We start from the raw sequence: 72,089 nt of genomic DNA on the forward strand, positions 1-72,089 counted from the left end.
GATTTGTACAGTGGACGTGTTCTGCAGAGCCCTATTCTCTCTGTCCTCTGGTAAGTGATATGAAGATCCTGTGATCACAGCCAGGTCATGTCCTTGGATGCTATTTGAGGCTTCCCTTTTCCTCAGAAAGCCAATGGAGGGAAAATGCTTAATATATATTCCACTGGGAAAACTCTTTGGGGAAAATTTTAGCATCTCTTCTAAGCTAACATAGCAATTACAACTAATGCTAGGGGAGAAAAAAATGAGGTCACTTCTATTTATTATTTTCCGTAGGGTCTAGAATATAGAGACAACTAAAAATAATCCTCTGCCTGGAAGGACTAAACATAGTAGAGATAGCAATGTTTCCTAAACTAATATATAGGTTTAGTGTAAAAACCTTGAGGGAAAATAAAGTTTGAATAATTTTGTGTATGTCCACCTCCAGAGAAAGAATTGATACATGGAAATAAGCAAAACATAATTTTATATATGTATATGTACATATATAAATCTTGCCTTCTTTGGTATGAGGGAAAGGAAGGAGACACTTGGGAATTTAATGTAACAAACAAATAAATACATTTTTAAAAAATAAAAATTGAGAGCAAAATTTAGAATAATGAATAGGCAAGAAATTCAAAGAATATTTCAGTGTGATTTAGAGGAAACACAGTTGGATTTGAAGTGAAAGAAGTCAAATCCAAATCTTAGCTTTTCTATTTATTACTACATCTTTGACCCCTTTGTGTAAGTCACAACCTCTTTGGATCTCATTTTCCTTATTTTTAATATGTGTCAATCTTGACCTCTTTCATTCCTTCCTCATTAAATCCTTTGATCTTTATATAGTCAGTATCTCAAAAGTTCTGTGGTTTTATCTGTGTGGGCAGTCCCTCAGCAATAGATCACTTTCTTCCTATTGCTTAGGAAGGTTTCAAAAGTTAGTGTAGCCAATAAATCAATCAGTCCACTGGCACTAAGCCTCTCAGATCATTTTTTAAAAAAGAATAATATTTTATTTTTCCCCAATCACAAGTAAAAACTATTTTTTACATTCCATTTTTAAATTTCAAGTTCCAAATTCTTTCCCTCCCTCTCCCTTTCCCTCAAACAATTTAGATTTTACAGGTATAATCATGTAAAACATCTTCCCATAGTAATCATTTTGTGAAAAATATCTCAAATGAAAAAAGAAGAAAATGAAATAGTGTGTATTTCAGTCTGCACTCAGACTCCATCAGTTCTTTTTCAGAGGGTAGATTTTTTTTCATCATGAATCTCTGAGATTGTCTTGGATCACTGCATTGCTGAGAATAACTCAATCATTCACCATTGTTCATCAAAAAATATTGCTGTCATTGGGTATAATGTTCTTCTGGTTCTTCTCACTTCACGTTGCATCTGTTCATGTTAGTCTTTCCAGCTTCTTCAGAAATCATCCTGCTCATCATTTCTTATAGCACAATAGTGTTCCATCACAATCATAAACCACAACTTGTTGAGCCAATCCCAATTGAAATAGATTTTTTCTATATGACAAGCATCAATTGGCCTGAGACCCAACTGATCCAAAGTTGACCACTTCCTAAATTGGGCAAAATGGACAACCTCAGAATTCTAGCTAAGAATCACCCAAGAAACTACTGGACTGTATACAAGAGTACTCAATTTTACAACGTCCCATTAACAGCATTCTTGATACACTGATAGCATTACAACATCATATGACCTATATCAGAATGTGAATGACATCTATCTGTCTGTCTGTCTATCTCTTTTTCTGTCTGTCTGTCCATCTGCTTATCTATGTCTGTCTGTCTATCCTTCTATCTGTTTGTCTCTCTGCCTATCTATATCTGTCTATGTCTATCTGTCTGTCTATCTATCTATCTGTCTGTCTGTCTGTCTGTTTCTCTGTCTGTCTATATGTCTGTCTGTCGGTCTATGTCTATCTATCTGTCTGTCTATCTGTCTATCTGTCTGTCTGTCTATCTGTCTGTCTGTCTATCTATCTGTCTGTCTATCTATCTATCTGTCTGTCTGTCTGTCTATATGTTTGTCTGTCTGTCTCTCTGTCTGTCTTTCTATCTGTCTATCTACCTACCTATCTCTGTCTCTCTGACTGTCTGTCTTTCTATCTGTCTGTCTATCTGTCTATCTGTCTGTCTGTCTCTTTGTCTGTCTATCTATCCATCTATTTAGTTGTGTTTATATATCATGCATACACATGGTACTCTGCAAATCTTAAAATACTATATAAATTCAAATGATAATAAATGCTTCAGGAATTTGAAGGTCAATATGCTCATTATTTTCACTGTCCTAGCACCATAGATTTAGCTTTGCCATCAAGTATAATACTCTCTTTTACAAATGAGGAAACTGAGGTTCAGAGTGACTTATCTAGGGTCGCATGAACCCAGCTAGACCACTCAGGGTAGTTAAATTTCACCTAACCCCAATTGGTTAAACTAGTTGTGCAAGTGAAATTTCCACCCTTCCCATCATCCTATGAGTGTAATAAGCACACCTCAGCTCTAGGTTCTAAGCTCTGGGGGCTAAGGCCCATGCAGACTTCATTCTCTGATGGGACTGAGAAGCTCAGAAGGAGCAAACATAGATGGGGTTGCTATTACATTATCTTTCCTTTCTATGTCAGAAGCAGTATCTGCTAGGGGCTCTGACCTCAGCTGCTGAGCTCATTTTTCCCTTAGAGGCAGGGAAATTGTTCTCAAGAATTGATTTGTCCCAGGGACTAGGGTTTGAGTCATTGATGATGTGACATAAAAAGCACAGCCCACGAGAAATCAGTAGTCTTGAGGTTGGACAGATAATCCAGTGATGTGCAATTCAAAGCATTTCTAGAAGAAGATTACTGCTCTAGCCTTGCTGAATATACTGCTGAATATACTTTCTATGCTATTGCTTAAGTAAACATCCATTAGCTTTTAGATGGTCAAGGCATGTGTCATCTCATTTCAGTCCTGGACAAGAACCATCAGATTGGCCCAAGTCTGGCTTGAACTAGAATGTTGGGTTTTAATTGGCAATATTGAATCCTAATGACCACATATTAGGTTAAAGTAGGGGAAGAATGATATAGAGGATTCGGTAATTAAATGGTCAGATATGGCATTCTGGTATCCTGGAACCCTGTGGCACACTTCTGGCCATTTTTGTGAGAAAGAGAAGAGCCTCCCACTGATCTGCCTACGAGGACTTGGCTCTCAATCTTGTCTGTCTCAACAATGTCTCTGGCCATTACAAAAAATAAAAAGAAGAAGAAGAAGCAGACACATGACTTTAATGGTCATTTATCTGGTAACAGGGATTTCCTGGGGCATGAAAATCCTGACAAATGGTGTTCTAGCATTTGATCACCTGATGGGATGAACTGTGGACCCTATTGTTGGTATTTAAACAGTCTTGAAAAAGAGGGTAGGTAAGATCTTTCCCTACACTGTTTGATGGATGGTGGACGTAGGTCTAGCTAAGTGGACTGGGGCATGGAGAGAACAGGATTCAACTCTCAAAGTTTCTCCCCTTTGGGGAAGATGAACAATGAAAGAATTTTCTCGTGCCTAAAAGTTCTGAGCTTGTCAATGGACAGTACAATCCTTCTGCCTCTGCAGGTCCTTACAAGAATGGCAAAAGCTGGAAAACAGATCCATCACCCATTAGGGAGCCATGATGTCATGTTACATTGGGTACCAGACCATATGGTCTCATTAACCAAGAATGAGATAATGACTTCTGCCTAGTGGTGCTCATTGTTCCAGGCAGTTCACTTTTGAAAGATCAATATACATGATCCCATATGGTTCCTGACTTGCCTCAGACTTACAAATGAAATTTATTGGGCTCTCTTCCCATTTCAGGATTACTTCAGTTGGTATCTATGCAGGATCTAGCACTATTATGCCAGTCAAATCTGTCACTAGAGTTCTCATCGAACCCTTTAGAATATGCCATTCTTTTGTACCATTACCTCTGATCAGGACATCCAAGACACTGAGAAGGAGGCCCAAGATTGGGTCACTGCTATCACATTTGATGGATTTGATGATGATGACAATAATATAAATTAACAACTAGAATTTACATAGCCCCTACAAAGTGCTAGGCACTGTGCTAAGTGCTTAAAAAATATCTCATCTGAAGGAAAAAGAGACCCTTAGGGAGGCTCACAAAGGACATCCTAAATAACTAATGGGTCAAAGAAGCAAGTAAAATTTAAGTCAAAGAGAGTTATAATAATGGAAGAACATATGACATTCCCAAGTGGCATTTTCTAGAAAAATTTCCCATACATCTGGTGGGCAGTGGTTGTCAAAACCATAAGGGCCATTCCTTCCTCTTCCCTGCTCCTGATCAGGAGGTGGAGCACCTCCCTCTCTACCTGAGGCACCTGGCACTGTTGATCACTGGACTGGGCTCTTGAAACAACAGCTTTATCCACCTCCAGAGAAAGAACAGTTGGAGTTGGAATGCAGATGAAAACGTATGATTTATCAGTTGTTTATTGGGTATATGTTTGGGGATTTGGGTTCTGTAACATTATTCACTTACAAAAATGAATAATATGGAAATATGTTTTGCATGATAATATGTGTATTACCCAGAATGAATTGCTTGCCAGCTCCAGGAGGGGAGAGGGAAGATGAGAGGGAGACAATGTGGATCGTATAACTTTGGAAAACTTGGGTGGAAATTTGTTATTAAAATAAAACAAATTTTTTTGTTCTCATGCCCCTGACTGGAGGAGTTGTGTCTTACCTCCCAGAAGTCATGTATATGTCAAATGAATGCCACCCTAGCCATAGGGCATGCCCTCCTGTTAAGTTCAATGGTTTCTTGGAGCAAGCCTCCAAGAACACTTAGCTGAGAAGTATAGCCAGCCTCCTTTTAGAGGAAGCCTGGTGGAGTCTTTCATACTTCTTTGATCTCAATCCTACCTCATGGTTGTCTGGGTCTCAAAGTCCCTGCCCACTTCAGAGGATTCCACATCCCCTGAGAAAATGATTTAGGTTCTCCTCTCTATGATGGATGTTCTCTTCTTCAGGGTAGTTCTAAGAACTCCTTGGTTTGTTTGAGAAAGAACTTGGGAGAACATGGTGTGGAGTTGCTGAGAGATGTTTTCTTTAACATGGGGGAGGTGAAACTGCCTCTACATAACTATGGAGATGGTGACTTGATCTGTGAAGGTAAGTCCCTTAGTGGACCTGGTGACAATCCCGACTACCTGAATGAAAGTGACGTACAGTTCTTATTCGGACCATGTGGACGAAGTGGCGGATCCCCGGCAAATGCCTCCTGAGGGAAAGAAGGGAAAAGGAAAAGGAGGCTGAGAAGCAGAGGCGAGACACGTGGTCCTTGCTCACCACCACCCCAGCCCCTTCTCTCATTGGCCACCGCCCCATGAAGACAGTTAGCGTGGGCAGTGTAGACTCAAAGGCAAGGTGACCGCCTCTGTGGCAGCTCCAGAGCGTGTTTGCCCTGGATTCTTAAACAAAGGTGCTTTATTCACAAAGGCACCCACAGTGATGGGATTTCAATTTCACTAGCTTTCAGAGCAGAAATCTTACGTCCATTCTTCTGGAGCACCTTGCTTCACTCCCACAGCCCGCTTGTTGCCCACTTTTGGAAGTCTAGAGGTAAGTCTTTTAGAAAACCTGTTCAAACAGGAGGAAAGGGGAGGTTAAAGAGAGAAGAGCTGATATTTCCAGAAGCACTTCGAGTCTTGGAGGTGGGGAGACTGCATAGGATCCTGTGGAAATGTCAAAAGATTACTCAGGTGGCAGTGCTAAGTTATGTTTCTTCTGAGAGGAACTACTGTTTTATATGTTACATATTACGCACACATATAAAATATATCCTAGTATATATACATAATATATACAATATCTGCTTATTATACCTCCATATTACGTTTTTGATATTATGTAAAATATATGCATATTTTATATATTACATATTTATATGTTATGTATATTTACACACACATACATATCTATGTATATATGTATATATATATATATATATATATATATTGCATTTAGAAGCAGCTATGAATAGTCACTGGACCTGGAATCAAGAATACTTGAGTTCAAATCCAGCCTCAGACACTTACTAGCTATGTGACCTTGAATAAGTCACTCCTTCTGTCTGCATCAGTTTCCCTACCTGTAAAATAGGACTAATAATAGCACCTTCCTATTATTTAGAATATATAATATAGGGAGTAGCTAGGTAGCTCAATGGACCGAGAGAGTCAAGCCCAGAGATGAGAGGTTCTGGGTTCAAATCTGGCCTCAGACACTTCCTAGATGTGTGGCCCCGGGCAAGTCACTTAACCCCGATTGTTTAGCCCTTACCACTCTTCTGCCTTGGAACCAATATGTAGTATTGATTCCAAGATGGAAGGTAAGGGTTAAAAAAAAAGACTATATATGATACATACATATAAACTAATTGTTAATAATAGTACCTCCCTATTATTGTGAAGATGTTTAAAAAAAATTTTTTTTAAACCTTTACCTTCCATCTTGGAGTCAATACTGTGTACTGGCTCCAAGGCAGAAGAGTGGTGAGGGTAGGCAATGAGGGTCAAGTGACTTGCCCAGGGTCACACAGCTGGGAAGTGTCTGAGACCAAATTTCAACCTAGGACCTCCCATCTCTAGGCCTGACTCTCAATCCACTGAGCCACCCAGCTGCCCCCTTATTGTGAAGATTAAAGGGAATAATAGTTGTAAAGTTCTTAACACAATGCCTGGCATATAGTAAGTACTTAATAAACACCTGTTTCCTTTCTTCTTTCATGTATCTTATGTTTTCTATCTTTTGGGGGGCCCCTGTGCGTCCTTTTCATCTTTTCTCCTTTTCTGCGGGATGGAATAAAGGCTGTCCTCTACTTGTCATATATTTATAATTTTCAGTTTTTATGTGGTAACTGAAGGCTGGAAACCTGGATGTGAATTCTATCTAAGCTTTGTTTGGAGATTTTCCTGGAATAAGCTGTAGGTGGGAACATCAAAACCAAAGAGAAACAGTCTGCTTGGGCAGTTCCCCAGATGCGGCTTGGGGAGCTGTTAGTTGAAGGGGGGCCCTAGGCTCTGGATTACGTTAATCCTAGAGAAGGAACCAAGAGAGTTCTCTTTCCTCAGCTGGTTGTTCTCACCCAGCAATTACTTCAGGAAAATCTGGCTGAAGCAGAGCTCTTGTCTAAGTTTCCACAACTGCAGTTAACAGAGGTCCTACTTCCCATATAACAGAGCTCCCTAGAAATGGCAATTATAGGACTATATTTATAGCCCCGGGGAAATGTTTCCATGAAATACTGAGTGAAAAAGTCAGTGGTATACACGTATATCTGCAGCTACATCCATTTACATGTATGTGAATGACTTCACATAATATGTCATGCTTTAAAGTTTACATCCCTTTTTTTATAGTCCTGTTGCAGAATTAGCAAGTCGAAGGGTTATTATCCACATTTTGCCAAAAAAGGAAGTCAAGACTCAAGAGGTTAAACTACTTAAAATCTAAAATCATACTACTGAGGGGGCAGCTGAGTAGCTCAGTGGTTTGAGAGCCAGGCCTAGAAATGGGAGATCCTAGGTTCAAATCTGGCCTCAGCCACTTCCCAGCTGTGTGACCCTGGGCAAGTAACTGACCCCCATTGCCCACCCTTACCACTCTTCCACCTTGGAACCAATACACAGTATTGACTCCAAAACGGAAGGTAAAGGTTAAAAATTTTAAAATAAAAATAAATAAATAAAAAATAAAATCATACCACTGGTCTTTGTCAGACTCAGATATTCTAGTTCCAAGTCCAGGGCTCTTTCCTTTGGAGTTAGCAGAGCACCAGGATCCTTTCTGATTATTCGGACAACCACTTAATTATTGGCTTTCCTCAAGTCCTCCCCTGCTGCCTCAAGGAAGTCAGCAAAAGTCAACCCTGGCGTGTCCTACCAAAAGGGAAAGGCCTCCTTCCAGCACTGCCTGTGCTGGGCTCTCTCTTCTTCATCAGAGGAGCAACCCAACTACCTAAATGTGGAGGGTCAGCCACAGAATATTCACTGCTCCTTCGATGTTCACTTCTCCCCATCCCGGCAAGGAATACATTTTGCGGGGGTTGCCTTGAACCCAGGACTCCTGCTTCCAGATCCCGAGTTCTGTCCTCTACACAACGGTGCCTTTTTAGGACACTGTAAAGATACAATGGATAAATGTTTTTAAAAGGTCAGAAGAGAAGCAGCTGAACTAAGTACAGGGGAAAAGAGCAGTTAAGTCTAGAGCCAGAGGACCCCATTTCAAATAGGGCTGCCGTTTTCTCAGCTGTGAAATGGGTTCCCAAGTTCACCAAATGTCTTCATATTCAGAGCTAATTTCATTTCCTGGAAAGTCCGGCTTAAGCTCAGGATAGAAAGTCAACATTTTAAGTGAGAACCCTTCTCTGTTCCTGCACGCCCACGCTCACAATCCTAGGCAATAAGAACACACGAACCAATACCTCGCATTTAGTTTTCTCAGTCACCCCGTTATTATAAGGAGAATAATTTGGGTTTACACAGACGCCCCGAATCCGGATGCTTCCGGCTAATTAGCAGCAAGGTCTGAAATGCCCTCACTTGCTAAGCACCGCCATGATTGCAGAGGAAATCTAAAGTGAGATTTTATGTGAAATAAGGAAGGACAGAAGCCCCCATTCATGGGAAACTAGAGAACGCACAGAATACGCAAGCCAGCAAATGCACATGAGCTGTGTCACAAATGGCCCTTCCAGCTCTGGAGGTACCAAGGGCTGCGAGGGGAAGAGGCGCCGGGAGACTGTCAGAAGATACTGAGAGGAGGGGACCGACGGTGCGCTCCCTGTTAGGCTCCCTGAAGGTTGGAGTGCGGGGGTGGGGAATGGCGTGCAAAGCTTCAAACTCCTTCCCCAAAGCGCTCTCGGGCTCGAGGGAACCAGTGCAAGCCCGAGGTTAAAGCCCTTGAGGAGTCGTTTTCCACGTCTGTTCCCTAGTCAGTCGGTCCCGGAGGCCGGCTCCAGTATGCTATAAATACAGCAGGCCACATGCTGTTGTGACATAATGTTCCCTCCAGAGCCCAAGCCAGATAACATTAATTTGCCCTTTAAATGTCCCTAGCGGGAGCAGCAGGCCCCCAGCCCGCTCAGACCTCCCGGAAGCGCCTCGCCCCCCATGCCCTCTACTGAGGAATGGGATGGAGAGGAGATCCAGACACCTGTCCAGCCAATGCGCACGGAGCCAAATGGCCCGAGGGCCCTCCTCCTTCTCTCGCGAGACGGAGGGTCATATAAGGAGGTCTGGGGGAGAAGCGCTCTGCCCCTTTTGGATCCTGGAGGTGGGACGGAGAAGGGGGTCAGGGCTTCTGGCTGGGGGGAAGGTTAGGGAGCAGTTCCTTTGACATTGTGGGTACGACCAGCTTCCACCATGGGTGACCAAGCGCTGAGCTTCCTGAAAGACTTTCTGGCAGGTGGCATCGCCGCCGCGGTTTCCAAGACTGCGGTTGCTCCCATCGAGAGAGTCAAACTGCTTCTGCAGGTGAGGATTAGAGCTGGAATGGCTTTTGCATGTATTAGGGGCGAGGAGGTGAAGGGACCTGCCCCAGGGAGGCATTCCCAGCTAAGAAGCTTTGAGGACAGGTGCTTGTCCTTGGCCAGGGTGAAGGTGGGCCAGGCCTTGGGCCAGCCCTCCGCAACCCAGGTAGAAATGGGGAGGAGGAAGGGGGAGCACAGATAAGGGGGTAAATGACTTGAGAGTCTAGCCTAGGGAAAAGCCGGTACTTTCTGGGCAAAGCCGGGGCCGGGCAGATGGCATTGCTGGTGTCGGGTGGCAGCGGGCACTTAAGTGCCTAAATATGGAAAGCCTCCTGGGGATCGAGTTACATTGAGCAAGACTACTCCTCCCAACTGAGGCAGTGCGCAGAACTAGGCAAACGTGGCGGTAGCTGTCCTTGTCCCGTCTCCCCTTTGCTCGACCTCCTTTCCCCCTTGCCCTGGAAAAGGTCACTCTCATCCTCTGTTCTTACTGCCTCCCCACCCTTTCCTTAAAGGCAAAGGGCCACACATGTGGGTGGAGCATCCCAGCTGGGGCACCTCCAGGGGAGTGAAAAGAAACGCTGGATTGAGAAGGAGAGACTCCTGTTATTCATTCACGGTGATTCTGGACAGCGGGCTTCTGCCTCTATTAAATGTGGCAGAAGGCTAGATTTGTTTCCAGTTCTAACACTCCACGAGTTGAGCCTAGCACTATTCCCATCCCTACCTAGTGACTTGGGCAGCACCCCCACGACTGCTTAGAAAGCTGAGCTTCAGAAGCCCAGTGAAATGCAAAGTCCCCAGGGGAGGGAATGGAGGGAAGTATTCACTGGCTATGGCTCATAAGGCCTGAGCTAGAAACCGTTACATGTCATTTTTCTCTCCCATCCTTTTCCCCTCTTTCCCTGTCTTTTCCCCATCTTCCTGTGGTCTAGGTCCAACATGCCAGCAAGCAGATCAAAGCGGAGCAGCAGTATAAAGGCATAATGGACTGCGTGGTGAGAATCCCCAAGGAGCAAGGCTTCCTCTCCTTCTGGAGGGGCAACCTGGCCAATGTCATTCGTTACTTCCCCACCCAAGCCCTTAATTTTGCCTTCAAGGACAAATACAAGCAGATCTTCTTGGGGGGTGTGGACCGGCACAAGCAGTTCTGGCGTTACTTTGCTGGCAACCTTGCTTCTGGTGGAGCAGCTGGGGCCACATCTCTCTGCTTTGTCTACCCACTGGACTTTGCTCGAACCAGGCTAGCGGCTGATGTGGGCAAAGGTGCCACTCAACGGGAGTTCAGTGGCCTGGGCGACTGTCTCACCAAGATCTTCAAGTCTGATGGCCTCAAGGGCCTCTACCAGGGCTTCAGTGTGTCTGTTCAGGGCATCATCATCTACAGGGCCGCCTACTTCGGGGTCTATGATACAGCCAAGGGTGAGAGGTTAATGGGGTTGGAGTGAGAATTACCCAAAGGGCTCAAAGGTCTGTAGGGACCCTTTTCCCCACTCCCTTATCCTGATGCTACTGGCTGGGGAGGTGGAGCACATTTAAAGGGAGTACAATTTTCTCCTCTGACCGATGGCCTCATTTTTCAGGGAGGAAAGTGAACAGTTTTTCACAGCAACTCTCAGAGTAACTGATCCTTCGCTAGGATAAATACTGTTTAAAATCAGTTCTACAAGCTCCTATGCCTTGGTCAGGCACCTGACCAGAATTGTGAGCTTCCCTCCTGGGGCCCCCTTCCTTCCACCTCCCAGTTGACCGCTGGATACTCCTGCAAAGTCTAGGCTAACCAGGAAGGGGACGTGAGGCAGGAAGTGGGATGGGGATGGCTTTTTTCCTTTTCTCCCAAAGTGGGCTAAGTACACAAATGTTATGTGTTTGACGCTGTCGGCATTATTTACAGGAATGTTGCCTGACCCCAAGAACGTGCACATTATAGTAAGCTGGATGATTGCCCAGTCAGTGACTGCAGTGGCAGGACTGGTGTCCTATCCCTTTGACACTGTCCGTCGTAGGATGATGATGCAGTCTGGCCGGAAAGGGGGTATGTTTTTCTTCATCTTCCCTGTTGCTGCAAGCAAGGGGATAGGCAATTTCAGTAATCTGGTATGGCTGACTTGCCTAGCTCCCACCAGCAGCTGTGATAAGAGTTCTCTTTACTACCTAAAATGGCAAGAGAGGGGAGGGGAGAGGCTGAGATTATGGACTAAAAACGAGCCCCATCCATTAACTTTTCCCTTATTTTATTCTTAGGAAGAAATCAAAGACACCATCTTCTCAAGAGAGAGAAAAAAGGAGGAAACGATTTTAGAGTGGATAGTGTGGGGGAACATGAAGGAATTAAAAAAAGCTTCCCGATCAGTATGGTGGCCCTTGGGTTACCACTTTTACAATCTGTACATAGTCAGATAGAGCCCGGAGTTGATTATTCAGCTACTTGATACATTTTCTTCAAGTATTTAGCTACTTCAAAAGTGCAACTATTTCTTGAGGTCGAGGCTGTGTGGTAAATCAAATCTGGGACTCAGTTCCTGAGATTGTTGTCATTCAGTCTTTTCAGTCATGTCTCTGTGACCCCATTTGGAGTTTTCTTTGCAAAGATAATGGAGTGGTTTGCCATTTCTTTCTCCAGCTCATTTTGCAGATGAGGAGACTTGGGCAAACAGAGGTTAAGTAACTTGTTCAGAATCACATTCATGTCCACATCTGAACTTGGGTCTTCCTTACTCCAGGCCCAGTACTTAATCCTCTGAGTCAACTAGCTGCCTTCAAACCTAAAGGGCTCTTTCTATCTTAGCTTGTAATTTGATAGAAATGTCCACATAAATATCTATTCTCCAATTCCTCTTGTAGCTTATAGAAGACTAAGAATAAGAGAAAATCCTTGCCTAAGGAAGCTAAGGAAGATTTAGGCAACTGGTATTACACAGAACTGGAGCATAAAGTTCCAGTGGCCTAAACTTTACGGATAAGATCTAAGCCTCTGTCACAAGAGATTTTAGAAAATGGGCTTTTATTAAAGTTACAAACAACTTACCAATTTTTGTCTCAACAGCTGATATTATGTACACTGGGACACTTGACTGCTGGAGGAAGATTGCAAAAGATGAAGGATCCAAAGCTTTCTTCAAAGGTGCCTGGTCCAATGTATTGAGAGGCATGGGCGGTGCTTTTGTATTAGTGTTGTATGATGAAATCAAAAAGTATGTCTAATTCAATTAAAACTCTTAAGTTCATTGGTCCCAGATCCAGTTTCTAATGTTACCCGTGGTTTAATAGACAATTCCTCAAAAACCTGGCAATACTTACATGGGATAACTCCAAGCTGACATGGATATCATAGCATAAACTTGTTTCAGTCCACTGGACCACATATGAATTTTGCATTATACAGACTTAAAGTATACTTGCAAATATAAGGTAACCTTTATTTCTATGCTTCTACAATTAATTTGGGAAATGATGACAATGATAATGTGAACCATCAATAAATACTATTTAAGGCTCATTCTCTAAATTTTTACTTTATTAAAATCTTAAGTGTCAAACAGGATGAAGAGTTCTTAAATCCCAATTGCAGATTATGTGAAAAAGTAGCCCAAATGAAGGGTACAATTGCATGTCCTGAATTAGCTGTAAATATTTTATAAATAAGTGAATTTTTATAAACACAGATTACTACACTGACTACAAAGTTTCATAGCAACTACCCTCAAGAACACAAATCCTATGCACAATCTTGCAGCAGGAATAAGTAGCAGAGGATTAGAAAGGCATAAAGTGGACAGCAATTTAAAATGTTTTACATGTACTAACACTATCTATTTCAAAGAGATGTCTCAAGGGGCACTGGGGCTTTTCTGTCAAATAGTTTTAAAACCACTGTTTTAGGTAATATACATGACCAGAAACAAATCTAGTTCCAGCAAATCTATGCAGGGAAAGTAAAGTAGATTAAGAAGTCACTTTAAATTGTATAATTGTTATCTAAAACAGAAGAGGGTATAGGAATAAGAATTACACAAACAACTGGGTTTTGCTCTATTACTATTTAAATCACTCACCCAGAATTATAAAGCAGGGGCAAAATTAAGTAGAATTCGATCAACTCTGTATAGAACACCTATGTGTCAAATTTCTATATCAGCACCTGCTGGTTTCTTGAACATTTATTTGGGAGTTAAGAATGTTTAATTGAATTCCAAAAGGAGCTAACAGCTAGGTGGAGGAATAAAACAAAATAGAACATAATTAAGCACTAAATTAATATGTGCAAGGAGAGGTAAAAGAGAAAGGCCAGTGGGAGAAATTAGAGTAGACTGGAACTTGGCCATAAAGAATAAGTAAAAAGACCTTTGCATATATACAAAAGCTAACAACTAGCTAATCCAATAAACTAAACTGGGTTAATTACAAAGAATTAAAAATTAAGTTTTCTCAACACGATGTCTAATTCACCTTGTCCCTTGTCCCTCTCCAAGGAAGTTTTATTGTCCAACTCAAGTGTGATGCTAACAGAAAGAATTTGGGGTTTTTTTGGATTTTTTTTTGGCGGGCGAGGGGGGTTAGGAAAGAGAAAGTCACCTTTAGAAGCAACTTTTTTCCATAACTATTAATAGACACAGCTAAATCATTCTTAGCCCTAAGTCCAGGAAATGTAGGAGGAAGACCAAACAATATGCTGAGAACCATGTGAATTAAAAACTTTGAAACATGAAAAATCAGTCAGATCTAGGAGAGAGGAAGGTAGGCTGGTTCATGGCTTAAAATGGTGAGGCCATTACGCTAGATTAGGTTTAGACATTTGATAGAGTTGATAAAAGTGAAGGTGCTTTTTAACAAAGGGAAAACCAAATCTTAACTCTGGATATGCGTTCCAGACCATACATTTTGAAATAAAATTAGGCCAAAAGCAGCACTTCCCATTTTGGGTCAAGATGGGGTTTCAGGCAGGATTAGATGAAAATCTCAAATTTCTACATTGCTTGGTTATATTTTCCTTCTTTCTTATTGCCCAGTAAGACTTTTTAATCCCTACTGGCTATTAGCGAAGTCCCTTTCTGGGCCTAAATGTTATAAAAGTCATTTAAGAATTGAAGGTAGCAGAGGGGCAGCTGGGTGGCTCAGTGGATTGAGAGTCAGGCCCAGAGACAGGAGGTCCTGGATTCAAATTTGGCTTCATATACTTCCTAGCAGTGTGACTCTGGGCAAGTCACTTAACCCCCAGGCCTAGACCTTACCACTTTTCTGCCTTGGAACCAATATAGAGTACTGATTCTTAGATGAAAAGTGAGGGTTAAAAAAATTAGTGGTAGCAAAAGAGTATTAAAACAATCTTCTGGGGAAGAATCATTAAAAATTCAATAACACAGGCCTAGAGATGGGAGGTCCTAGATTCAAATCCGGCCTCAGACACTTCCCAGCTGTGTGACCCTGGGCAAGTCACTTGACCCCCATTGCCCACCCTTACCACTCTTTCACCTAGGAGCCAATACACAGAAGTTAAGGGTTTAAAAAAAAATTCAATAACTGAAACCATTCTCACACTTCCCCCCACCCCCACTTCACAGTTAGCTCGAAAAGTTTGGTTTACATAAAAAGACAACATCTAGCCAAAAGGTAAATCTTAAGTTTAATTTCTCTTGTAATTTTTTCCCAAAGTAATCTATAACAAAGGTCACAATGTGTTATTTAAAGCTTCATACACTAATTCACTTTTAAAAACTATACTTTGGTATTGTAATGACAGAATTTGATAATAAGCCCACTGGAACCATATCGTGGTGGTTGTTTTTCTCAAACCATCCCTATGTGGTAGAAATAGTCACAGGGAAAAAATAAAATCAATAAAATTAAAGAAAAAAAAGAAAAATCACAGGACTCTCCTACCCATTATAATGTTTTCACTTCATTCAACCTTTAGCTTAAAGCCAATGTCTCTCACACTACTATTAGAGAGACTATCTTTAAGATATTTACCAAAAGATATTTTCCAATGCCAACAATGTTTTATGCTTTCCTTACATAGTTATGTAGTACTTCTACCCCCAAATCATAAAACTGGTATTATACCTACAAATTTAAAAGGAAAAAATCTCACAATTTTGCCTATGATAAAAATAGGATGTGTAGTGCAGTTAAAACTATAGTATATTAAGATTGAAGATATTCACAATACTATATCTATCCTTTAGATGGTTTAATTTAGTTAACATAATGCTCGAGACAATTGTCTTAATTTCAAGAAAATGCTGAGAAATTACTGTTCCTGTAAGACTGTTTGCTTCACATTGCTTTCATTCTATTCAAAAGAAGAAACTTTATTTGAACTTACTCTTCATCTTAACAATTCATTTTTCTAATGTTTCAAATGGGGGCAATACGTTTTATGACAGCCAAGATCAAAATCTAAGAACCATGATTTCCATTGATTTTTTCTAAGCAGTTTTTTTTTCATATCCATAAAATCTGAAGGGCTAAACCAGAAAGTTGTAAGTTTACTAAATTATTGTGCCAGAATTGTGACAGTCCTGTGTAAATAAAATGTCTAATAAAATTAGACATTATTGCACTTCATATCTATGGCCATGGGTTTCACTGCTCCCTTCTCTCTAAATGATGCACAATCACTTATAGACTAAGATAATAAACTTAAGCACTGGGGCATCTAGGTGAACCATCAGATCTGGAGTTGGGACACTTCTTAGCTGTGTGCCTCTGGGCAAGTCACTTAAACCCAGCTGCTTAGCCCTTACCACTCTTTCGCCTTGGAAACCAATACTTGGTTATCCATTCTAAGACAGAAGGTAAGGGCTAAATAAATAAAATACACTTAAACAATTGCCACATAATATCCCATTAGTTTATGATCTCCATAATTAAAAGATAAAATCCATCATTAAAGTGTACAATGAGTAAAACTAATGATTATCAAATAAAACTTTGGATGGTTGTTCAGGCAGCATTTGGAAATGGAGGTGATAGTTGAAAGTATTTCTCCTATAAGCACCTGTGTTCAAGAAATACTTGAAAAAGCTTCCTTGAAATCAGAGATTTGTGGAACACTGTTTAAAAACTAGTACCAAATTCAAACATACAAACCTAAATACTTCATTGGAGAATTGGCTAAGAATGTTTTTGTGGAGATTATAAAAGTGTTTGGCCATGCCTTGTACTTCCCAGCAAGGGAAACAGATCTCTTCCACAAGAAATAGTTCTCAATGGCTTAAAATTTGGAGAGGAAGTATTTTGCTTCTAAAAAGAACAGTAGTCAGGTTGGCATTCGACAAAGAGCAAACCAGTTCTGAATAATAATCCTAAACCTAAGGGACAAATCATTTAACCTGAACCTTAGTTTCTTCATTTATAAAATGAGCAGATGGGCTATGGGATCTCTATAGTTGTCTTTCAGCTCTAGAGTTTAGGAGTATGATTTCTGGTTGCAGATTCTTTCTAGGATATATCAGAATCTTGAAATGATAATCATATATATTTATTAATTGGCTCAAATGTAAACAATTCTAAATATATGATGGTTCTTCATGTTCATACTAGGCAATCTACTTTATCCTTCGGTAAAAGTGCTCCTGTAAACAACCTTCAAAGTACCTTTACTTTTATATCCAGAAAATCCCCATTCTTCCTCAACTTTTGGACTATTTTTATGGCACAGCTGAGTGGCAATCCAGTTCTATTCATGTGGAAATAAAACAAATATGAGCAAAACTAAAAACCTTCCCAACTTTTCTCTCCTGTTCTTTTCCTTCAGGTTCCTCCCCTTTTAAGCCCAATATCTTTCCCACTAGTGAAATCTAGAGCCATTAAGTTGACATCTAAGAAGACTGGACAGCTTTATTATTAAAGCTATGGCTATGCACTCTTCGGACATGTTTCAGTAGCATTTCAAAAACCTGAAAGACAGCACAAATATTTAATAGATGCATACAAAATGCTCTTGGAGACCAATGTAGTTTTGAACATAATAAACTTTATATTAATTTCCCTTCCCCATACAACTTACAAAAGCAACATACAAAAACTGACAATTTTCATCACTGAATGTCCAACATGCTGTTAAAATTCAGCCTCTTATCCCCCCCTCAAAGAAAGTTGATGTACAAACATTAAAAGTGCAAGTTTAAAATGTGATCTTAACATTAAATACAGCTGTATCTCATTTTATAAGCAAAGCATGGTAAAACAGTTTGATCACCAGAGCAGCACATTAATAATTATGGCAGCAGCATCCAATGAACATTACAATCCCAATGGAAGAAGCAGGATAATCTCAGAGCCAGTTTGCTTCCACATCACTGTTTAAACTCTGCCCTCGGCCCCCTGCCCCCACTAAACAAACTGTTCTAGATGCTAAGGATATGAACTGATACACAAGTCAGAAAACTGAGAATCAATGTTTAACATAACATAGTTTGGCTTACTGCCTAGAGTGCTGAAGAAATTAGCTTGTCTGTCCTGTTGACCATATGTAGTTCATTTCAAAGCACAGCAAGAGTGAAAGCTGGAGAATAAAAACCAACTTCCTTATTCTTGTGGCCATGGATCACAACTCTCAAAGTACGATTTGGCATTTAATATAGACATGTCCCCCATCCCCCCAAACATTCTCCTGGGAGGCTGAGAAAGCAAGTAGAGAAATAGAGAAATAATGATGACAGCAGCATTACACTTCATCTTATGAAAGAAAAGCTTTTAAATGAGGACAGAAAAAGTTTCTAATTACCTATACCTATATTAAAACTCATTGTCCACTACCAATGTTAAAGACAACTTGCAGTATTAAATAAAAGCTTGGCAAAATTACAGCTCCAGGCTATGACACACAAAAAAAAAAAAAGCACTAACATTTAAGAACAAATGTTGATTATTTAGGATTTCTTTTACAGCACTATTTCTTTTAGCCTTATCAGTACTAGCGGCAACATCAAGAACTACTAAAAAATGTCAAGTCCTTTACCAAGTTCTTCCTTAATTCAGTTAATAATAAATAAGAAAATAAGAACATTACATACTAATAATGTTATCTCCTAAAACACAGATTGGTCCGATCCTCCTGATCTGTCTCTTAGCCTTTCATAATGTAGTTCCATTTTATTCTGAAATCAAAATATTTGCTTTGTTGCTTGTCTTGCTTGTCACACAAGACTAAAGCCGATGCAAATTTGGTCTTCAGAAACTACCATAAAGCAGCAGAGTCAAATTCTAAACTTCCCCTCACTCACTCATTAACAATATTTCTATTCATCTGGAAATGGTGTGAAAATGTGAAAGAAGATTTCATACTCTCTACTCTCTGATGTTTGTTCACAGTTCTGAGGAGAGGAATAGATTGAAGTTTCAGGATCTAACTTGGGGCACCTATAGAGAATCAAGTTGACTATAGGGGTGGTCCCACTATACATTTCTATCAATCTACCCTACAATTCTCAGACCAACTTAACAGCTCCATCTGAGGGGGAAAAAAAAGAAAATTTCGGTATGTTTCTTAATGAAAACCATCAACCTAGCAAAGTGCTGCAATTATAAAATTCAAGCCATAAATCACACTCACATAAGTCCCGAAGCCCACTGAATAAGTCAATTTAGGAGGTATGTTCATGGTTTAAAGTTTACTGGAAAAAAAGAGAACTAAATAGTTAAAAATCCTGGGTCCAAAGTATTGCAATACCACCATGCTGTCAGCATGACATTATGTCTTGTTAATATGGTGAGAAAATTTACATGTATACTACCATCCCTGTATTAAATATACATGTGTGTGTATATATATATATACACATACATCTCAGATAAATACATCCACACAGGAAACACTGATTTGACATGAAATTGTCCTTTGTAAAGTAAATTTTGCGTCAAGTTACAATAAATTAATATAATGCTGTATACTTTAATCACTTAAAATAGGATTACAGACTTTTGCACAGAGAATTACAGTAATCTACAAGAGCAATTCAATAGAAATCTGGGTAATAACAATGTTCAAAATAAAATAAATTTTTTATAACCAAGCAGTACGAACATTAGGGGGTTTAGGTCTCAGCAGAGGGCCACTGGAAGCATCAGAAAGTGATCTTTCACTCTTACGACTGAGAGCACTGGTAGCACTGGATGACCTGGATGCTCCTCCTGATAACATACAAAAAAGCATGGAAAATTATCCAACCACATAAGATCTGGTAGTTATCTCATGTTCTTCACTGTCTATCTCTCACCTTAAACATTTCTTCAGTTCAAAAGATCTAACATTAGAAAATTGAACTTTTCCCTTTCTTTTTCTCCAGGATGATACCAATTTTTGGGAAGTAGGGGCAAATTGGAGGGAGGACAGGAACAGAACAGCTAAGATATAGCAAAATAAATAATGGATTTGGAGTAGGCCAAGAGATATGGATGCAAGTGCTAGTACTGTCACTTCCTGGCTGTGAATATTTATCCTCTCTGGGCTAATGTTTTCTCATCTGTAAAATGAGAGGATTCGACTAAATATATAATAATCAGAATCCCCCTTCCCACTCTTAATGGCTAGGTTCCCAAGAACCATTTCTTAAGCATAGACAATACACACTATACTACTCCTCCAGGTCCTGGGGAGATGAAAAGATAAGACAATCTCTTCTCCCATGAATTTACCACCTAATAGAGGAGAATAATTTTAAAAATACAGTTATTCATGGGGGCAGCTGAGTAGCTCAGTGGAGTGAGAGTCAGGCCTAGAGATGGGAGGTCCTAGGTTCAAACCCGGCCTCAGACACTTCCCAGCTGTGTGACCCTGGGCAAGTCACTTGACCCCCATTGCCCACCCTTATCACTCTTCCACCTATGAGACAATACACCGAAGTACAAGGGTTTAAAAAAAAAATACAGTTATTCAGGCAAAGATGGAATGAGACACAATTCTATTATTGGGCTGTTGTGAGGACAAAATGAGAGAGTGTGAAAAGTGATTTGTAAACTTCATATAAATTACAATGATGAATAGCGAGATTAAAGGCAAGGAGACAAGGGAATGCCTGAGTGACAGGACATACACAGTATATAGAAGGCTAAAAAGGTTAGATGGTACCAGATAACAGAGGGCTTTAAATGCCAGGCCCTCAGATATTCTGAATATTTCATTAGATAAAGTTTTGTCCTTCATTTGAAAGCTAACAGGAAGTCATGGAGATAAAGAGCTCCATGCTTCGTGTGTGTGTGTGTGTGTGTGTGTGTGTGTGTGTGTGTGTGTGTGTGTGTGTGTGTGTGTGTGTGTAACAGTATGAAGAGTGGGAAGGGAATTCAAGGTAGGAAGATTTAATAGTACTCTCATAAGAGGTTCCTTTACTATCTTAACAAGATATCATGATATGCTGTATGTGTAACTTGTAAAAGATAGAATTACAAAATTTCAGTGCTGGGACCCTCAGAGGCTAGTTACCTATTCCAACTCATACATCAAATGTAGGCATGAAGACCTCTTGTGAGGGGGAATTCACAATTAATTGCTGAATTTGCAAAGGCACTTTACATGTGTATTATTTCATTTGAGTCTTATCAACCCCAATAAAGTAAAAACTAAAAATATCATCTCCATCTATAAAATAGGGAAACTGAAGCTCAGGAAGTTTAAAAGACTTGCCTGTGGTCAGTGTTAGAGTCATTCTGACTCTAGATCCATTTTCTGGTAACATTGGAAAAATCCATTTCTGGAAAGCTTTTCTTTACATCAAGCTTAAAACCACCTCTGCAATTTTCACCCATTGCTTCTAGTTCAGCCTTGTGGGATGAGTCAGACAACTCAAATCTCTCTCTTCTCCTGAATAAAAGCCCTTCAGGGATCTGAAGGCAGCTCCAAGCTTCTATTTCCCAATCTCTAAGATTCTTTTCTTCAGGTGAAAGTTCCAGAATTCCTTCAACTAATTCTTAAGTAGGATGATCTTTAAGTCCTTTCCCATTCTAGCTGCCTTCCTCTGGAAACTCTACAATTTATCAATGTCCAGCCTATGTCATCTAGGCCAGAAAACAATACACCAGATATGGCTTGATAAGGGGAAAGAACAGATGAGATATCAATTCCCTAGTACTAGTTACTGCTTTCTCTTAATGCATCCGAAGATCACATTAGTCTTTTAAGTGGTTATATTTATATATATATATATACAAACACACACACATATATATNTGGGATGAGTCAGACAACTCAAATCTCTCTCTTCTCCTGAATAAAAGCCCTTCAGGGATCTGAAGGCAGCTCCAAGCTTCTATTTCCCAATCTCTAAGATTCTTTTCTTCAGGTGAAAGTTCCAGAATTCCTTCAACTAATTCTTAAGTAGGATGATCTTTAAGTCCTTTCCCATTCTAGCTGCCTTCCTCTGGAAACTCTACAATTTATCAATGTCCAGCCTATGTCATCTAGGCCAGAAAACAATACACCAGATATGGCTTGATAAGGGGAAAGAACAGATGAGATATCAATTCCCTAGTACTAGTTACTGCTTTCTCTTAATGCATCCGAAGATCACATTAGTCTTTTAAGTGGTTATATTTATATATATATATATACAAACACACACATATATATACATATATATATATATATATATATATATATATATAAAACAAGCTTACAATACATTAAACCCTCTATATCTTTTTTATTTATTGCTATCAAGTCAGGCCTCTTCCATCTTGCATTTGTATAGTTGATTTTAACTCAAGTGTAAGACTTTATATTTGTTTCTAATAAACTGCATCTTCTTAAATTCAACCCAACTGTTTTAGATTGTTCGGATATTTTGGATCCTGAATCTGCTATCTAACTGATCGGTTATCCCTCCTAGCTCTATGTTATCTGCAAAAATGTGAAAACGCGTCCTCTACAATTTCATCCAAGTCTGATAAATAAGTAAACAAACTGTTAAATAATACAAGGTTTCATTAGGGACTTGCATTAAGCAAGTTAACTTGAAGATATTCACAACAAGCTACACTTTTGAAGGAATTCAACTTGTTCCAGGACTACCTAACTATATTAAACCTAGGTTTGCAACACAATCTTACACTTAAATTTTCTGTGCCTCAGTTTTAGAATTTGTCAAAATAGAAATAGTATTTCTAGCACACATTTCACAGGCTGACATGAGGAAAGCATATCTTAAATCTTAAAGTACTATCTTTATAGGCATGAGCTATGTGCTCAAAGAAACCCAGTTTCCTTATAAAGAGGAGAAGATCCATATAAGATTACAAGATGTTAGCAATAAGTCTAGTTTAGGGGAATCTTTGACTTTGAGACCCACAGGCCCATGAATTAAATGTTCTTAAATTAATGAATGATGAAAGATTATGTTAAAAAATCTAAAGAGGCAAAAAGGGGCCAAAATTATACTTACTTAGTGGGCTAATCTGACCATGAGTAGACTTCACTCGTCTTGAGACCGGAGATGCATTTAGGTAGCCCATATGGCGATGATAATCCATCAGCTGTTCTGTACGTTTCATACCAACAGTGGGCTTCACAGCTTCAAGTCTTTTCAATAAAGCCTTCATTAAGGAAAATCAATTGAAATGTCTAAGTTAGAGAGAAATATTAGAATATTGTCTAGAACTCTGAATCAATAAATTATATTAATGAGTTGTATTACATGATTATATATAACATGACATAATAAACAAAGGACATATTTTACATATTACTATATTATACCATTATATTGATAATTTTATGTATATAAAAATTATTTTGAAAAAGATTGTGTAGCATTTGAAAACAATCCTAAACTTTTAACAGTTTGAAAGTATGTTTATGTTAAGATATCGGATAAATCTTGAGTTGATATCATATTAATGTAAAAGCTAATCTGCCAGGAAGACCTGGGTTTCAGTCTCATCTTTGATATACCATCTGTGTGACCCTGGACAGATCACTTAACCTCTCCAAGCATCTAAGTCTCTAAGTGGTAGAGAACAGTCACTGGGGGTTCTCCACCTCACTGAAATCTCAGGTCTTGGACACCTTCTTACCTCTACCACCAGTGCAAACGATGTTCAAAGATGAGTCATTTTGATCATGCCTGTGCTCCCTAATAGCAATGCAGATTGTAACCCATCTATCTATCTATATCTATCTATAGGTCTCCATTTGCTGTGACCAACAAACTGACTACTTTGAAATGTCTATCCAATGTAGCTTAGAGTTTGTCTTTACAGCTTGAAATAAGGTTCATGATTAAGGCCTTTTTAGCATGGTAGGGCTGGTCAGTGCTTGTGCTTGACAGCCATAGTTTTTAAGAACTGAATCCTGTCCCCACTTTGATGAGACAGCATTAGAGTGGGTCTTAAGTCAAATAGTGTTTGATTTTTCTACAAAAACAGTATTATAATAGAGGATTAAATTCCATAAATTCCTGATCTAAAGGTAAAACCAAACTTTTTATTAATATGGCCACAAATACCATACTTAATCAACCACAAAATAAATAAATACACACGCACACACGCGCACACACACACACACCCCTAGACATAAAACTGAATGCAAATCTTTCTAAAAGGGCAATATTTTAGTCAGTCACATAACACTGTATTTAATATGATATAGTATCTTGTCTTTTGAAATCTTTGCCTTATCATAAATAAGAAGGAAAATAAATCCTTCATCTAGATTTGGAAATCAGAAGTTTCTTTAGGTATCCTCATCAGTTCTGCTCTTTACCTGCTTACTTGTAAACTTAGGCTTTTTAATGATGCTTATTATATATGACAGTCTATCTAAGTTTGGTGTCTTCATCCCTATCACTCTCTAGTGTCACCACCTCTGCTTTCGTAATAAAGCAAAGCAATAGAATGTGGAATTTTCTCTATTTTAAATTACAAGAGAATGGCAATGCATATTTTGTCAACCACTGTGGAAAAATAAAGGTCCTTATAATTCATCTATTGAAATGGGAGAATAATCCTTTACCATCTACTTCACAAGGTGATCATGAAGAAAGTGCTTATTATAAGTACACTACACAAACGTAAACTATTATTTCAAAGAAATTTTTAAAACAATTTCTGAAAGCAAGATGCATGACAACTGTCACTGTTACTGTCAGAACATGAACACATTTAAGGAAACATTTTGGCTCAGCTTCCAAATCACATGTACCTATTCCAAGTGTCAGTCTGTTCGTGAGATGGAAATGGCAAGTCCAGGAAAAATCCAAGTACATGCTACAGCCAGAAATAGCTATTACTAAAGTGTTTATTATAATTTAAACGTGAAAATAGATTTACATAGATTTTAATTCATCGTAATTTATTAGAATCAATGTCCATAACACACCAAAATGAGAAATCACTATCATGTGGCTTTTGGTTCTATTACTGTTTTGCATTATTTTTTAGCTGTTAGTTGTATAGTAATTAATCTCTTTTGCCCAGCTAGAAAGCTTCAACCATTTTTAACCTTTTTTGCATTCCCTCAGTGCCTAATAGAATACTAAGAACAGAGTTGGCATTCAGTAAATACCAACTGATTGAACAGGAAAAAATTCTGCTTGGGTTCCAAATAAAATGTTGTCACTCCAGATCTAATTGTTTTCTCTTTGGGAACATACACTCCTATTTAGAAAGGCAACATATCCTTCTGGATCTGTCTCTGCTTCTAACTTAGAGGCAACACTCAGTTCTAGTGAGCAGCTTTTAAGCAATTGCCAAACAAAGTTTTCACTGCTCCTAAAGTGACATAGCACGAACCAGAGAACTAGGGCTGCTTTTCGGTGCGATTTGTTATTCCAGTGAAAGGTTAGGAAGTTAAAAAAAGGAATAATCAGGCTGAATAGCACAATCTGCTTTTAGTTCAAATGAAGAAACGAATCAAAAGAGAGCTTTTTCCTCTAGAAAACAACTTTTCCTATGAATCAGGATCATTCTTTTACATACATACATACATACGTATGTAGATATATGTATATACTTATGTGTACATATGCATATATATATGTATATATGTTACAGGAGAAGTTACTTTTCTGGATTTAAATGTAACAAATTTGAGAGAAATGTCTCAAGAGCTCCCCCTACTGTTCAAAATGACTATTTACTCTTGGCTTTACTAGCATGGCCTGGCTCATTAATAAATATTAACATTTTTAAAACTCTAAGTTGAATGTTTTAACTTTTAAAATACATCATTAATTTATCCTGCCCTAAGAGAGATGGTAATATCACCTGCTCTTTCTTGAAAATGATTAAGAAATCAATTTTACTTGGGTAATAAGTCTTTTATCTTCAAACAAATAGCAGTAAGTTTTTCTTTACCAGTCCGCGGTTTAGTGAAAATCTTGTTCCAAAGGCTATATAGCACTTACTGCAAATTCTGCTTAGAAATACACTAAAGCATCCTTTTAAGTTCATACAGGACCAATGCCTATTCTTCATTCCTCAATGCCATTGCCTTTAATGACTTATTCTGAGTTTTAGTAGCAAGGCAATGATTCAAAAGCAGCAAAACTAGAAGGAGGGAGCTTCATTGGTAATTATTTTAAAACTCCAAGGCTATTTCTCTTTCCATATATTTCCATAATTGAGAAACTCAATTAATTGCCTTTCCTTGCTATCCTGCTTCCACCAATCCCACTGCCCCTAAGATGTCCTTGTCCTTCTAGAGAAAAGGAAAATATTAAAAATGATGAACTGGAGGTAAATAAAAGCCTCCATGTCTACAATAAAGACTTTAATGATTCAATAGATCTTATATAAACTCGTGGAAGTACTTGGGTGGACATTACTGCTATTTCCCTTTATCATCTTTCTGTTGACCTCACACTTGGCATGGTACTCTACAGGCAAAGTAGGAGCTGAATAAATGAATGGAGGGGGTCTTAACACATTTAGTCACCACAAAGGCTATTTTTGAAAAGAATGACCTATGGGGAGCAGCTAGATGGCATAATGAATAGAGCATCAGGCCAGGAGTTAGGAGGGCCTGGGTTCAAATTAGCCTTCAGACACTTCCTGGCTTTGTGGCTCCAGGCAAGTCACTTAACTCCAACTGCCAAGCCCTTATTGTGCTTCTGGATTAGAATTGATAGTAAGACAGAAGGTAAAAGTTTTTTTTTAAAAAAAAGAGAAAAAAGAATGACTTATGAAATTGTTTTGAATGCTTCTGCTTCCTACAGGAAAATTTGTTGAGAAAGCACCATCAATTCTAACTTCCATGGAAAAACTTGGCTTTTCTTTATAAGACATTCCAATGATCTGGACTTCATCTGAAACAGAAGAGGTTTCCAGCATGAGGGATATGGGTTTGGAGATCAATTTTCATAAGCTGGAATGTACCTCAAAGGTCACTTTTTCCAATACCTCCCTCAATTTACCAAATAGTGACTTGCCTAAGGAAATGCAACTAAGAAAAAGCAGAGTAGGAACTAAATTAAAAGGTTTAACAAATTCATGATGGGCACCAGATTATCTTAGAGCTCAAGTTAAGGGTCATTTGGTCATAAACCCTCACACTAACATCAATTTAAGAGATAAGATTTCAAGAATTTTAGAGAAAGGTTAGGGCAGATCAGTGGTTTGAAATACTGTCTACACAGGGAATTCAGGAAACCAAATTTTAAAAGAACAGGCACAAATGATGGAATCAAGGGCAGTTAATGTTGGGGTGGGAAGGAGTGGTTTGGAGCAGGGAGACCAGTCCTGTGTCCTAGTACTCTTTAGGTTCTTGCTGGGTTTTGCTCATTAACAATAAAGATAGAATTGAAAGTTCTGAAAAAAAAAATGGTTTTGGTTATGATGATGTTTGAGCCTCCTACTGCCTTTAATAGGTGGTTCACAGGCCTAGTATGCCAAAGAGAAGTCAGACTTTTAAAACAAACTGGGATAACTGTCTGAAGAGATCAGGTATTACTTTGCTTTATTTGGCCCATTTCTCCCCAGGTTGGTGTATCCTTTAATTCCTTACTTTTCTAAATTCTAATGCAAAACCATCACCTAAAGTGTTCCATAAAAAACAGAGTAACCATCTATCAAGGAAACCTGTAGAAAGGATTCCTGAATTAAAAGAGAGGATATTGGAAAAGATGTCAGGGCCTTTTGCATGACTAAAAAAACTATGAGAAAATCAATATCTAGTGTTTACTATAGGTAAATCTGTTTTAGATTAAACATGATATTGTGTCAATGGTATGAGACGATGGACAAGTTATGGAACCTCTCTGAGACAACTTGATTTGCACTGTGGAATCATTTTTGTGGCCCTACTTTCTTCACTCTACATCATCTCACAGAAGTCATTCCATGCATTTCTGGATTCTTCCTATTCTTAAGGAATGACGACGCCTGACATTCCATTATAATAATATGCCAGAAATTCAGTTAATACCTAATAACTAGGTATGTATTTCATTTTCATCATGACGAATAATGTTGTAAATATGGATCCTTTCTCACTGTCAAAAATTTGAGGCATATTCCTTGTAATGAAAACTATGGGTCAGATGTTATGAATAACTTCATAACTTTTCTTTCATAATTACAAACTATTTTTCAGAAATATCAAATGATCTCTCTATATAAACAATATGAGCTTGTCTATATTCTTACCACCCATTAAAACATATTTTCCCACATTTAAGAATTTGATAGCTTCATAATTACGCAGTTACCTTGAGGTTGCTTTAATTTACATTCTCTAATTATTGGAAACTTTAGGCATTTTTTAAAAACCCCTTACCTTCTGTATAGAATTGATACTAAATATGGGTACCAAAGTAGAAGAGCAGTAAGGGCTAGGCAGGCAATTGGGGTTAAGTGACTTGCCCAGAGTCATACAGTTAGGAAGTGTCTGAAGTCAAATTTGAATCCAGGACCTCCCATCTCCAGGCCTGGGTCTCTACTTACTAAGCTACCTACCTGTCCCAACTTTGGACATTTTTAAAGTGGTTCCATAGTTTTCATTTCTTCTTTTAAAATTTATTTATTCAGGGGGCAGGTAGGTGGTTCAGTGGACTGAGAGCCAGGCCTAGAGATGGGAGGTCCTAGTTCAAATCTGGCCTTAGATACTTTCCTAGCTATGTGACTCTAGGCAAATCATTTAAACCCCATTGCCTAGCCCTTATTGCTCTTCTGCCTTCTAGGGAGGAAGGTATGGGTTAAAAAAAATTTTTTTAATTTATTTAGTCACATTCTTTGACTACTTGTTTAAATAGTTCTCATAAGTATGGCAGTTCTTTATAAATTATTAGGTATGTAATGCTGAGAAATTTCTCAGTTTTTAAATTTTCTTCAGCTACATTTTACTTGTTTGAAAGTTTTTTTTATTTCATGTAATCAAGGAGGCATATATAATTTGTATCTTATGAACATCATTTTCTCCAAAGAACTAAATAATAGATGAGTACCACACAGAGGAAAATGGAAAAGCACAAAGTAGGTACAAGCAGGCTCTAATATAAAAAAGGCAAGAAACTCCACAAAGAACAGAAGTAAAGGATGTCTGAAAAGAATTATATGACAGAAAAAGAAGATGGGTTGGTTTTGTGGTAAGAGTGAAGAAGGGCTGCCACTACTCTTCTGGCTCCCTGGTGATGTCTAGGTAAAGCAAGCAAGTCTACCAAATGACATAATGCCAGCAACTTGAGGGCAACTACCTCAAAAATGAAATACATTTTTCTTTTTATATCTCTATGTCCAGCACTGTGCCTGCATAGCATACAGAAGGCATTGAATAAATGTTTTACGACTGATTAAACTAAACCTGTTTTTCAGACTGCTTTCTAATTTTTTTTCAGTAATCCTTGGAAAGAGTCCTTTTCCCTGTGTTTACTGGCCATTTGTTTCTAGCACACAATTCCACTGACTTGCTTTTCTTTTCTATTTTGTTCAGTGCCAGATAGCTCTAATAACGATTGCTTTGTAGTATGGTTTGAGATCTGGTAAAAGCAAGCCTTTTTCCTGCCTACTTTTTTCATGTTATCTTTTGATATTTTTTGCCTTTTATGCCTCCAAATGAACTTTACTATTATTTTGTCTAATTGCACAAATATCTTCTTCTCTTGGTAATTTCACTGGAATTACATAAATCTATAGTGAAATGTGTTTATCATCTAGCCTTGGAACATAACAGGCACTTAATAAATGCTTGCTGATCAAATTGTTACCCCAATGCATGAACACTACATGCCTCTACCATTATTCCACTCTAATTTTATTTCTGCCCCAAAATCCCAAGTCCAAGAACTTTGTATTTATAGGCAAGCCCTTCACGTGGTCTATGAATCCCCTGATATTTAATTTAATTTGTCTTAAGTAGAATTTCCCTACTTTCTAGGGGTTTTTTGAAGTGATATACTGAAGTTTATTTTTGTGCATTCATTTTAAATCTTATCACTTGCCTCAGACTATTTGTCTCAATTAAAATTCTTACTGTTTCTCTAGCTTATGCCACGCTACTAAAACATCAGCAAAGATATAATTTTCCATTTCTTTGTGAACCTCACCTATAATTCCTTTTTTGGAAAGAATTATAATGCTAGTGTAGCATTCTAGCATTGTGCCAAAAATAGTGGCAATGGCAAGGAACTTTACCTTACCACATCATTAGGGCTCCTTGGTCAGATTAGTTTGTTTTCTGAAACCTTTTCCTCGCTTTCTGTCCTTCTATATTTTCAATGTATTTATCACGTGCTAAAGTGGTTTGTTATTTTTTATCTGTCATGACATTCATCTGCTCAGAAGATGGCAGTGGCTCCCTACCAAGTAAAAGTCAAATCCCTTTACCTGGCACTTGAGTTCTTCCCCCTCAAACCTAATGCTATCTAATCTTTCCAAATTTATCTCATATTACTACCTTTCAGACATGCCCTCTAAGTTACCTCAGACAAGCTCAACTTACCATGGAATCCCAGGATGTAGAACTGGAAAAGACTATAAAGCTTTCATTTTAAAGAGGGTAAAACTGAGTACCAGGAAGTTTAAATGGCTTGTCAAAGATCACAGGAATCAAGTGGCAGAGCTAGAATATGACTCCAAGTATACTTTTACTTTCGACAGTAGGCTCAGCTACTGGACTGGTACTTTTAGTTTGATTTTGCTAGTGATTTATTCTGCACAAGAAACAACAAATCCATTAAAGTAATAGTCAATGTACCACTGGTAGGCTCCAGTCAAAAAAGCTACACAGTTGTATACAACCTGCTATCATAATCTGAGGCAGAGCTTCAGCTATGGTAATAAAAGATTCTGGAGTAGGTACTTTGAAGCCTTAGGCCACCTGCGCCAGCAACTAGCTACATGACCTGGGATGAATCATATCTCCTTTGTGTTTTGGGAAACCTCACTCACCTGTAAAATGAGGAGGTTGTCAAATACTGCAGTATCCTGTTAGGGTCTGTCTATGAGTTCAGTGCCTTTAAAACTTATCAATAATGCTGTCCAATGGATAAAACTGCCCATTATCTATTTTTGTTTTCAGATAACTAAGCAAAAAAAGTTATAATTTACTTTTTAAAAAAATCATATTGAGTTCTTTATTTAGTGAAAAGAATATACATTTGCATTTTTTTAGTCTCTCAAAGTTCTTGGGTAACTTACCAAGTTCTCTCTCTCAATCCTTTGCTGTTCTTTCTGTCTGTTGAGAGCACTGTGGTACAACTTTGGCGGTGGAACAACAGGTTTCCTAGGAATGGTACTCTTGACTCTTGGTTTTTCAGCCTGCTTGGATAGTTCTTTTAACAACCTTTGATTTTCTCGATCGATCTGTCTTACTTCCTCCTTTGTAAAAGAGTAGTTTTTCTTAGGTAGTGGAGAGGGTCGATCAACATTAAATTTTTGTTGTTCTTTTTTGTCTAGTTGCAGAAAAGCTTTAAGAAATAAACAAAAAATCCTCAGATAAAAATCATAAAGTAAAAATGTGATATCACTGAATTTTCATAAAATCTGTATGTATTTCTGTATATTCTTTGCTCCTGATATTTAAAGATAGTTAACTTATTTCCTTTGATGAACTCTTTACTGACAACAGAATTATATATCTGAAGCATTTTAACTAGATACACAACATATAGTTTCATAATTAACAAAGGCAGAGCTCACAATCTGCTTTCAATGCCCTTTCAAAATACATACTTTTCAATAAGCCTTCAAACAAGAATAAACTCTTCACTAGCAAGTTCTACTTATATAATAGATGGCAGATAAGCCATCTTAGGAGAAATGAAAAAAATGTTTTGTCTGCTTCAGATGTTTTTATATTTAAAGTACTATGTGTACAAATACCAGTTCCTGATGAATGGAAAACCTTTGTTTCCACTAATATTTTTTAAAGTATTACTTGTTTTGTATTAAGTATTAAATACTTAATTTAGGAACTTAGTGTATTGGGAAAAGTTTTACCTCTCCATCTATACATGAGAGGAAAAGTGATCCAGGTACCATGAGAAAAATTTGTTGAAAATATGCTGGAATAGCTTTGAAATCTTTGAAGTGTAAGGTCTAAGATCTACTTTGAAGAGTCAAAGGATCTTTAAGAACTTCTGCAGGCAACTATGGTTTGACTACCAAAGCAAAAATACCTCTGAAGCAAACATAAACTTGGTATTTTACTTTATAAGCACTACCATAAGTAAATTTTCAAAACATAAGCAGTATTCCAAATATATATTGTCTTTGAAAAACCAAACCATTCACTGCTAACTCAAAACAGAAATTTGAGTGAGTCAATACTATTCAAGTAAAAAAAAATCTTTTTTTGGTCCTGATTTTTAAAATTTCTATTGATTTAACTTAGCTATTATTAGTATGTAATTATAATTTCCTTGATAAGTTATTAAAAATTAAACACTTGTGGAAAAGACACTAAAATATAACAATACATGAAATATTTTATAGATTAAGTTCTTTATAGAAATAAGTTCTGAGTTTCTAGAAAATATCTGACACATTAGCTTTTAAGAATCCTGAATAATAGCAGACAGTAAATTTGAGACACATTTGCAAAGCAGTATGTTAAATAATTAGGTTAATCACAACTCTTATGAATACAAAACATGCAACAACTACATAAAAATACAATGTTACTGTAGAAAGAAAGGTACAAAGTGCTGCTCTGTGAGGTCCAAAGGAGCAAAGGTAAATTACTGATTTGGGAAAGGAGAGGAGGACACAGGTAGAGAAACTAGATCATGGAAGGCTTTTCAAAGATGGCATTTAACCTGGGCTAGAAAGGACACGTAAGATTTCAACAGGCCAAGAAAGGGAAGGAGAACATTCAAGGCTTAAAGAAGAGTGTACAAATGCATGGAAATGGGAAAGTACAGTGCAAATAGTGATTATTTCCCAGGGGTGTATGGATAGATTTAAAGGGATCCATATTCTTGTTTAAAGGAACCCCACCCCAATACATCTTTATTTCACTAACCATTAGCTGAAAAGGAGCATTTCCTTCAAGTATTTTAAAGCATTCTGAAAAAGAGGTTCATAGGTTTCATCGGACTGCCAAAGGAGTCCGCTGCACAGAGGTTAAGAATTCTTATTCTAAAGGATCTACTATGTTGAAGAGATCAATATGAAATGAAGTTGGAAAAGTAGAGTTATTTCAGATTATGGGCAGCCTTGAATGCTAGGTTCAGAGTTTAACATTTTCACTTAGTGGGAAATAGGTTAAAAAGGAGGTTTTTGAGTGAAAGAAGAATATGACTAGATATCTATGCATCACGATTAGTCTGGCAGTGCCATGATGAATGCATTAGAGGGGGAAGAAAGTGGAGGCAGGAAGACTTTGGTATTAGGCTACTGGAATAGTACCCAAAGGGGAATAATCTAGCAAAGGAGCAGTAGGAAAAAGGTAGAGACAAAAGAGAAAGAATGCACAGAATTTGAAAATTAGATTCATTATTAGAGATGAAAGAAAAGAAAAACTTAAAAGTAATACCAAGATTTAAAACATGGAAGACTAGGTCAATAGTGGCATCAAGAGGAAAAACTGAAGAAGCAGTTTTAAGGAAAAAAATATTAGGTTTGTTTTTGGACATATCGAATTTGAAATGCCAATGGAACAGGTAAATAGAACTACTTTGCAAGCAATAAAAACTTTCCTAAAATGAACCCTTACATCTGTTTAAAATCAATATTAAGTATCACTTCCCATGCAGAAGGACAGTAAGGGATGTGACTTGGCCAGGGTCATACAGCTAGGAAGTGTCTGAGGCCACATTTGAACCCAGGACCTCCTACCTCCATGTCTGGTGCTTTATCCACTAAACCACCTAGCTGCCCCTTAAAGATAAGATTTGAGAAAGCTCATTCATATAAAGTTCATAATTGAACTTGGGGTAATGAATTAGAATGCTGAAGGAGAGAATATAGAAATGAAGAATTCTAAAGATATTTGTTTTGTGTGCATTTTAAGACTTACAATATACTTTTTAAACTTTTATTTTATCTTCACAACAACCTATTTTGATTAAAGGGATATTTCAAATACTTTTCAACATTTTGCAATTTACAAAGAAATGGAGGTTTAGAGTACTTATGATATATTTGAGTTAACCAAGCTATTAAGTGGCAGTGCTGGAATGTGAATGTAGGTTAACTCTAAATATAGTGTCCTTTCCAATTCTCAATAGTTGCCTTCCATATTTCTAAGGAAAATAAGCTATTCTCTCGAGACTTATGTCTGGACTCTGCCATGTAACAGCAGGCTCCTTAGCCTCAGTTTACTACATCCTTCTCTCTCTGGCAGTATACTCTGTCCACATGGCCACTTCCTCTTATTGGCTGGTTTTTCCCAAAACCAGTCATTTTAAGAAAAAAACTCAGGGAAGTCATGTTTTCTCTGATTCTAAAGAGCTTCCTTTCTACTCTTTCTCTCTTTTCCTTCCTTTGAAGTACTGTCTAGCTTCCATTGGAATGAAAGCTTCTTGAGATCTGAAAGTGTCCTTATTTTTGTTTATATTTTTATTCTCAGTGCTTAACACAGATCCCAGTAATGCTTAACTAATGCTTTTTGACTGGACTTTTCATACTTACCAATTAATATACTGGTCATCTTCTATCATCTCTTATATTTTTCAAAACACCAACATATAGTATTTTATTTGATCTTCCATCATATAAACATACCAATTAAATGGCCAGTGCTATACTAAGATAGAAAGATTTAAAGTGTGGACCAGTAATGGGTTGTTGTTAGAGGACTAGACTAAGTTTATAAAGGCTATCTCCATGTTGGACTTAGGAAAGATGATTAATGACACTTGTCTGTCTCCTCTGTTGCCTCTTCCTAACCTTTCAAGATGGTATTTCCCAAATTTCTGTCCTTGACCCTATTATGTACTCTTCCTTGGTAATCTTATTCACTTTCATAGCGTCAGCTGTCTTTCAGTATAGATGTTTTGCTCAGTTCTGAGCTCTAGGCCCTATGGAAGTGATGTCTTCTTTGACTTTCCCTGCTCCTTCATATCTCATAACTAATCATTTACTATAGATTATGGTAAAAGGGATGGGAAGCATAAAGACCACTGAAGTGAGAGACTTATACTACAAGTAGAAATTATGATAGAGAGTATGGTTACATAGTAGAGATACTGCATAAGTAGAAGGGGCAGGCCATAGTAAAAGACATCAAGGTTTAGAATGTAGAAGTCTAGGTGAGCACAAGTATAAGGAAAATACTGAGTTTGGCACACCAGTTGGTACAACAGGTGGAGCTGTTGTATAAGTAGTTGGAAATAGGGCCTAGAGCTCAGAAACAGTGATATTCCCCATCCCCTTTCTTAACCTATGTCTAGAAACAACTGTTTATTCCTTTTCCAAATTAAAAAAATTATAAAACAAATCTTGATATTTAAAATTATTATCATTTGAGAAGCGTAGAGGAATACTATGAAATTATAATATATCCTCAAGTACTTCTGATACAACCTGTCCTAATCCTGAATAGTCAATATTTTCTAGCAGAGTTATAATAGCTAATTCTGAATTCTAGCTAAAAGCTAGATTCCCAGATATAAGAAACAACCTGCCCACTGGTTTATCATAGTTATATCCTTCTCATTGTTATTTCTTTCTGTTTTCCTTTGTCTGCCCAACACAATATGCTGTGCCTTGATATTTAATACTTTTACTTGGAAAAGTGGCTAAGAATAAGTCTCCCTTTTATACCAAGATCTGGACTTTACATATTTATGCACTCCATTACATTTTCAAAATGATGAAACAAATCAAATTGTTCCAATTTGTGGAATTAAGAAACTTTTGTATTTTGGGGGAGGTATTACTAAATATTTTAAAGTCAAAGATTTTAAAAAATCTGGATCCAAGAGTTCATCAACTTGGGAAACTCCTGATGTAGATATTCCTTACATGCAGCAGCAAGTTTCTTAAAGGGAATAGTCTTAGAGATGTGCCTAAGGCTAGTAAGAGGTAAAGTGACTTCCCCAGGCTTAAGGACAAGCTTATAACAGAGGTTGGTCTTGAATGAAGACCACAACTTGACCCACTTCTATCCACTGAACCAAATGCCAATGTACTGAAAAAAATTCTCTCAAATTCTAAAACCAGGTCTTATGATCAATGAATTACACTTTAATGAACAGAGTACACATTATTTTTTGGGTAGCAATATGGCTTAAATGCCTTAAAAAAAAACACAACAAAAAACTCTTACCTTGTCTTAATATCAATTCTAAGACAGAAGGGCAAGAGCTAGGCAATCAGGGTCAAGTGACTAGCCTAGGGTCACAAAACTAAGAAGATCTGAACCCAGGTTCTCCTGATTCCAGGCTTAGATGTAGTACATACAGTGTACTACCTAGCTGCCTCAGCTTCAAAGCTTTTAAAGAAAACCTAAAAACGAAGCTGTCAGAACATACTTTCAATGTTGTCCAAGACAAATGTTTCAGCAACTAAATTGCAATTTGACCCATTCATCCCACTACTAGGAATAGACTCCTAAGGAGGTCAAAGGCATAAAGATTCAATAAATACCTAAGAATCTCAAGTAACACAGAATGAAGAATTGGAAACAAAGAAATAATTTTAAGTATTCTATAATAAAATCTTGCTGGTGGCCACTTAATATTGAGTTTGTGATACTTAGAAATCATTTTTTTAATCCAAATATTCTAAACCTCTGGCTACATCTGAGACCTTTTAAAGAAATGTGCAATAGAATTGTCAGTCACAGAATCTAGATTTGGAGTCCTTCAGTAGAAAAGAGAAGAGAATACAGTAAAAACACATTGAAGAAAGAATTAAAGTTGTATTTTCTAGATTTGAGGAAAGAAAAGATTATGTCAAACATCATCCCAAGCATCAAGTGAAGGTGACCAGGAGACCAGTGGTACAATTTAAAAAAAAAAAGTTAAATTGGGATAATATGCTACGTAGAAATCCCATGGAAAACAAGTTTTGGACATAGTGAGTTTGCACAATTCATTGTCCAAAGGAAAACATATATAAGCAGTTAAAAGAAACAGAAGGAAAAGTTTGAGGACTGGTCTAGTGACATGGATTGGGAATTAATTTGGCCCATAGGCTGAAGCTACAGAATGGTTAAAAATAACCTAGGCAAGGATTATTGGTGCTCTAGAGGTGGCTGAGCTGAGATAACAAAATAGGGACCTCGGAAAGGGTCATTTCTGATGAAATGTAGTAGTAACAACTATAACATGGAACTTGGACCTAAAATGGTTCTTTTCCTTTTTACTCCTTTCTTTCCTTCTTACTCCCTTTACTCCTGGAAGTCAAGGATTGGAGGAGGTAAACTGTCCTATGTGTCTGCTGGAAGAACAGACTAGTAGTGAAAGGCAGTGGGTTCTACTCCTGACCCTGTTACCTTTAAAATGAGATCTATGTAAAAAGACAAATACAGGCATACAATGAATAATAATCTTGACAACATGTAGCACAAGCCAGATGAAGGGAGGAGAGAAAGAAGGGTTGACTAGAACTATAATCAAAGCAAATTTGGTGCCTGGGAGACCTGAGGCAATGTATTTGTCTTCTTTAGGGCTATTTCTTCATTTATAAAATAAGTGGGTTCAATTATAAGTTCTCTAAGGGCCCTTTAAGCTCTCAAATTCTAGAAAACGCCACTCATTATGAATGGATAGAATTTAACACATAAAATATAATATATTTCAGGTTTTAGCAAACATATTAAATCATGAGATATATAAAATCAAATGCATTTTACAGTTTTTCCTGTCAGTCAATTTCTGATCCCTGTGTAGTTTCCAGTCTTAAGGACCAGAAAATAAAATTTCAAGTATTTCTCTATGATCTGGCTTTTTGAATACTTATTAATATTAACTATAATTAAAAGAGGAACCAAGACAAAGGAGATAGAGCATTTTTTAGTGCTATATACATGCTAATTATATTATTATAATCACATGAGAAAGCAGATAACTACAATTTACACAGTTCACTATAACATCTGAACTGGACCTTCAAGTTCTATATACAGATATATTACTACATTTTCACTGACTTCTTTCACTCATGCTAAGAATTTATCTCCATTTTTCATAAATGAAAGCTTTTCTTAGTGTTTAGATTGTCCAGTAACTGAAGTAATCAAAAAAATCAACTATAGTTAAAAAAATATATTACTGAAGTTCCAATGGCAGATTAAGATTTCCTAATTTATAATACAAATATATAGAGTAATATATTAGAAAAATGATTGCAAAATTTTTATTAACATGGGTATGAGCTACTTTACCTTAACCAAAGAGATAAACTTGACTGAAGGCTGATTTAAATGGGTGACAGTCAAAGAAATTTCCATATAGCCTGCATACACATTTAAATAATGTGATCAAATTAGTTCTTTGCTCCCAAATAAAATGTTCCATTTTATACTCACAAAGCCTTAAAAAAAAAAAAAGCTCAGTGAGGCAAGTGTTTTTTTGCTCTTATTAAGCTTGTGTTATTCATGTAGTATCTGTTGAAGTTTTGATCTCCAAAGATAACTTCTTCAACTTCCAAGAACTTATTTGAATTAAGAATGGTGGCTGAACAATCTATATTCTTTCCTTTCTAAACTAGCTTTAAAAAACTCTCAATTTTTGGACTTTGTCTGAAAGTTTCATCATCTTTCTGCTTTTTAAAAAACTACCTGTAGTGGTAAATATGATTGACTACTTTCAACAAAACATTTCAGTTGAAGGGCAGAGTCAAGATGGCGGCTTAGAAGCAGCAAAAGTCAATTCCTCTGTGAAAACCCTTCCACACCAATCAAAAACAAAGCTCTTCAAGACAGACAGAAAAACAAATCCAACAACAAGACAGAACTGTGGGACCCTCCTACTTGATTCAACTTAAAAGGTGTGCAGAAAAGGTTGAATTCTCAGATTTAAGGAAAAGAAAGAAGGAAGATCCAGGGCCCCTCCCCCATCTACTGTGCTGAGACTTGGATAGTCAGTGGGATCTCAGGGCCAAAACTTCAACCTGGACAGAGTGCCTTGATACCACAACTACACAAAGCTCAGGACTCTTGACAACAGCTGGCAAGGAGGTAGCTGGAGGAGAGAAGCAGAGAAGAGGGCAGGCTGGTCACAGCCTTCAGCCACCACATCTCCATTTTAGGCCTCTGCCTCTAGAAGTTTTTGCCTCAGGGCACATTCAACTCAGCAGGTCAGCTCATTTTGCTTAATCCAGTTTTTCAATAATGCAGAGAAGAAGCCTCCAGAGGGCAGAAAAGCTCAATCTCACAGTTAATAAACAACCAGAAGAGCAAATATACAAAATAGAAAGAAAGTAAACTCAACAAGACAGAATCATAGGTCTCTCCTACTAGATTCAATCTGAAAGGTACACAGATAAAGTCAAATTCTTGGGTATAAGGGAAAAGATCCAACACCCCCTCCCCCACCTACCGGGCTGACAGTGACTGGGATCCCAGGGGAAAGGTTGCAACCACAATGGAGTACCTTACCACGATAAGCTCGGCTCTGACTAGTCAGCTGGCACGGTGATGGCTGGCAGAAAAGAGTAGAGAGGAAGACCAAGGGTAACTACCTTCAGCCTCTGCTGGCAGTTGGGGAAGATCTGGCCTCAGGGCATATTAATACAATAGGTCATCTCCATCAGCCTAATCCTGTTAACCTGAATAGCAGAGAAGAAGCCCCTTCAGGGCTGAAAAGCCCACATTCACAGATCCAGCAAATAAGGAGGGGGAAAGAAGGAAAAAATATGAGTAAACAACAGAAAAAGAAAAAAGAAATTACACATTTAACAGCTTCTATTCCGGTAATAACAAAACAAAAAACAAATGGAACAGAGAAGAACCAAGGAACACCTAGCAAAAACTCAGAAACTCCAACTAACTGGACTCAGGCTTTGGAAGAATTCAAAACACAATTCAAAAAACAATTAAGAGGGGTTGAAGAAAATTGGGGAAAGAACTTAAAAAGCAAAATAGGTCATCTGGAAACAGAAGCACACGATCTAAAACAAGAAAACAGTTTCCTAAAAGCCAGAATTGACTAGTTCGGAAAAAAAGGTAAAAAAGATAAAAACAATGACCTACAAAGAAAAACAGATGAAAAAGAAAAGGAGGATCAAAAAAGTCAGGGATGAAATTCAGTCTTTAAAATTTAGAATTGAACAATTAGAACTGAACAATTAGAAGCGAATGACTTCACAAGGCAGCAAGAATCTATAAAACAAAATCAAAAGAATGAAAAAATTGAGGAAAATATGAAATACCTCATTGATAAAACAGACCTGGAAAACAGATTCAGGAGAGACAATTTAAGAATTATTGGACTACCTGAAAATCATGGCCAAAGAAAATGCTTGGATATCATTCTACAGAAAATTATACAAGAAAATTGCTTTGATATTCTTGAATAAGAGGGCAGAAATTGAAAGAATCCACAGATCATCTCCTGTATTAAATCCCCATTTGATTTGTATTCCTTTATGAAAAGATGATATTGATAATTCTTAAAAATTGTTATTATCATCAAGGTAGCTAGAAGTATACTTAGAGGGTACAGTGACAAACTGTATAGGATGATATGGCAAAAAAAAATTATTAAAAACTAGGGGTAAAAAAGGGTAAATCTAAGAGAAATGGGAAAAGAGACAAAATGGGCTTAATATATATTTCATAAAGAAGCACACAGGGGAAAGAGGCGGGGTATAATACAATGGAAGGGAGGAAGAGGCTGGGGAAAGAGGTAATACTTAAATCTTAGGCTCATTGGAATTGGCCCAGAGAGGGAAGAACAGTCAGATCCACTGGGGCAGAAAATTATATTGTGCCCTATAGAGAAGTTGAAGGGTAATAAACAGGCTAGTAGGGAGAGAAGGAATATAAGGGAGGGAGAAGTTGGGGGGGGGGGATCATTTGAAAGGCACTATAGTAAGAAAGGAATAATAAGAAGGGAGGGGGTGGGAAGGGGAATAACATTAGGGAGGGGAAAGGAGGGAGACTGACTAAAAGCAAAAAGTTGGAGGGGAGGGTAAGAGGGATAAGAGAAAAGGCAGAATCAAAGGAGGAAGTCAAAATGGAGGGGAATACTCAGACAGTAATCATAACTGTGAATGTGAATGGGATGAATTCACCCATAAAAAGGAAGTGGATAGCAGAATGGGTTAAAAACCAGAATCCTACCATATATTGTCTATAACGGTGATGGGCTTGGTGTGTCAAAATTTGCCAAAAAACTGAGCATANGGGCTGATGGGGAGGGGAGCAATACAAGTGAGGGAGAAGTTGTGGGGTCATTTAAAAGGCACTATAGTAAGAGGGAAGTAATAAGAAGGCAGGGGTGGGAAGGGGAATAACATTAGGGAGGGGAAAGGGGGGAGACTGACTAAAAGCAAAAAGTTGGAGGGGAGGGTAACAGGGATAAGAGAAAGGGCAGAATTCAAAGGAGGAAGTCAAAATGGAGGGGCATATACAGACAGTAATCATAACTATGAAGGTGAATGGGATGAACTCACCCATAAAATGGAAGAGGATAGTAGAATGGATGAAAAACCAGAATCCTACCATATGCTGTAAACAAGAAACACACTTGAGGCAGGTAGACATACACAGGGTAAAGGTAAGAGGGTGGAGCAGAATTTACTGGGCTGCAACTGAGACAAAGAAGGCAGGAGTAGCAATTATGATCTCAGACAAAGCTAAAGCAAAAATACATTTGATTAAAAGAGATAAGGAGGGTAATCACATTTTGATGAAAAGCAGTATAAATAATGAAGAAATATCAGTACTCAACATATATGCACCAAATGGTATATATAGCATTCAGATTCCTAAAGTAGAAACTAAAGGAGCTTAAGGAGTAAAAAATAGTAAAACCATACAAGTGGGGGACCTCAGCCTTCCCTATCAGAACTAGATAAATCAAACCAAAAAATAAATAAGAAAGTAAGGGAAGTGAATGAAATGTTAGAAAAATTAAAGCTAATAAATATCTAGAGAAAAATAAATAGGGATAAAAAGGAATATACTTTCTTTTCAGCAGCACATGGTACACATACAAATATTGACCATGAACTAGGGCAAAAAATATTGGAAACATGTAGGAAAGCAGAAATAATGAATGCAATTTTTTCAGATCAATGCGATAAAAATCATAAGGGCTCATGGAGAGGCAAATTAAAAAATAATTTGAAACTAAACAATCTAATTCTTCAAAACTGGTTGGTCAAAGAACAAATCAAAGAAACAATTGCTAATTTCATTGAAGACAATGGCAATAAGGAAATGACATCAAATTCTATGGGATGCAATCAAAGCAGTACTCAGGGGAAAATTTCTATCCTTGAGTGTATATATCAACAAATCAGAGAGGAAAGAGGTCAATGAATTGGGCATACAACTTAAAAAACTAAAAAAGGAACAAATTTAAGATCCTAAGGTTAAAAACTAAATTAGAAAGCCTAAAAATCAAGGGAGAAATTAAGAAAATTGAAAGTAAAAGAACTATTGAACTAATAAATAAGACCAGGAGCTGGTACTTTTAAAAAAAACCATAAAGTGCTGGTTAATCTAATAAAAAAAGAAAGAAGAAAATCAAATTAACACTATCAAAGATGCAAAGGGCAACCTCATCTCTAATGAAGAGGAAATTAAGGTAATTATTAAGAGCTATTTGGCACAATTATATGATAAGAAATATGGCAATCTAGGTGAAATGGATAAATATTTTGAAAATATAAATTGCGTAGATTAACAAAAGTTTACTTAAATTTAAGAATATTTAAACAAATTCCAACTCAGAAAAGGAAATTGAACAAACCATCAAGGAATTCCCTAAGAAAAAATACGTAGAGTCAGATGGATTCACAAGTGAATTTTATCAAACATTTAAAGAACTAATCCCAAAACTATACAAACTATTTGACAAAATAAGCAAAGAAGGAGTTTTACCAAATTCCTTTTATGACACAAATATAGTACCGATTCCAAAGCTAGAGACCAATTTCCTTATTGAACATAGATGCAAAAATCTTAAATAAAATACTAGCAAAAAGACTACACAAGTTATCACAAGGATTATTCACTTTGACCAAGTGGGATTTATACCAGGAATGCAAGTTTGGTTCAAGATTAGGAAAACCATCCACATAATTGACCATATCAATAACCAAACCAAGAGAAATCACATGATTATCTCAATAAATGCAGAAAGTCTTTGACAAAACACTCATTCGTATTGAAAACACTAGAAAGTATAGGAATAGAAGGGCCATTCCTCAAAATAATAAACAGTATATATTTAAAACCATCAGCAAGGGCAGCTGGGTAGCTTAGTGGATTTGAGAGTCAGGCCTAGAGATGGGAGGTCCTAGGTTCAAATTCAGCCTCAGACACTTCCCAGCTGTGTGACCCTGGGCAAGTCACTGGACCCACATTACCCACCCTTACCACTCTTCCACCTAGGAGCCAATACACAGAAGTTAAGGGTTTAAACAAAATAAAAAAATAAAATAAAATAAAACCATCAGCAAGCATTTGCGATGGGGATGAGTTAGAAGGCTTCCCAATAAGATTAGGAGTGAAGCAAGGATACCCATTTATCACCTCCATTATTCAATACTGTACTAGAAATGCTAGTGGTAGCAATTAAGAAGAAAAAGAAATTGAAAGGATTAAAGTAGGCAATGAGGGGACTAAACTATCACTCTTTGCAGATGATATGATGGTCTACTTTAAGAATTCTAGAGAATCAACTAAAAAGCTAGTGGAAATAATCAACAACTTTATCAAAGTTGCAGGGCACAAAATAAACCTACATAAACCATCGGCATTTCTATATATTTCCAACATAACTCCAGGAGTTAGAAATTAAACTCCATTTAAAATCATTCTAGACAATATAAAATATTTAGGAATCTATTTGCCAAGACAAACACAGGAATTATATGGACACAACTATAAAACACTTTCCACATAAGTAAAACTAGATCTAAATAATCGGAAAAACATTAATTGCTCATGGGTAGGAAGAGCTAATATAATAAAAACTACAATCCTACCCAAATTAATTTACTTATTCAGTGGCATATCTATCAAACTACCAAGAAATTATTTTACTGAATTAGAAAAAAATTATAACAAAGTTCATCTGGAAAAACAAAAGATCAAGAAGATCAAGGGAAATAATGGAAAAAAATGTGAAGGATGGGGGCCTAGCAGTACCAGATTTTAAACTGTACTATAAAGCAGTGGTCATCAAAACAATATGGTACTGGGTAAGAGACAGAAGGGTGTATCTATGGAATAGACTTGGGGTAAATTTATGATAAATCTAAAGATCCTAGTTTTGGGGACAAGAACCCACTATTTGACAAAAACTGCTGGGAAAACTGGAAAACAGTATGAGAAAAATCAGTTTTAGATCAACATCTCATATCCTAAACCAAGATAAATTCAGAATGGGCACATGACTTAAAGAGGGAAAGTATAAGTAAATTAAATGAACATAGAATAGCATATCTGTCAGATCTATGAGAAAGGAAAGACTTTAAGACCAAGCAAGAGATAGAGAATATTACAAAGCGTAAAATGAATAATTTTGATTACATTAAATTAGAAAGGTTTTGTACAAACAAAACCAATGCAACCAAAATTAGAAGGGAAGCAACAAATTGGAGGAAAAAAAATCTTTATAACAAAAACCTCTGACAAAGGTCTAATTTCTCAAATGTATAAGGAGCTAAGTCAATTGTGCAAGAAATCAAGCCATTCCCCAATTGATAAATGGTCAAGGAACATGAACAGGCAGTTTTTAGCTAAAGAAATCAAAATGATCAATAAACACATGAAAAAGTGTTCTAAATCTCTCATAATGCAAATCAAAACAACTCTGAAGTACCATCTCACACCTAGCAGATTGGCCAATACGGCAGCAAAGGAAAGCAATAAATGTTGGAGGGGATGGGACATTAATGTATTGCTGGTGGAGTTGTGAACTGATCCAACCATTCTGGAAGGCAATTTGGAACTATGACCAAAGGGATTTAAAAGACTGCCTGCCCTTTCATCCAGCCATACCACCACTGGGTTTATATCCCAAAGAGATAAGGAAAACAACTTGTACAAAAATATTTATAGCCATGCCCTTTGTGGTGAAAAAAAATTGGAAAATGAGGGGGTGTCCATCGATTGGTGAATGGCTGAACAAATTGTGGTATCTGATGGTGATGGAATACTATTGTGCTGAAAGGAATAATGAACTGGAGGATGTCTATGTGAATCAGAAAGACCTCCAGGAATTGATGCAGAGCAAAAGGAGCAGAACCAGGAGAACATTGTACACAGAGCCTGATACAGTGGGGCACAATAGAATATAACAGACTTTTCTACTAATAGCAATGCAATGATCAAGGACAATCCAGAGGAACTTATGAGAAAGAAAGAACTGTGGGGGTAGAAACACAGAAGAAAAACAACTGCTTGATCACATGGTTCAATGGGGATGATTGGGGATGTAGACTCTAAATGACAACTCTATTGCAAATAGTAATAATATGGAAATAGGTCTCGATCAATGAGATACATGTAAAACCTAGAACTGCTCACTGGCTACGGGAGGGGGGGGAAGGAGGGGAGGGAAAGAGTATGTCATGTAATCATGGAAAAATATTCTAAACTAATTAATTTTAAAGAAAACATTTCAATTGAAAGAACAATTTTTTCCCCAAATCAAAGATTTAGCATATTAAAGAAAATCCTTGGACCTTTAACTTAAAATATACACATGACCTAAATCAACTTTACTTTTTTATTTTTAATTCATGCTAAATAGCTTTTCCTGTAGCTATGTGTGTTCTGACACTGTCTCAAAATTGTAGTTGTCACTTTTTTCTCCTGCAGTGGTACAATATAGTGCAAAGGACAGTAATCTAAGTCTACAGATTCAGGTCTAATCCTCATTCTGTTCTTCATTTGCCATGTGACTCTGGGCAAGTTTAATAAACCTCTCTTGAGTCTTGGTTTCTGCCAACTATAAAATGAAGAATTTGAAATTGATTGTTTTTGAGGCCACATCCAGTTCTAAGTTTTTAGGAGACCATATTTTGTTTTCCTATAACTCACTATCCAGTTTTACTACAAAATCATAATGGGCAAAGACCATATCTGCTCATTTGTAGTGCAAGGTACCCAAAACAGAACCATAAATATGCAGCAACCTGACAACTTCAGAGCCATGATATTCCAAAATACCTTTTTATTCCACGAAGAATTTGAGATGGGAAAAATAGGTGTAAAATAAACTTTAACACTAAACTGCAAACATTTTAAAAATGAATACAAGTTTATCACAAGACATTTAAGCGTAAACATTTAATTAAATTTCAATCTAAAACACAAAATTAAATTTTATTACTCCTCTAAATCTTTTTTTCTTAAAGGAAAATTACCTTTCAAAAGCTGATTCAGGTCCAGCGTATCATGTAAGACTTTTTGTTTATATCTGTTGTCCAAGTTGGATTCTAATGAGAGTGACTTAGAGTTGAAATTGGCTCCATTTTTTTCTTTCCCTACTCTGGCTGTTTTCAGATATTTTGAATTATACTTTGAGTCTCCAAAACTTCCATATACTTCTTGGCTCACATTTTCTTGCCTTTTAACTTTTGTTTTCCGATCATTTGATGCAGCCAGTTCAAAAGACTGAATAGGGCTGATGTCTGGAGTTGATAAAGGAGTTACATCAGTCACAGTATCTTCAGATTCCTCTGTGAATTCACCAAGTTTTGGTTTAGACCTTTTGGATGATGATTCTGTTAACTTTTCTGATTTGCACTTTTGTTTTGGTGACAGCAGAGCTAAACTAGGTGATTTTTTCTTTGAATGAATTGAATCAGAGAGACAGATATCAGACTCTGTAGCTGAACAATCTGTATCTGTACTTGTAGAAGAAGAGGAAGATGAAGAGGAGGAGGAAGATGAAGAGGAGGAAGAAGAACTGATTTTGTTATATTTTTTACTTGTGCACTTTTTAAAATTATTAGATGGCTTAGCTGACTTGGGTCTGATATGATGATGTCTTTTCCCATCATCACTACTCTCTTCTCCATCTGTATAGTAATTATCTTCACCTTCTCTTACTATTTTAGGGATTCTGGTAGGGATGGTTAAATGTATTTTTCCACCTGATGAAGTACTACTTATGCTCTTCAATCCTGAATTTGATAAGGATGATTTTCCAGTCTGTACAGTATAGTTTTCTAAGGAGGGAGCTTCTTTAGTTATTTTCTCTTTCCTTTCATTTCTCTTCTCAATAAGATGATCTTCCTTTTTAAGTATACCCAATTTAAAACTTAAATTTTCTTCACCTGCTTCTCTTTTTCCATATTTGTCAAACTGCTTGTCAGCTGCTGAAAAAGTGCTTCCACATTTCTTTTCTTCTCCATCAAAATCACTATCAAAGAATGAATGGTCTACTTCACCATCTGATATATCTCCATACTGGTCCATAATAGCAAAAATATTCCTGAAAAAATGAAAAAATGTTACAATCAGAACAAAGCAATTTTCAGTCATGGTAGCTCCATAAAGCCACCATATCCATAGGTAATTTTCTATATTGTTAATGCTATGCTTAAACAGGTAGGCCCTCCTTAATAATATCCCATTTTCCCCAATCTGATGTTTAATATATGTATAAAAAGCTGGCAATTCTTTTAAAACAATTTGGCTAACTGAATGCAAGGTAGTAAGTCTAAAAGTTTTCAAATAATTAAGGTATGTAACTATAGAGTAGGGACTCTAAATCTACAACCTGTGATTATTTAACATTGTAAGTTACTACTCTGGACATATGGCTGACAACATACAAGTGATTTCCTATTAGTAAATCCAGGGAGATAGTTAAGTCATTCAGGCAACAAAGGCATTGCAAAGAAAAGCACAAGTACCTTTTTGTCAGAGGAAATCTGATTGTCATATGAATTTCACAGTCTGGCTTCAACTTAGCTTTTCAGACTTATTTCAGATTATTTTTCCAGCCATCTCCAACCTCTAGGCCTTTGCACAGCAAATGCAAAAATGTTCATTCAATTCAAGGTCCTTGGCAGCTAGGAGGAACCGGAGTGTACAGAGCGCTGGACCTGGAGTCAGCAAGACCCCTGAAATCATATCTGCTCTCAAGACCTTAACTGTGGGACCTTGGGCATCACTTATTCTCCGTCTGCCTCAGTTTCCTCAACAATAAAAAGGGGATTAACAATAGCACCTACCTCCCAAAATTGTTTGTGAGGATCAAATGAGATAATATTCGTAAAAAGTGGTTAGCACAGTGCCTGGCTATATAACCATACAAACTAAATATATAGACATCTGTATTTATTTATATATACACATATATAAAACCATTATGGAAATATTTTTTCCTCTTCCTCCACCCCCTTCTCTAACTCAGTTCAAGGTTCAACTAAAGTACCATGTATTGCCCTGAGGAGTCTGCCTGATCTTCCAGGTGTTATCAAGTCTCTTCCTCCCCAAATTACTTTGTATTTGTTTCATGTTTTGCATTTAATTATTTGTGTACATAGTGCAATAGAATGTAAGGACCTTGAAGACAGAGTTTGTTTTCATTCTAGTTTTTCTAACCCCATCACCTACCCCAATGTCTGTCACATATCTAATAAATTTTTAATAACTGAAATGAATAAACTTAGCAAGGGGTCCATCAAGGAGAAATACAATTACAAAATTAGCCTATAAACATACAGTCTTGATAATGACAAGATTACGTTCCATCTGATTCCCCACAAAACCCTTAAACTGGCCTTGAATTTCTTTAGGGGAGGAAAGTGACGAGGTTATGTGATCAGATTTTAAAAAAATAAAGATTCTTGCTCTCCAAACCCTTATATTTCATATGCTACGGTTAAATAATACATTTCATGAAAAGGTAAGGTGATTTCTCTCCAAAGCAATTTACCTTATTAAAAGCCAGGATTTTACTTTAAATTCTCCCACCAGGCACCATCTAAAGTGGACAACTTACAGGCTAATACAGTGTTAACCTAAACAGTAAAGCCAAGGAAAAGAGGATCTATGATAATTGCTATTTTTTTCCTCACTCACTTCAGAAGTTACAGGTGTACTATATATAGTTCAGGAATACCACTGTGGTTTTTGCACTTTTCTATGACTGTCTTCATTTTTAGAAGTGAACTGTGAAAAGGCATGTTCAGCATTCTGTGGAAATTAAAAAGTAAGAATAAAAAAGATCATAGATCTAAAGCAGGAAAGGACTCAAGAAGCCATCTAGTCCAAACTCCTCTTTTTATAGTTGAGAAAAATGAAGCTGAGGCAGGGTAAGTGACTTATCCAAGGTCAGATAAGTAGTAAGTGGCAAAGTCAGCATTCAAACCCAGGTTCTCCAACTTCAGTGTCAGTGATCTTTCCCCTATACCAAAATATATGAAAAGTTACCATGCTATTTTCAAACATGATAAGGCACTGGTACAAAAAAGGAAAAGCCTAATCTCTAGAGGGAAAATAAAGCCTAACTTTAAAGCTGCTTTGCCTCTCCAGGCAGTTATAGGATGACAAAAGTCCAGTAATTATCACAAAACAATTTAAAATGCAAACCTTTTTTTCAAATTTTACTGATAGAACTTAGGATGATGAACCTTATAAAGAGGCAGGTGATGTAGCTGATAGCTGATTTGAGACCTCCTCTGTGTGACCTGGGGCAAGTCTAACCTCCAAACTCTAACCTCTCAGTGCCAAAGGCAACTGAAGAAAGTTGAAGAGAAGGTGTCAATCTTGCAATGACAGAGGGGGTTCCCTTTATAGGTATGATTTTTGAAAAATAAGTAAAGTAAAATATCTTGAGAATACTAAAAATGATAGGGAACAAAGAATAGATAAAGAGAATGATAGTAATGAAATTATAAAGAGGAACAAAGTTTAAAATTAATAAGGCAACAATAGAAAATAGACTAATTTCAAGCAAACTATTATTGAAAAATTTATATTAAACACTGTACAAAATTTCCTTAATAGTGGTCACTCATCCCTCAAATTAATTTGTAATGATACAATGGCTATTTCAAAAAAACAATAACATAGAATGAACTAATGAAATCATTTAGAAGGCCTTTATTTGCTATAGGAAATTTTATCAAGAAAAAGGTTACTAACAAACTTGAGTCATTCAAAACTCAAAAAAAAAAACTTTCTAAAATTTTTGGCAGAAAGCAAAATAACAAAATTTACTTTTAGTTGTACTTCTCCTCTATTCCTATGTTTCATCAAGGTTCTATAAAGGTATGATAGCAAAGCACTTCAACAGATTCTATTGGCAAGTGATTAGTCTGACCAAACTGATTCATCACAAGGTAAAGGCTGTACTCCATCTCATTCCCCACAGAACACTTGTCTGAAAATTTGGTGAGGCTCATTAAGCCAGAAGTTTGATTTAATTGATTTTTGGTGGAAATGATAAAGATTATCAACCCTTCCACATATCAACAGATGAAGTACCCACAGTGATAAAGATTTTTGTTTTTATTATAGATAATATATTGGTTGTAGAGAAAATGTATTAGACATTAGCTAAGTAATTTTACACATGCTATTCATTTCATAACCACACCTAAATAATTCCTACATAATTATTAAAAGTATAATTATTTACCTAAATTTTATAGAACCTGAAAAATAAATTTATTCCTTTCTAGGTTCTTATAATTAATTGTATCTTTGCTTTCGTATCATATTTATGTGTACGTCTTTGGTCACAAAAACTGTGGAGAATTTTTTTTTAATGGAAAATTTGTATTCACTTTAGAATGAAAAATTTCAAGACAAGTAGGGGAAATAGATTTTTACACAGAAAAAACCTGACTTTTGCTGTGAATCAAAACTGTGATGGCTACTCGACTAAAAAATTTTCTGTGCCTATCATATTAAATTTGTCACAATGACATCCAAAACGAAGTTGACCAACCATTATTTCAAAAGGGCTCTCCAAGTGCACTAATGGTTTGTGTCAGAGGTCCCCAAATAATTCAATATTAGCCAATTTTTACAAATGAAAGCCTTTGACCACAGCAACCTGAAGTGGGTGGGAATGAGGATATTTCTGTTGAAAAGGATAATGAAAGCCCATACCAGGAAGCTTAATATATCCATTTCAGGGGGATGTTGAAAGAATTTGCTCGCCTAAAGTCCCTAGTTTCTTTTCCCCAAAGAGAGAATTTAAGTCAGAACACTACCATTTCTTACTCAATTGAAAAGCTTCCTTGCTATAAAAAGTTGGAGATTCCGGTTTAGACTGTGATTTCAAAGCATCTGGAAATTTATTTAGTTTCAGGCTACCCTCTTCTTTACCATCCCTAAATCTTCCTAGATTATGAGAAATGCATATTTTAAAATGAATTAAAATAGGTTTTTAAAAAAATCCTATATCAGAATGTTTTATTACTTACATAAAAAGAGAGCTATTTCCTATTTCGTTATAAAGTAACTCCACTTCTCCAATTTGCTACAAGTTTCAAATTTCAGACAATTAAATTCAGAGTGGTCACTACATGGTATAGCTAATAAATAGATTTAGAGTGGGATCTCAGAGTTTATGTGAGGTAAGATTTAACTTAGCATCTATGAACTTGCTTTTTGAAAATAAATATTTTGATAACTATATTTCAATTTAACAGTATTCCCTTGTAATCTAAATATCTATGTATTTATAAACATTATTGTATTTAAAAACATTATTCCTAAAAGGGCTTCCATAGACTTCACTAGACTATGAAAAGAGTTCATGCCACAAAAAGGTAAAAAACTTTTTAGTCTAAACAACTGCCTCATTTTAAAGATGAAGAAACTTAGGCTGAAAGAGGTTAAATAACTTAAGGTCACACACAAATAAAAAGTAGAACTGTGATTTGAACCCAGGTCCTCTAACTTCAAAATCAAAAACAATGAATTAGCAGAGGATCTTGTGGTTAATAATTTCAGCTCTTATAAAGCAACATGTTGTCAACTTCATAGGAAACAAGGAAACAGACTTTTTTCTTTTTTTGGTTGAAAAAGATAAAAAGAACTTACTATTAAAAAAGATAAGATTTGCTTTTACTTTCAAAATTAAAATAAATTCTTAAAAGTAATATTATTGGAATACAGTGAAAACCATGGCAACATTAACTTCAATGTTGTAAGCAATCTCATTATGCATTGTATAGAAACAATGTTTTAAAAATAGTAATACTTGACAATTAGAAGTAGGAGACTGAGACCATCTCAAAGCTAGGAAAGGTAGCTAAATTGTTTGAAAATATCAGTTTTTTAAAAAAATTATGGATATATTTCACTTTAACATCATCTTCATTTCCAAATATATCCTTTTCCCTATCCAGTAAGCCATCTCATGTAACAGAAAAAAAAGGAGGAAAAAATAGCTCAGCAAAACTAATCAAAGAGTTGGACAAGTATATTTAATGTTCCATACCCATGTCTCACACTTCTGTAAAAGAAGAGAATTTAATTTTCCCATCTTTTATGTAAGGCCAACATTGATATTTTAAAATACAACATCTATAAAGCATGTGTAAAAGACTTTCAAGCCATGAGATACAAAGATGAAAATAGGTAGGCCCTGTCTCAAGTGTAACTAACTGAATAAGAGAGGTAAAATATGTTAACTGTTATACTTTGGTTAAAAAATTAATCGTACTGATTCTGGCTGGGGCTAAACTTGGCTTAACAGCAACAATTCATGTGGAACAAGCTCAACAAGAACAAACAGACCTTGCCAACCTCCACCCTCTCTACTTCCAAAAATACCCCTCCAACCCCCTACTGCATTCAAAGAAGGGTCTGAAATAGGGACAATAATATTTGTACTATCTACTGGACATTATCATTAGGATCAAATGACTTAAAAGGATGTAAAGCTTTACATCACATATTATTACTGTAACAAGGGAAAATAACAATTCCAATACATATAAATGAAATACTGTTCAATTTTGAGCATTACTTTAAGGATAAATTCAAAACAGAAGAAATTGGGGATGCACAATCTAGTGAAAAGCAGCTAAGATGAAACGTGGCAGCTGACTTCAAATATCTGAACAGCAGCCATACAAAGTACAGTTATAACCTATGAATTATAGGGAGAAATTATAGAGAAGCAGATTTCCATTACATGTTTGGAAGATCAATCACGTAAAAATTAGAATGGATTATATGATAATTTCATAGAGTTTGGAAATAACAGAGGGACCTAAGAGATCATTTGGTCCACACTCCTCATTTTATTAATAAAGAATGATGAGACCCAAAGATGCTAAATAACTGGCCAAATGACACAAAAGTATAGGTAGTATATAGCATGAGCATTAAAACACAGGTCTTCTGTCTTTAGCTCCAGGACTTTTCCATAATATTGCCAAGAATAGTTTAGCAAGGTTGGTATAGAAGCGGTTCCTGAAATAAGTGAATAAGTGCAGGTCTAAAATGACCCTTAAGATTCCTTCCAACACTAAGATTTTATTAACGGGAATTAGGATCTTATTTAGTAAACCAAGTAGTCCCATTTCCTAAAATTCCCATTTTCTCTATTCCTAAACATGTACACATTTATGGCTGTAGAAACAACTTTTAGGATTTGCCACCATGTAATTCAATCTATAGACTGATATTTAGAGAATTTACTATGAAAAAGGTAGTGAGACTCAACTGAGTATTTGTATTAGAGATGTAAGTGGATATATATTTGGGGTCAATACCTATAAAAGAGAATGATTTAGCTCACATATCATCAAGAATCACTGGAAAGAGAAAAAATTGGCTTACTTCTTCCCAAAGTGCTGGGTATGCCAAATACAATGAAAAGGTGAAAGCAAATTCATCTCAAACACAGATGAAGTTACCTCTGTTCCACCCAGATGCCTGTATGTCAGTAACTATAAAGCAATACCTTCACAAGACCTGGCAGCAAAAATCCATACAAATAAATAAAACAGCAGCATGTCATTTTTGGTAGTAGGGTATTGGGGGGAGCAACTAGATCAGGTGGGCCAGAGACCTAGACCTGGAATCAAGACCTGAGGTCGAATAGGGGCTCAGTCACTTAACCAAGTGCTCAACCTGGATCCACAAATCTCTTAACCACTGCCGGCCTCAGTTTCCTCAGCTGTAAAATGAGGATAAGAATGTCACTTATTTCACGGGTTGCTGTGTCGACCTAACGAGATGTATCTATAAAGTCCTTAGCCCACGTGCTTGGCATGTAGGGTGTGCTTAATAAATAATGCTTCTTCCCTTTTCTTTTTCAAAATGCCAAATCTCCCACCTACCCCAACAGTGTTTTTATCGAGAGAATGGAGCTTCCTTCTGGATTCTGTACTTGCTAGGGAAGAGGGGGAGAATGTGTCACAGATCGGGGGAGGATGTTTTGTACAAAATGTTCCTGCTAGACTGCCTTAGTCAATTTCCATTTTTAAGAGGCTTCAAATGTTGTAAGGGAAAGGGGGTCCCCCACGCAAGAACTCCATTGGCTCGACAAAACTCCTTACTGTCCTCCCCAAATTCCGAATGTCTAGGTCCCATGGAATTGAGAAAGCTGCCTCCGCCCGGAGGGGAAGGGAAAGAAGGGTATGGGAAGTTGGGGGTCGCTGACAAGTGGAAGGATGAGCAGTGGAGGAAGGGCCCTTTATCTGGGGGCAGACGGTGGCTCCCGCTCGGGTCCTTCATTCAGTTACCACGGCTAAAGGGGCAGCATCATCTCGCAGTCCCCACCTCCTCCTCCATCCTTCGGCCTCCCGCCTGCGGCCCCGGTCCAGGCTGGGGGCTCCCCTGCAGGCCTGGGGCCTTCCTCCCTTAGGCCAAGGAGCCCGATACCACTTCCAAAGCCCGAGGGACCGCTGAGCGAGGCCAGCGACCACGGAGGGGAGAGGTCGAGGCCGGCGGGAGCGCCCGACGAGGAGGGTACTCACGGAGGAGCCGCCGCCGCCGAAGAGGCCGTCGCCGTCGCCGTCGCCGCCGCCACCGCCGCCACCACCTCAGGCTCGCGCCGCATCAGGGGCGTCCCCGAGCTTGTGCGCAGCCGCGCTCCGCCCCACCCCCCTGGCGTCTCCGTCTGCCCCAGGTTCGTGCTTCTCGCGCCTGTGCGCAGGCGCTCATGCAAACGCGTCTTGGCCCCGGGAGAAGGGGGCGGGGACGACAGAGAGAGCAGGGGGGGCGGGGAAGAGGAGGCATGAAACCGGAGCGCATCATTTTCCGGCGGTAGGGGCAAGAGGAAGTGGAGCTCGGGAGCGGACCGGGAGGAAATGAGAGCTGGAGGGTACGGGCATGAGGTTGGTACTTCGGCGGAGCGCCGGAGGGTTTGCTCTAAAGGCCCCAGGATTGCGGTGTATTTCTCAACCCTGCCCCAACTCCGACTGCTTTCCCCGCTACTCCCATGGCCGCCCCTGCAGGTGTCTTGTAGGGGGCGTCACAGAGCTGGTGCTAAAAAGCCAAGGTTAACCGCTGGGACGGAAAAGGGCCCGCGCCGGGCGTTGCGGGGTCAAGTTCAAGAGCACGCGGGGGCGCTGCCAAGGCGGGGTAGCTCTAGATGCGTCGGGCCGGGCAGCTGCGGGAGAAACTGGAGCACCTTGACCTTGTTCTTACCTCTGAATATGAAAGGGACCAAAACGTCTGAATAGGTCCTCGGAAGGCTTTCTGCTCAGGAAAGAGGAACCCGTAGCTGGCTGTCCACTAGCGGTCTGCCTGCCTGGTCCGGCTGTCGTTACACTGCAGGCATTTTAGTTTGTTCTTCACGGTGATGCCTTTTCTTCGTCTTTCCCTTCTCTGCTCTGTCGACATGGAATCTAAGAGAATCCCAAGTTTAGTCAGCTTGAAAGATGGAGACCCCAAAGCTTGCCTTTGGTTCCCGGGAGAATCCACTGTGAAGGGAATCTCAGTTTGAGACTGAATAATAGACCTTAAGATATTTAATGGACTTAGGTGGAATTAACAGATTTTAATCAAATGCTAAAATATCCTTTTATCCCAGTAGCTTCTCCCATTGTATTAGAGATTCTTTCCCAGGAAGACCCACACCTGTGCAGGGACCACTCTTTTAGTGTCCATTGTAAGTAGTCCATTCCCTTACACCCTAACCTATGGCTGTGGTTCTTTCCCAAGCCTAACTATCCTGTCAGTATAGTTTGAACACCCCCATTTCCTTGTAGCCATGTAATCAATCAGTCAAGTTTCCCTGTCCCTCGGTTTCCCAAAAGAGTATATAAGCTTCCCAATTTTCATGGCTCTTTGGAGCTATCGTCTAATGAGGTGGCACTCCCAGGGGTCAGTGACCAAAGCAGCAAGAGTCTCGGGGCTCTGTGGGGGCGCAGCTCTGTGTGGAGGCCTAAGAGGAAAGCACTGAACCCCTTTCCTTAATTAAAGTGTGGTTTTTCTAACTAATAGTTCTGCATTTTTTTCCAGTTTAACAGCTCTCACTTTCCTTGTTCAGATGGCCTGTATCTATTCTATCTTATATACTTCCTCCATTACCATATAAAAACACTGGGAGCAGGGGCTGGGTATGGGGATGTGTTGTTCTTCCCATTTTTTGATAAACTGACTTTCATCTACTCTGTATTTGCCTAGCTGGTTACTCCTTAGATGCTTGTGTTTCATTTCTTCCCCTCTCTGTAACCCCGACCTTTGTCCAACTATGGAACACCAAAGAGCAATTTTGGAGGGTTCTAGCTAAATTACAAAGGGTCCCTTTCCCTGGAGTTCCCTGTGTCAATTAAATGACAAGCCTAGTCCCTATCCTCTATGTCAGTGGTTCTCAAAGTATGGATTCAAGGGGTCTATGAAGTAAAAACTACTTACCTTATAATATTAAGACATTTAAATTTATAATATAGTCAATATTGGTAGTAACCAATGATGTGCTGGTAACCATTTAACAAGCAGCTCTTTGAGAAAAAATGTACATGTAACATACTTTTAAGATGAATCAGCAATATGAACATTTTCTCCATCATTTTCTTAAGTCTAGATAATCAACAAAACAATAAATGAAACCTTGATTTGTAGCATTTGTTGATTTCAGAAAATTCAAAATTGGCTCCCAAGCTGACCTCAGAACCCTTGGATATAATCGATATAAACTAAAACTCTTTAGGGCTTCCTCTATTTTTAAAAGCATGAAGGGGTCCTGAGACCAAAAAGTATAAAAACTTCAGTTTATATTTTGTGAATATAATTTTTTATGGGATGCAGCCAAAACTTAGCTTGGGAGAAATTTATATCTCTAAATGTTTTCATAAATAACAAAGAAAGAACAGATCAATGAATTGGGCTTGCAACTCAAAAAAACTAGAAAAAGAACAAAAGAGAAATCCTCAATTAAATATCAAATTGGAGATCCTGAAAATCAAGGGAGATATTAATAAAAATGAGTGTAAGAAAAACCATTGAACTAATAAATAAGACAAGAAGTTAGGTTTTTTTTTTGGGGGGGGAGATAAATCATTGGTTAAATTGATTTAAAAAAGGAAAGAGGAAAACCAAAGTACCAATACCAAAAATGAAAAACATGAACTCAAAACCAATGTAGAAGAAATTAAAGCAATTATTGGAAGTTATATATTTCCAAATTATCCTACATAGAAATAATCTTATTGCCATTAACATTTTATATTAATTGTATCTAAAACCTGGTATAGAGTTATCAAGTGTGGAGTAATTACATTCAATTAAAGAAATCATTTATATCTTTGAGACATAACTCCAAGCCAATAACTATCAAAGGAACCAGTCGCCTTCAACAAATAGGATCCAAGACCTTCCTCATGATCTAACCAACTCTGTTCCTCTTACACCTTGTTCCAAAGTATAACATTTACAATATTAAGTTCAAACAATAATTAGTACAGCCCCTTTTGGTACTGGTACTCAAAATATACATTTCATTGGGGAATTAAAATTAGACAGAAGCAGGGATGACTACTACCAGCTCATTTCATAACCAAGTAAGTATAATTTTTGTTTGTTTTGGCCTGTGATTTCAGAAGTGTGGGGAACTCCAGATATGGAACCTTCTTTCACTTGTTTAATTCACCAACTACAAACCTTCTAATAAACTTGGTTATAGAGTTGTCTGGAGCACTCAGGGGAATGTAGATATCAGAGATGTCTTGAACTCTTAAGTCTTCCTGACTCTCAGATCTGCTCCCCCATTCACTAGACCTGGTCATCTTTCCTCAGTATGATATAGGTTTTTAATAAAATTATATTTATGGAGCTAGCATAGTATACAGTATAAGGCCTTGAATCTTAAGAATCAGAATATCACAGAATGTCAGAACTGGAAGGGAATACAGATAAGCAAATATTTGGCAATTAAGTCACTGATTTTTGAGGGAGCAGTTTCAGGGAGTGATTTGTATATTAATCAGATAGCAATAGGCTATTTAACAGTCCAAACCCCTCATTTTACAGATGAAGAAATTGTGGGTCATGGAAAGGAAATAAGTCGCTCAAGTGCAAATCTGGGAGTTTAGAAACCAACCATTCCAAATCCTGGGTTCTATCCTTGCCAAATTATTAACTATATGATCTCGGGAGTAATGTTTAATTGCTTTAAATCAGATTTCTTTATCTGCAAAATGGAAGTGACATGTGTCTTCATTTCTTTGACTGATAGCCAGGATGAATGCTTACTATAATTTAAAGTTGAAAAATAAGCAGCAATAATACCTTAAGGAAAGAGGCTTTTGTTAGACTTTTTAAAAAAGACATAAAGGAGGTTAATAGATTTTTTTGGATCTATTGTTCATATAACCCTACTATATCAAAGTCTTACTCATGGCTCTCAAAGGTTATTTGCAACAAACATCAGTGCAGATTGTATCCTACTGTTGAAACAGGAAATATTTGAGTGTAGACCACATAACAGGTCCTAGCTGAAGAAGGAGAATCTCATCAGTAACTGGCTGACCAGTTGGTGAAGACTTTTTAACAGATGACAACCAAGAAACAAAGAAAAACATTAAATGGTCTTTAATCCTGGGTAGCTCTGGATCCTTTTGCAATGACAGGATGCAAAGGGTGCTAAGAATCCTGTACATAAACATTAACTTACTTGTTACTGAGTGGGTATATTTACTAGAGGAACTGAACCATAACCTCCTTGACACTCACTAAAATCTGAAACCAGAACACAAAAAGAAGTCACAGCTATTTAGAGTGATTGCTCTTAAGCAAAGCAAGGACCCCATAGTTGGTTTTATGGTGCATTCAAAGGTATTAAGACATATTTCAGGGAATGTCTGGTTATCTTCTGATGTACTGCTCAGGATTAGCATTTGCAAAAAGATCATCATGGTGATTTAAAAAAAAAAAAACCTGAATCTTCTGTTTTAGAATCGATACAGTACGGGCTAGGCAGTTAGGGTTAAGTGACTTGAGTAGGTTTGCACAGCTAGGAAGTTATCTTAATTGAAGTCAGATTTGAACTCAACTCTAGGCCTGCCTCAAACTTTTGAGCAACTGCTGCCACCACCATGGTAACTGTAATGGGGGAATGGCCATGAACTATGAGACTGCACAGAATAATGATGCAATTCCCAATGGACTTTGGAACTGGCACAGTCATTCTTTAACTGGTTACGGTCTGCTAACCACATGGTGAAGGGCATCTTCTTTGATTGGCTGAGTATTAGAACTGGGGAGGTAACTCTGATCAAGACTAGTCAACCAGAACCACTGTCTCTTGGTTTGACTTCCTCCTGCTAGATGTTCTGTTGAGATGAGAGAGATGATGCAATGAGGGAGAGAGGCTTCCCATCTGAGGGCAATGTATGGTTCATGAAAACAGGCACCAATTAACTGTCTTGGTATTCTTAAATTTTGGGTGAAGGAGATTAGAGATGACCAGAAGTCAAGGCCTTGCCGGGTTTTGCCTATGATGCCCTGAGGAGGATGGAATGACTTTTAGGACCCAAATCAGAAGTAGTTGAGATCAGGACTCATCCAAAAGTAATATCTTATTTGGATATCACTTATGCAATTTAGAATTTTTTAAAAGTCTGAGCCTATTCTCCCCAGAGACCAACGTGGTATATAAACCTAATCTCTTTTCTAGAGCCAAGATTGCTTGTTATAAGGGTCTCCAAGGTTTTGGGAGAGGGGATGTTAGAACTTTTGGTCTTGTTATATCTTCAAATATGCATTTATAATAAAAAGTAATCCATTTAATTGATTAAAAGCAATCAGACTACTTGTTGCTGGCAGTCATTGGTGGGAGGGGATATCAGGAAGGGATCTCAAGATGATGCCCCAACCCCAATGTGGAAAAATAGTACACTAATACACAGTTTGTTTCTGTGGTTTGGGTTTGTTTTGGTTTTGGTTTAAACCTTTACTTTCTAAAGTAACACTTTTAAGACAGATGGACAAGGGATAGGCATTTGGGATTAAGGTCACATAGCTAGGGTTTCTCTGAAGTCAAATTTGAATCCAGGTCTTCTCGATTCAATGCAATATGCTCTATCCATGGTGCCACTTAACTGCCCCACTAATGTACTGTGGGTAGAATTATGAGTTGGTACAAGCAACTATTCTCGAAAACAATTTGGAACTATGTCCAAAGGGCTATAAGATTATAACTTTTGAACTAATAATCCCAAAAAGAGAAAAGAAAAAGGGAAAGGCCTAAATCTATAAAAATATAGCAGCTGTGTGTGTGTGTGTGTGTGTGTGTGTGTGTGTGTGTGTGTGTGTGTTAACCAAGAANTGTGTGTGTGTGTGTGTGTGTGTGTGTGTGTGTGTGTGTGTGTGTGTGTGTTAACCAAGAATTGAAAATTGAGGGGATGTCCAACAATTGGGGAATGGTTGAACAAGTTGTATATAATTGTGACGGAATGCTATTATGCTATAAGAAGTAACTAGCAGGATGGTATTAGAAAAATCTAGGGAAACATATGAACCAATATAAAATTAAGTGAGCAGATCCCAAAAACCACAGTACATGGTAACAGCAATATTATAGCAATGACCAATTGGGAAACTGGTGGAGTATAAGTGGAGACTGTTGTTAACTATTCTGATCGATTTAGTGATCCACAACAGTTCCAAAGTACCCATGATATAAAATGCTGTCCACCTCTAGAGAGAGAACCAATGAACCTTGATTATATATTGAAATATATTTCTCTGGGATTATTTTGTGTTACTTAACATACATAATGGGTATCATAATGTTTGCCTTCTCAATGGATGGGAGAGAGCCTGGAGAAAGGAAGAGAATTTGCAACTTGAAAATTCAAAAATATATATATGTGTGTTTATATATGTAATATATACATATATTTTTTTGATGATGACTCCCTTAACTCCTCTAGGGAAAATATAGGTATCCTTGCTGTAAAAGAGTTATGCAGCAGAACCAGGAAAACATTGTACACAGTAACAACAATATTGTCTGATTGATCAACTATAAAAGACTTAGCTACTTTCAGCAATACAATGATCCAGAACAGTTCCTAGGGACTTAGGATAAAGAATGCTGTGCACCTCCAGAGAAAGAACTGTTGGAGACAGAATGCAGATCAAAGCATCCAGCTTTTCACTTTAGCTTAATATGGCTTTTACTGGGGGGAGGGTTTATATGAATATTTTATGTGAATATTCTCTTACAAAAGTGAACAATATGGAAATGTTTTGCATGATAATAAATGTATAATTCAGATCAAATTGCATACCAGCTTTGGGAAGGAAAAAAGAGACAATTTGGATCATATAACTTCAGAAAACTTATGTAGAAAAAAATTGTGTGTAATTGGTAAAATAAAGTATCTTTACAAAAATAACCTAAAATAAAAGTTATGCCAGAACGCTTGATACAGAAAAATTGTTTATCACCCAACTTCTTTGGAGACAGTGAAGAGAGAAAAATTCTTTGCAGAATCCTATAAAATCCTCCCAGTTAAATCAACATGAATTTTAATAGTCCGTGACTTTAATGCAAAGGTGGAACTAAAAACATGCTGAGAAATTGATTAGGAAAATGAAAAGGCCAAAGGTACAGAGATTATATTGAAGCTTAATAATGGACCTGGAGACAGGAAAACCCAGATTCAAATTCTGCCTCAGATACTTGTTACCTGTGTGACTCTGAGCAGTCATTTAATCTGTCTGCCTCAGCTTCTCATCTGTAAAATAAAGATAATAGCATCTATCTCATAGGACTGTGGTAGAGAGACTCAAATGAGATAATATTGGTAAAGTTTTTGGCAAACCTTAAACCATTAATTCTAGTTATTATCATGAATTTTTTCATGTTCTCTCATGGTTTTTATTTTGCTTATTTACTTTAATTTTAAAAGTCTTATTCCTGCCTTTTGTCTTTTCAGCAATCATTTCTAGCAGTATTTCCCACCACCACCATTTGCTAAAAATTCTCTCATAACAGAAAAATAAAGCAAAATCAACTAGCAAAAAAAAAAAAAAAAAAGCAAAATTGTGCCTGACCAATTTGGAACTATGCCCAAGGGGCTTTAAAAGAATGCCTGCCCTTTGATCTATAGCCATACCACTGCTGGGTTTGTATGCCAAAGAGATAAGGAAAAAGGTTTGTACAAAAAATATTTATAGCCACGCTCTTTGTAGTAACAAAAAAAAAAATGGAAAATGAGGGGCTGTCCATTGACTGGGGAATGGCTGAACAAATTGTGGTATCTGATGGTGATGGAATACTATTATGCTGAAAGGAATAAAGAACTGGAGGAATTCCATATGAACTGGAAAGACCTCCAGGAATTGATGTAGAGTGAAAGGAGCAGAGCCAGAAGAACATTGTACACAGAGACCAATACACTGTGGCACAATAGAATGTAACAGACTTTTCTACTAGTAACAAGACAATGACCCAGGACAATCCAGAGGAACTTGTGAGAAAGAACTGTGGGAACAGAAACACAGAAGAAAAACATAGAATCAATCACATGGTTTGATGGGGATGTGATTGGGGTTTTGATGTTAAAAGATCACTCTATTACAAATATGAATAACATGGAAATAGGTTTTGAACACTGATACATGTGTAACCCAGTGGTTACACATGAGCTCATCGGCTCTGGGAGGGGGGGAGGGAAAAAGAGAGGGAAAGAACATGAATCATGTAATCATGGACAAATATTCTAAATTAAAAAATAAGTTAAAAAATAAAATAATAATTGTGCCTGACAGTGAACACAATTCTTGCCATCCATTATTCCCCCCATCTTTCCAAAAAAGAAGTTACCTAATTTCTTTTCCATGACCAAGATTGGTTATTAGAATAATATTCTTTTGTTTATAATATTATAGTAATTAAATCTTTTTCTTCTATTTACTTCACTATGCATCAGTTCTTACAAGTGTAGTATCCCCTCTAAGAGTATGTCTCTCAGTTCTCATCCACATCTAGGTAAAGTCCCTAGAGCTAACTACTACCGTATTCAGAGTTGTAGCTTCCAACACTGTTGTAAGCCCCCACTAATGTGCTTCCCATTAATATCAGTCACATTTCAGTGACCTCTTAGAAAAGAGTATTTACAGTGTTTACTCAGATATTATAGTAATAACAGTTGCTACAAAAACATTCTCTTCACTCCCACCCTTAATTGGGGGTGCACTCTCCTCTTATACATACAAGATCCTTGAAGAGAGTGGACTTAAATTTAAAGTATAATGTTAGTGAAACATGTGTGGGGGACATGTGTGGCAAAAGTATACCTCTTCTGTTCTTGGAAGTCATTTTCTCTCTTTGTAGAATTCTCATAGAGTTCATTTCAGGGGATGGTGTCAGTGATGCTGGACCAGATTACTTTTCTGATGCTTCTGGCACTTTTCCCACCTTCTATTCTTAAAACATGTAACAATTAAAACTGTGCTGCCTAAATGCATCCATCTATCTCAAGGTTACTACTTAGTTGCCTCCCAACTCTTATGACTGTTGCTCCTAACTCCTGAGGACACTGTTGCAAGCTGAGGTCACTGGTGTAATCTCTGATGAAATCTCAGAATCTCTAAAGCACACATGGTTACCTGGGATGGGATTAAAGAGAGAGACATTCTCTCCTTCCACCAAGTGACTTCATCTCAAGGTCTTGGCTAGAGCTTTTTCACACTAAACTGCCATACCACAAAGCTGCTGCTTTATACACAGACCCAAAGTTATGTCTAATTCTTTCAGCCAATCATAAGATATTGCCTGTATGATGCCTTCTGTCCTTATCCAACGATCAGGACACTGAAATATTCTCAAACTGATTAAATATCTGTTCATACCTAGCTTGTATTTTTGATTGGTCTATTGAACTTTCTGGTCCCTCTTTGATAATATTAATTGGAGCAGAGGTAGAAACCCCCACCTTCATATAAATCTTCTGAATTCCTCATATTCATTATTTCTTCTGGCACATCAATCAATCATAAATCAATAAACCCTAAGTACTTATTATGTACCAGGCACTATGCTAAACACTGATAACAAAGAAAAAGTCAAAATATTATATTCATATGCCACCATTTCTTTAGCTATTCCCCTTGTGTGGAGTGAGAAATTAGTGTGTTATTCTCAAGGTAATAGTTATTAATATATCCAAGATGAATATGGCTAGTACCTAGTGAAATTGGTCTCTCCTGGGATTGCCTCACCCATTCAGAATATGGAGGCCTTTTTAAATATTTTTGACCTGAGTGGAACAGAAACAGATGTCTTTACTCTACTATACAAAGTATTTTGGGGATTGTGGGATGTGTCCTTCAGGCTGATACTTTCAGATGTTGATAAGTTGGTGCTTTCTCCCAGTTTCTATAAACTTTACAGCATGTCCCACATATCTATATTCTGAGTGAATCTGCAGATTAGAACCTCTAACTGAATCCTGACCAGAGTGTTCCAATGGACTCTGTGTGGTTATGCAAATTAGAACTCTAACTGACAAGAGAGTGTTCTAACTGAATTCTGTGGGACTTAGAGAGGGGGTTCCAATGGAGTAGGTAGCAGGTCAAGGATGTGAGGGATTTTTCCCCAGGTTTTTTTTTCTCTCTCTCAATAAACAACTGCATTGTGATTGACAGCTTCCCGGTCTCTTGAATACTGGCTAGACCACCATTGCACCCCTCAAAAGGAGTTCATACTTTGTCTCTAGACACTGTGGTAGCAGCTACCATAAAAAGTGCTACTATGGGCCTAGAGATGGGAGGTCCTGGGGGCCTCAGACAGTGTGAAACGGACCTAATTGCCTAGCTCTTACTGCTTTTCTGCCCTAGAATTGACACCAGTATCATTTCAAAGACAGAAGGTAAGAGTTAATAAAAATTTGAAAAAGGACAAATGTTGGAGGGGATGTTGAAAAATTGGGACACTGATGCACTGTAGGTGGAGTTATGAACTGATACAACAATCCTTGAGAGCAATTTGGAACTATGCCTAAAGGATATAAATAAAACCCTGCATACCTTTTGACCCAGAAACATCACTACTAGGTCTCTATCCCAACAACATTTTTTTAAAAAGAAAAGGATCTACATCTACAAAAATATTTCTAGCAGTTCTTTTTGTGGTTGCAAAGAATTGAAAATCAAAGGGATTTCCATCAATTGGGTGGCTGAACAAACTGTAGTACATAGTTGAGATAGAATACTATTGTGCTATAAGAAATAATGAGCAGTACAATTTCAGAAAAAAGCTGGAAAGATTTAAATTAACTGTTGTAAAGAGAAGTGAGCAGAAGCAGGAGAACACTGTACACAGCAATAGCAAAACTGTATGATGATTAGCTGTGAATTGTTTAGCTATTCTCAACAATACAAAGATCCAAAACAATTTCAAAGGACTTATGAGGAAAAGTGTTATTTACATATATTAAAGATTATTTTTCACTTCTTTCTCTTCCTTTCCTTTCTTTCTTCCTTCCATCCTCTCTCCCTTCTCCCCTCCCTCTCTTTCATTTTAACTCACAACATCACTAACATGGAAATATATTTTTCATGAGTACACGTGTATAACCTATATCAAATTGCTTGACTTCTCAATGTGGCAGGAGGGGAAAGAGGGAGGAAGGAAAAGAAGTTGGAACTCAAAATTTTAAAAAGTGAATATTAAAAATTGTTTTTATATGTAATTAGAAAGATAAAATAAAGAAGATAGTTGGGAGACATGAAAGAAAACAAATACCAAATAATATAATTGAGTATACCTAAATTATTAAACATTAATTTAAAACCAATATTATAAAATAGATGTTAATTATCATTAATATTTATATAAATAATAATTATGATATAGCCAACAAATCAAATATTGCATTAAGATACAATTTTTATTGAATAAGATTAAATATGATCATATTTCAAAGAACAGGAAATGGCTGGTTACTAATGCAGCTGTCAGTTTTGAATCATAGCTATTTGTGATCAGACATTAACTTGGAAGAGCAAAGATTTTGATCAGTTCTAAAACAAACAAACATGAAAAGATATGGTACATAAAATCAAGGCACTCCAACCTAATCAATTTAAGTGAGCTATTGGTTCTTTCAAAAAAACAAAAAAGGAAATGAATTCAAAAGAAAGTTAGCAACACAGACTGTGACCATTCACTAGGGAAGTTTAACTGATGAAGATCAATCTACATAACAAGAGTCTTAGCAAATACTTGATCTCTTTTCCAAGCAGAGAAATATAGCATCCAAAAACAACCATTGGTTTAGAGTATCTGCAAAAATGTACAGAGGAAGATGTTGGGAGATTATAATATATTGTATCATAAAACAATTTAAAGGGGGCAGCTGGGTAGCTCAGTGGATTGAGAGCCAGGCCCAGAGATAGGGGGTCCTGAGTTCAAATTTGGCCTCAGACATTTCCTAGTTGTGTGATCCAGGGCAATCACTTAACCCCCATTGGCTAGCTCTTACCACTCTTCTGCTGTGGAACCAATACACAGTACTGATTTTAAGTAAGGGTTTAAAAAAAATCATAAGTAGCACTAATATCTGACAAAGCTGAATTTAAACTAGAAAGAATAAGTGATTAAAGTGTATGAAACTTAATGGGACTAGTCAAAGTGAAAATATATAAATTAAAAAATGTCTGAATCTAATATTATATTTATATAAGTAAGAAAAGAAGCTTAAGGTATTATTAGAAGAAATATATGGAAAATAATGCTAATAGATGATTTCAAAGCCTACTATCAATATCTCAACAAAAAGAGAAATAAGAATGATTCGATAAACCTGAGAAGATTGTTGGGCAAGCTTGTTGAGAGAGTTGGTGAATTTAGTGGATATCTCTATATCTACTATCTAGAGATATACAATATATATCTAAAGAGAGAGAGGATTTAATGAGAAAAAGCAAGAAATGATCCTTCAAGTATTCATGAAATATACAAGAAATTGATTCATGCAATCAGAGTGCAGTATTATTCAAGGATTTATGATTTCATCACTGCTGTCCACAGACACAGAGAAATCACATCTCTTCTTTGATTTAGTAGATATTTTTCAGGAGTTACCATGGCCAAAAATTTTAATAGTTTGTGACAAACTTGGTGATAAGTTTCATGGTGCTTGGCTCATACTAAGTACTCCATAAATGCTCACTGACTTGGCTTTTTTGGCTAGGCTGGTCTTTAGATAACATGGCATGTCCCTGGGCCCATATTCAAAGCTTTTATATCTTGGCAAGATTGGCCAACATTTGCTCTTTATTACCATAGCCTTCCAGAAGCCATGGTCACTTCTATGTCTCTGCTATATAATAATATAATAAGCAATAATAACATGCACTTCAAAGACAACAACGATATAAATATTACATGTATGAATCTACGGGGCACATTGTGCATCCATGGAATGGATGTTTGCATTTATGAATTAGAGAAGTAATATGGTATAATGGGAAGAATCCTGACTGCAAAAATGCTTATTTCTCTGGTTTATGTAACCTTGAGCAAGTTACTTCTACCTGTAAATCTTATGAATACCCTTTATAATCCTGTTACCTTTTCAGTAAAATTAACATGATGTATTAGGTAATCTCTAAATTCCTTTGTAGCTCATACATAGACTTGATGTGTCAGTGATCAATAATATTATTTTTCAAAGATTCAATACTTGTCCTTTAGAATTAGATAATAAAAACAGATTTACTTTTAAAAATAAACCTCCACTTAATATTTTTGTTTCCTCTGCATGATATTTATGGTCCTTTTCTTTGTTGATACTTTAACAAAAAGTATCCTTTGATAGGCTAATCAGTGATTCCCAAAGTGGGCGTCACTGCCCCCTGGTGGGTGCTGCAGCAATCCAGGAAGGCGGTGATGGCCACAGGTACATTTATCTTTCCTATTAATTGCTATTAAAATTTAAAAAAATTTAATTTCCAGGGAGCTAAGTAATATTTTTTCTGGAAAGGGGGCGGTAGGTCAAAAAAGTTTGGGAACCACTGGGCTAAGTGATTAAGGAGAAACTAAGTATAGGCATGGAATAGAATATTTAACTGAATGTGAAGTTGGGAATAAATAGGGGCCAAATGGCAGCTTGAAAACATATTTTATTTATTTATTTTTTAACCATTTATTAATATTCTTTTTTAACATGGTTACATGATTCATGCTCCTACTTTCCCCTTCATTCCCTCCCCTCCCCCCGCACTCCCGTACCCATGGCTGATGCACATTTCCACTGGTTTTAACATGTGTCATTGATCAAGACCTATTTCCAAATTGTTGTTAGTTGCATTAGTTGAAAACATATTTTAATACTCAAATCATCAGCTGTCATGCTTCCTGAGTTATTTCTTCTGCAATCGTATTAAAATTCCACTTAGGCTTTTGTATTTATTTCATAGGGCAGCAAGGTTGGCCCGGTAGATTGAGCACTGGGCTTGAAATCAGGAAGACTCATCTTTATGAGTTCAAATTCAGCCTCAGATGCTTGCTAGCTTTCTGCTCTGGGAAAATCACTTAACCTTGTTTACCTTAGTTCCTCTTCTGTAAAATGGCAAACTAGTCTGGTATCTTTGCCAAGAAAACCCCAAATGGAATCATGAAGAGTTGGGCATGACTGAAACAACTCAATAGTGTATTTGATTAAGTGGCAGTAATAAATTTGTACTTTAAAATACTGAGATCTCTCATTTTAATTTATTAGAATTTAATCAAATTTTAATTAATTTAGTCAAATTCCTAGACTGTTTTCTTTTAAAGTTTAGCATTATGTCCATTTTTTCTCATTGCTTCCCTAAACTAGCTGTCTCTCTCCTTTCCTTTCCCCTTATTTCCATTGTTTTCTGTCTCCTGTTTATATCAATATTATTATTAATTGTTCTTATTTTTATATTAGATATAGTGTTGTAGGCCTATAATTCCAACTATCTAGACCAGTGATGGGCAAACTTTTTAAAGAGGGGGCCAAAAGAAAGGAAATGCTCATTTGTCGGTCTTTTTCTAAGGCAACTCTTTCCAAGTTTCATTGTATTGTATCTTACTCATTGTATTCTTCAGATTAGGAATAATGTCACACTGTGGGATAGAACATTTCAGGGGGCCACATCTGGCCCCATCACTGATCTAGGAGATTGACGCTGGCTGATCTTTTGAACTTGGGAGATGGATCTGAGTTATTGTAGACTGTTTCTACTGGTATTTGTACTAAGTTTTGCAATAATATGGTAAGCTCCAGGAAAGAGGGGGCCCCTGAGTTGCCTAAGGAGGGTCTAACCCACTCTGGTCAGAAAAATAAAACAGTTTAAGCTTCCCGGCTAAACATTAGGGCCAGTGAGTAGCCCTTGCATTTCTAGCTTGGGCTAAATAGGGAGATTCCATTTAAGAAAAAAACAATTTTTCTATAGTGCTTTACAATTTAAAAAGCATTTCCTAACTCCAATACTTTCAGATTTCCTTGACCCTTATGGAGTTCTGAGCTTTCACAAACCTTCAAGCATTTTAGAAATATAAATTCTCATTACCTCCCAATTTACTGAAATTCATTATCAGTGATTGCTCTAGGTTATATAACTAGTAAATATTGGAGCTGAAACTCAAATCCACATCTTTTGACTCTGTTCAATGTCATCACATAGAATATCAAAAATTAGAATATACCTTAGAAGTGTCTAATGTGGACATTTAATACTAGCCTGTAACTCTTTCTTTAGTACACCAAGGTTAATTTTGGATTTTAAGAGGGAGAGTTTTGATATTAAATTTGAAGTTACAGCTTGGTTTCTTAAGACGCTCTGATTGACTTAAGAATGCAGACAAAGCCTATTGTTTATCTGTAAACTGTCTCTTAAAATAGTGGGTAGAGGAAAGATTTTTTGGGAATAGAGAAGAATGGGTCTTTCAAGTCCTGGGGTTCAGAAGATTGTTTCTTGCCCTCCATGACTCATTGGCATCAGGAAGACCTACCTCCTGCCCAGAGTGAGGTAGGAATCCTCCATTCAGAGGGGCTTCAGAAAGGAACATAATGAAGAGCATAAATATGAGTATAGAGAGGAATTAAGGGCTTTCCCCTTCGGAATCCCGAGCAAGAAGATATACTACTGGCTCCTGGAGAAGGCTTGCTAAGGGAATGGCCAGCCATAGGTGGCTAGAGACCTTTTCTTTCTCTGGCCCAGTTTTTATTATTTAATAAATAATTACAAATTAAGATAGTTTCTAGAGAATATCTATTCTTAACACTAGTACAATTCAAACCAGAAGCAGAAATTCCATCTACAATATAAACAATAACTAGTCATCCAGCCTCTATTACAACATTGCCCATAATTAGAAATTTTATATATCAAGGCAGCCTACTTCAATTTTGGATTGTTCTAATTGTTAAGAAATACTTATTTTAAATTAAATGAAATGTCTCTTTGGAACTTTCATATACAGCTCTTAGCTATGCTCTCTTGAACCATGTAGAATAAGTCCAAGATTTCTAGAAAGAGAGGTAAGTAGTAAATCCAACAGCATATTGCACAATGGTTATGAAATAAGAAGATTAAGGTCCAAATCGTATTTGGTTACTTCCTAGATGGATAACATGGGGTCTATAATTTAACTTCTCAGAGGCTTCAATTTCCTCACTGGTGAGAAAATCAAACAGTTTCTAATTCCATTCGTAACTGATTCTAATTCTTTATCAAGCCACCAAAATGTTGTAAAGTTGCTCATTATATTTCTTTGTGTTTGAGTTAAGTTCAGAAGTTGTTTCCCTTTAAATCTTAAAATTTAGCTACATACAAATCACTTTAATTCAAAGAAAAATATTATCCCTATACATCTTACTGCCCATGAACAATTCAGGAAGACTACATGTGTCTCATGTGCATATCTATATATAATTTTTTCATGTTCCATTTGAAAATATTGAATTTAATAGAAAAGATATGACATTATAAACAATTCCATTTATCATTTGCTTAAGACAGAATTTCACTAATCGTATAAAAACTAAAAAATTTAGGGACACAAGTAGAAAACACAGTATTCAAAAGTTTTGTCACAGGGACCTGAATCAGATTCACAAGATTTTTTTTTGCTCCAAATGGAGCCAAAAATAGCTTCCCAGGGGTACATAAAAGATTAGAGTGGAATGAGTAGAGTAAAAGTATATCAATCCTGATAGAAGTGAAAAGAGCAATCGTGGATATTCCAGTTGTTTGGAAAGGACACAACAGCATGAAATATTCTAAGAGAAGTTAAAAGTTTTCATCAAAGGTACCCATTTTGCCAAAATATATCTGCACTAAAAGGCCAGTTATCCCTAATGGAGAAAGGTCCTAAAGGGCTCTGATAATATCTGACCAATCTTTGTATCTCCCTAAGATCCTAGTAGATTGTCCATAATGGGTGATATTAAATGTTTATTGAATACATATTACATGATGGCAAAGTAGACAGGCATTTTAAATATGGGTAGATAAATTTTACTAGACAGACTTTTCAACATGTATAATCTTGCACTCACAAATCTCAAAAGTGAAACATTATACATGTTCTAATATATTAAAATACAATCCTGAGAACTAAAGGGTCTGCTTTAAAAATAGACAGAGGGCAAGACAAAGAAAAATACTCTTTCCCATC

At 37.1% G+C, this 72,089-nt stretch overlaps 2 protein-coding genes across 5 annotated transcripts; one reads left to right on the forward strand and one right to left on the reverse strand.

Moving 5' to 3' along the window:
- Positions 1-9,335: 9,335 nt before the first annotated feature.
- SLC25A4 (solute carrier family 25 member 4) lies at positions 9,336-13,048 on the forward strand. Its single transcript, XM_044680967.1, has 4 exons — positions 9,336-9,553; positions 10,485-10,971; positions 11,444-11,584; positions 12,596-13,048. The coding sequence occupies exons 1-4, from the start codon at positions 9,443-9,445 to the stop codon at positions 12,751-12,753; spliced, it is 897 nt and encodes a 298-aa protein (XP_044536902.1). The 5' UTR covers positions 9,336-9,442; the 3' UTR covers positions 12,754-13,048.
- A 5,973-nt stretch (positions 13,049-19,021) lies between these two features.
- Positions 19,022-56,986, reverse strand: CFAP97 (cilia and flagella associated protein 97). Of its 4 annotated transcripts, none has more exons than XM_044680706.1 (5): positions 55,631-56,986; positions 46,420-47,492; positions 31,120-31,388; positions 22,929-23,079; positions 19,022-19,686 (listed from the first exon to the last, which is right to left on the reverse strand). In XM_044680706.1, the coding sequence occupies exons 2-5, from the start codon at positions 47,474-47,476 to the stop codon at positions 19,559-19,561; spliced, it is 1,605 nt and encodes a 534-aa protein (XP_044536641.1). In that variant the 5' UTR covers positions 47,477-47,492; positions 55,631-56,986; the 3' UTR covers positions 19,022-19,558. The 4 variants fall into 4 exon arrangements, with proteins under 4 accessions (XP_044536641.1, XP_044536639.1, XP_044536640.1 ...); XM_044680704.1 differs by lacking the exon at positions 55,631-56,986 and adding an exon at positions 54,958-55,040; XM_044680705.1 differs by lacking the exon at positions 55,631-56,986 and adding an exon at positions 54,761-54,896.
- Positions 56,987-72,089: the final 15,103 nt, after the last annotated feature.

The sequence above is a fragment of the Gracilinanus agilis genome, chromosome 6 (genome assembly GCF_016433145.1).
Source record: "Gracilinanus agilis isolate LMUSP501 chromosome 6, AgileGrace, whole genome shotgun sequence".
Taxonomy (NCBI): domain Eukaryota; kingdom Metazoa; phylum Chordata; class Mammalia; order Didelphimorphia; family Didelphidae; genus Gracilinanus; species Gracilinanus agilis.

Excerpts from the sequence above, each read along its gene's own strand:
- CFAP97 (XM_044680704.1), bottom strand. The coding sequence starts at position 55,040 with ATGCGGCGCGAGCCTGAGGTGGTGGCGGCGGTGGCGGCGGCGACGGCG. Across the intron at positions 47,493-54,957 it reads TCGGCGGCGGCGGCTCCTCC|GAATATTTTTGCTATTATGG; the intron begins GTGAGTACCCTC and ends TCATTTTTTCAG. Across the intron at positions 19,687-22,928 it reads TGGTCAGATTAGCCCACTAA|GAGGAGCATCCAGGTCATCC; the intron begins GTAAGTATAATT and ends GTATGTTATCAG.
- SLC25A4 (XM_044680967.1), top strand. The coding sequence starts at position 9,443 with ATGGGTGACCAAGCGCTGAGCTTCCTGAAAGACTTTCTGGCAGGTGGC. Across the intron at positions 10,972-11,443 it reads GGTCTATGATACAGCCAAGG|GAATGTTGCCTGACCCCAAG; the intron begins GTGAGAGGTTAA and ends CATTATTTACAG. Across the intron at positions 11,585-12,595 it reads GCAGTCTGGCCGGAAAGGGG|CTGATATTATGTACACTGGG; the intron begins GTATGTTTTTCT and ends TTGTCTCAACAG.